This window comes from Vigna umbellata, chromosome 4 (assembly GCF_029865625.1).
Source record: "Vigna umbellata cultivar VRB3 chromosome 4, Vumbellata_1.0, whole genome shotgun sequence".
Lineage (NCBI taxonomy): Eukaryota > Viridiplantae > Streptophyta > Magnoliopsida > Fabales > Fabaceae > Vigna > Vigna umbellata.
Genome location: NC_142168.1, coordinates 53,641,427 through 53,713,515, shown reverse-complemented (window position 1 = coordinate 53,713,515; position 72,089 = coordinate 53,641,427). Strand labels below are relative to the sequence as shown.

General features: G+C 35.9%; 2 protein-coding genes across 4 annotated transcripts; both read right to left on the bottom strand.

Moving 5' to 3' along the window:
- Positions 1-11,754: 11,754 nt before the first annotated feature.
- On the bottom strand, positions 11,755-15,759 carry LOC124821796 (uncharacterized). Of its 3 annotated transcripts, none has more exons than XM_088112302.1 (10): positions 15,647-15,759; positions 15,247-15,488; positions 14,762-14,966; positions 13,918-14,008; positions 13,666-13,811; positions 13,236-13,479; positions 13,048-13,152; positions 12,759-12,941; positions 12,464-12,668; positions 11,755-12,350 (listed from the first exon to the last, which is right to left on the bottom strand). In XM_088112302.1, the coding sequence occupies exons 2-10, from the start codon at positions 15,464-15,466 to the stop codon at positions 11,863-11,865; spliced, it is 1,887 nt and encodes a 628-aa protein (XP_087968428.1). In that variant the 5' UTR covers positions 15,467-15,488; positions 15,647-15,759; the 3' UTR covers positions 11,755-11,862. The 3 variants fall into 3 exon arrangements, with proteins under 3 accessions (XP_087968428.1, XP_087968429.1, XP_047149694.1); XM_088112303.1 differs by having other exon boundaries at positions 15,572-15,685; XM_047293738.2 differs by lacking the exon at positions 15,647-15,759 and having other exon boundaries at positions 15,247-15,518.
- A 4,363-nt stretch (positions 15,760-20,122) lies between these two features.
- LOC148200612 (putative CoA ligase CCL13) lies at positions 20,123-37,618 on the bottom strand. Its single transcript, XM_088113002.1, has 2 exons — positions 37,595-37,618; positions 20,123-20,578 (listed from the first exon to the last, which is right to left on the bottom strand). The coding sequence occupies exons 1-2, from the start codon at positions 37,616-37,618 to the stop codon at positions 20,123-20,125; spliced, it is 480 nt and encodes a 159-aa protein (XP_087969128.1).
- Between the last annotated feature and the right edge of the window lie 34,471 nt (positions 37,619-72,089).

The window sequence follows — 72,089 nt, the reverse complement described above, 5'->3', positions numbered from 1 at the left end:
TACCAGCACGTGCTTGTTATATGGAATGAAATGTTGCGTATTGTTTGACTCGGGGGCGACACACTCCTTCATCTCGAAGGCGTGCATTGATAAGCTGGGATTAGCCGAGAGTGAGATGCAGTTCGACTTGGTGGTGTCAACCCCAGCGGCTGGAGAGGTTAGGACGTCTACCATGTGCGTTAGATGTCCTATTGAGGTAGAAGGGCGTAGATATAAGGTGAACCTCATATGTTTGCCTCTCAAGGACTTAGAAGTAATTTTGGGAATGGATTGGCTGAATACCAATCGCATTCTCATAGATTGTGGAGCTAAGGAGTTAATTTTTCCTGAAGAAGATGAAGAGGAATTGGGTGTGAAGCTCGGTAAACTGAAAGAAGATATCATGGAGGGGGCTAGCTGCTTTTTGATAATGACGCATGAAGACAAGGAGACTGGAACTAAGAGTTTTGAACGATCGTCCAACAAGTACAATGAAGGACGATCGGTTGTAGATGAATTCCCGGACGTCTTTCCGGATGATGTACCTGGATTGCCTCCCGTTAGGGAGGTGGAGTTTACCATTGACCTGGTGACGACCGCAACACCCATATCTGTTCAACCGTATAGAATGGCGCCCGCTGAATTGGTTGAACTTAAAAAGCAAATTGAAAATTTGATGGATAAGAAGTTCATCCGACCGAGCGTATCACCTTGGGGAGCACCTATATTGTTAGTAAAGAAGAAGGATGGCAGCTCTCGTTTATGCATTGATTATAGGCAATTGAACAAGCTGACCATCAAGAACAAATATCCACTGCCTCGGATTGACGATCTACTGGACCAATTACATGGAGCGAGCGTATTCTCAAAGATTGATCTAAGATCAGGCTATCACCAGATTCGGGTTAAGGAAGGAGACATTCAGAAGACGGCCTTTAGATCTCGGTATGGGCATTATGAGTATGTGGTCATGCCGTTCGGTGTGACGAACGCTCCAGCAGTCTTCATGGACTACATGAACAGAATCTTCAGGCCGTATTTGGACAAGTTCGTGGTGGTGTTTATTGATGATATTCTCATCTACTCCAAGAGCTGTGAAGAGCACGAAGAGCATTTGAGGTTGGTACTTGGAGTGTTGAGAGAAAGAGAGTTGTACGCTAAGTTGTCCAAGTGCGAATTCTGGATGAAGGAAGTGCAGTTCTTGGGTCACGTGGTGTCTGCTGGTGGAATTTCAGTTGATCCTGCCAAAGTACGAGCGGTCTTGGAGTGGGAGAGTCCGCGCTCGGTCACTGAAGTTAGGAGCTTTGTGGGACTGGCGGGCTACTACAGGCGTTTTATAGAAGGATTTTCTACGATAGTAGCACCGTTGACTCAGCTGACCAGGAAAGATCACCCGTTCGCTTGGACCGATCGGTGTGAATCCAGCTTCCAAGAGTTGAAGCAGAAGTTGACGAGCGCTCCAGTCTTGGTAATTCCGGACACGGCCAAACCATTTGAAGTCTACTGTGATGCATCTCATCAAGGTTTTGGGCTGTGTACTGATGCAAGATAAACGAGCAGTGGCGTACGCCTCTCGGCAGTTGAAAATACATGAGAGGAATTATCCAACGCACGACCTGGAGCTGGCAGCGGTCGTCTTTGCTCTGAAGATTTGGAGGCACTACTTGTATGGATCCGTTTTCCAAGTCTTCAGCGATCATAAGAGCCTCAAGTACCTCTTCGATCAGAAGGAGCTAAACATGAGACAAAGGAGGTGGCTTGAGTTCTTGAAGGACTATGACTTCGAGTTGTTGTACCATCCTGGAAAAGCGAACGTTGTGGCAGATGCATTAAGCAGAAAGGTGGTACATGTCTCGGCTATGATGGTGCGTGAGTTGAGCTTAGTGGAGAGTTTTAGAGACTTAAGGTTGCAGTTCAACTTAGAACCGGACAGCATCAGATGTTGTAACCTTAGGATATCTAGTAACGTGTTTGACCGGATAAGGATGAAGCAGTTAGAAGATGAAGAATTGATGAAGATTAGAGGCGCGCTCGGCACAGATCAAGCAAAACATTTCAACACTGGAACGGACGGCCTATTACGTTATATGGGTAGGACGTGCGTTCCAAATGATGGGGAGCTGAAGCGAATCATATTGGAAGAAGGACATCACAGCCGTCTTAGCATGCATCCTGGCATGACTAAGATGTATCAAGATCTCAGGAAGTCATTTTGGTGGTCGGGAATGAAGAATGACATCGCTCGTTTTGTGGCGTCTTGTTTGACCTGTCAGCGAGCGAAGGCGGAGCACCAGAGGCCGGGCGGTCTACTACAATCATTGGAAATTCCCGAATGGAAGTGGGACAGCATTTCCATGGATTTCGTGACCCACCTGCCGCGGACGGTTAGAAATCATGATTCAATATGGGTAATTGTGGATCGTCTAACGAAGAGCGCTCACTTCCTAGCAGTTAACTTGAAGATGTCAATGACTAATCTAGCCAAGTTGTACATCAAGGAGATCGTTCGCTTACATGGTGTACCCTCAAGCATTATCTCAGACCGAGACACAAGGTTCACCTCGCGGTTTTGGCAATCATTACAAACCGAGCTTGGCAGCAGACTTCAAATGAGTTATGCTTATCACCCGCAAACGGACGGTCAATCCGAAAGGACCATCCAGACACTGGAAGATTTGCTGAGGACGTGCGTCCTAGATCACATGGGCGTCTGGGATGAGATTCTTCCGCTAGTGGAATTCACTTACAACAATGGCTTTCAGTCTAGCATCGGGATGGCGCCGTTCGAAGCTCTATACGGAAGGAAGTGCCGCACTCCTTTGTGTTGGTTTCAAGAAGGGGAGAAAGTGTTGATGGGGCCCGAACTTATTCAGCAAACCACAGAGAAGGTGAAACTGATACAAGAGAGGTTGAAGACATCTCAAAGCAGGCAGAAATCGTACGCTGACAGAAGAAGAAGGCCTTTGGAGTTCGCTGCAGGAGATCACGTTTTCCTAAGGTTAAATCTGATCACGGGAGTAGGCAGAGCCATGCGACCAAAGAAGCTATCCCCTAAGTTCGTCAGACCTTATCAAATCTTGAGAAAGATAGGTCCAGTGGCGTACGAGTTGGCTCTACCTCCTCAATTGTCCAACCTCCATCCGGTGTTTCATGTTTCCCAACTCCGGAAATACATAGCTGATCCCTCGCATATATTGGAGTTGGAGGACGTTCGACTTCGTCAGGACCGAACACTGGAGATGAAGCCGATTCGTGTTGAAGACGTCCGCACCAAGTTATACAAGGGAAAGAACGTTCGGTTAGTTAAAGTGGTGTGGGACGAAAAGACGGGCGACTCAACATGGGAAATAGAGGACGCTATGAAGGACTTATACCCTCATTTATTTCCTGGTAAGACTTAATTTTCGAGGACGAAAATTTTTGTAGTTACGGGGATTGTCACGTCACAATTAACTGGACTACTGAGTCACCAGGATGCTTCCATTAATGCACCACGTTACACGTGCAGTGCCATTAATGTGCACTTATCCTCTCTGACTCGCGTCTGCCATATGTCCATTCGGAAGGTTCGAAAACAGTGAGTGGAAACCAGGTGTCAATAGGAGAGGGGGCGTTCGTTTTCAACAGTGGAGCAAAACTAAGTTTTTCAGAAAAAACCCTTCATTCTCCTCTGCATACACCTTCTTTCCAGAAACTTGATCTTTCATCTTCCTCCGTCTTCTCTCTAGAACCATTCTCCTTCTCTCTTCTGCAACTTACCATTCTCTTCTCCGATCACGTTTCAGAGCCGTAGGAACGTTCCTTGCATTGTGAGCTCTATTTTGGACCCAACAACTCCCGATTCTATAACCGGTAAGTTCCTAACCTAGAAGCTCGTTTCTGGATTACCTGTGAACCCAGATTCAGCTGCATGCAAGGGTGTAGACTAAATTCTTGCGTTTTCTTTTGGTTAGATTTAGCTGAAGAAATTAAGAAAATTGTTGAGAGTAGAGAACCATAGTTGGACGAGTCAAAATCACACTCTTAGACGTTCACTACTGAACCAAGTAAGGGAAGCTTATTAAATTTAATTCTTGAGTTATACTGTGTTGCATGATCGTTCTGTGAAATTGTACTGTGTTGGATGTATGTTATATTAAATTTTGTTATTTATGAATTATGATGTCAGATTTTAGCATATGGTTTTGATGATGAGTTAATGTATGAGAAGTATGGATTGAACCATGATATGAGTAATTTAATTTAAGAAAGTTTATACTGAAAAATATGTTACTGTAAGTTGAATCTGAATATGAAACTATATGATAATGAACGTTCGTTATCGAAACGGTCTTTGACCGTTCGGTATTTCCAGTAAATTCTTTGAAATAACTGAACCCTTTCATTTGGAAAGGATTCTATTTGAGGACGAACGCCCTCTTATACATAACTGTACGTTTGAGCGTTCGGCCAAACGTAGATATCCTGAGTATTGTGTGAGGACTTGAGAAGCTTGAGAATACACCTTCAGACACTTAGTCATATTGTTAAAAATGTAACTTCACCCTTACAACTTATATAAAATCCTATTTCTAAGGTTTTGAATCAGCAATGGGTCTCGACCCAAAGCGTATGCCCTAAGTGGCGCTCGGTCCTATACCGAACGCTCGTTCTTTCCGTAATTATTAACGAACTGAAATAGCGTTCGTCCTGCATTTTAATAGCGTTCGTCCATAAACTTAAATAGCGTTCGTCTTAAATTTCAGTAAATTCGCGTACCGCATTCGGTCATTTACTGGCACGGTTCTTCCTAAACGAATGGATCTTGGTAAAGTTTTTATTTCTTCTCTTAGTGTTTATATTCTTTTGAGTCTGGCCTAGAGTTCTCATACTTAATTCCTTCTAAGTATTATCCAGATCGTACTAGGGTCAGTTTATTTAACTGATTCAGGTTGGAATGAATTTCGTTTAATAAACCTGTGTTATTTTCTATTCTGCTCATGAACGAGTCTTTCTCGGTATTGGGTTAACGTTCGTCCTCTATTACAAAGAGAGCTGGACGTTCGTCCTTTTATGAAAGTGGAACTAAGAATGAAAATGTGAATAAGAGGAAAGATTAAAATGTGTGAATGGTGTAAGAAATGAAATTATGATTGTTGATTTTGAACGAGCGTTCCAGGGAGGAACGACTCTTGGTTGAAAGTTGAGATTTGTAAAGTATGAATGTGGTAAGCTTAGCTGGCGGTTCATCCTGATATTCCGTGAGTGCTCGTTCTCAAGTAGAGATGAGTAGGTCATGTGTGGGAATGGCAGGAGGTCTTAGTCCATAACTGTAACTTGGACAGAACGGACTAAGCTCAGGTGGCAGCTGGCGAGTATTCCAGCTCTTCCACCTGAGTGCACGGACGTCGTAGCTACACAGAATTCATACAGTCCGGACGGTCGGTCTAGTACCAGGATTATGATTGAGTTAATGGATGAATTGAATGCATGTGTTGTGAATTAATTGATATATTTGGCATGTATGAACTGTATGTTTTACTTGAATTAAATTCAATAAGCTTACCCTTGCATTTTTCCATTGTGTTGTCTGTATATGTATGTCCGTCTTGTCTTTGCAATGATCATCCGTGTGGATGTGAGCAGAAGGAGATACCTCACTGGAGCAAACGCTTGAAGAAGGATTTATTGCGGAAGAAAATCTAGTGGAAGTAGAAGTGAAGGCCGAACAGTAGTGCGTTCGGTTTTTAGTTAGTGTATTTAGGATAGCGGGCCGCTTGTGAGCGAGCGCCCTTTTGTCTTATGTAAATTCTTGGACGTTCGGTGTTTATTTTTGTAAACCGTTCGTCCTCATCATTTTGTGAACGCTCGTTAGATTATGTGTATAGGTAAGGCCGTTCGGCCATTCGCGAATCTTATCTATTATGTTTTAAAACTGTTTTGCCATATTAATACATGTGATTATTCTAAGTATATAGTTGTTGACTGTATAATTTTGGGATGTTACAGTTTTAAACTTAACTATTTTTTAATTAAAAAACTACATAAAAAATAAGAAAAACTGCTTAACCATAATAATTTTTTGTATTTTATTATTATAAAGTAAATATAAACACACATGCGATCGTGCATGTGTTTTAAAATTCAAATGTTTATAATCTTTTATTAAGCTTCTTTTACTTTTCAATCATCTTCTCCTATTTCAACACACAATTTATTTTATTTTCTTTTATTTTTCATTTTATGTTTGATTTCTACTCATTATTTCTCTGATAATATTAAAGTATACAGCTTTTCTATCTTATATTTATTATACTTATGTTTATTGTCATAGAAAATTGTTTAACAAAATAATTTATAAATAAAAAATTGTTAATATTCCAAAAGATATATATATATATATATATATATATATATATATATATATATATATATTATGAAGGATAAAATATATAATAATCATATAATAGTTATCTTAAAAATATTTATTATAATTAATATGACAAGAAGATAGCGAAGTGATTTTTTTATATTCTATTATATAAATATATATTTAAGAACTAATATGTATAATCCATAATAAAATTCAAGTTATACTCCCAGTATTGGATTGTTAGTGACTAGATTGTTGTTAATTAGGAATACATTTTCAAGAGAATAAAATTAATAATAAGTTATATAAAAAAAAGTGGGTAAATTGTGCTATATTATGCTATTGAATTAGTTGAGTGATTTGTGGTGTGTTACGAGAAGTTAGTACGTGTGTACAACGACTTCTAACATTTAGATAATTTAATTTATTTTATGAGAAATCCTAGTATCTAAAATAAATAAAAAATCCAAAAACTGAATTTGGTGAACCAAAATATGTCTATTTAAAGCTCTTACCGTATTACAATAAACCCTAATTAAGAAAGTGAAATTCTATATTTTTCTCTTTTACTTCAATCAATTGTGCGTTTCAAGTGTAGCGCACGTTGTCTTCCGGTAAAGCTTTTCCCCAATTTCACTTTCTCTTTATGCGCAAACCTTATGTTTGTAATTGATGATGATTTTGGTTATTTGATAGGTGCAGACTCATTAATGATAATTTTCTTAAGTTGTGTAAACTGTAAAACTGGTTATGTTGTGTTTTAGATTGAGTGACAGAGATGGAGCTTGGGTCAAATTCTGATGATAGTAAATCAACATTTTGTCTGGTGGATGAGGATCATACATTTGCAAATTTTATACGATACACCTTAAATCAGGAGTTAGTATATGTGAGTTTCATTCAAGATAATCTATCTATCTTTATTAATGGTTGTTTTGCAGTCCAAGAGTGACATATTGTGCATACAGCATTCCTCATCCCTCATTTAATCAAGTTAATATCAGAGTTCAGACAATAGGTAAATACATCAAGTGTGTTTAGTTTCTTGTTTTCAGCTAATTTTCTGTTCAATTTGGGTGTGTAGAGGATTCAGCAAAGGAGGTTTTTAAAGATGGATGCATGGAATTGATGCTTATGTGCCGCCATGTTAGGACCTCTTTTGACCATGTTAGGACATCTTTTGATCATGTTAGGACATCTTTTGACCAAAGCCAAAACACCAAAGCCAAATGATTTTCCTTTTTATTCTTAATCTTAATATAATAATCTATTTAATGTCATCACCCTACTTTCTACCATAATAATCACATCTTTTCCTACTTTTTGTGTTTGCCTTTTAGGAGGAATATTTCAATATAATGTCTCACTTCTCTTGTTACGACACATTCTCATACTTATAATAACACCACATTTACAAAACTAGCATATAGATAACTGCTTCATCTCTCTTTTCATGTAAATCAACTTCTATTTTCTTATATTTTCACAATATTTAAAGTGATTATTAAACAAACTAAGGCATTATTCACTTGAGAGAGTTTGAAGGAGTTGATTTCGGAAGAGTGATTGAATGGATATGAGGGAATTTGAAGGTAAAATTTTTTTTGTTTATTTGAGTGGATTTAGAGGTAAGTGAGAGTGGATTTGGAAGGTTTTACAGTAAATTTTTAAACAATAAATTTTAATAAACACTCATTTTCTATGGTTAAATTTAAAAATTGAAATTAAATTAATAATGACAAAGTTAAGTTGATTCTGTTAAATAAAATTTATTATTTATGAAAAAATTTTATATATTTAATTATCATTTATTACTGTATTAATTAATATTTAATTTAAAAATCAATACTGATTATTCAGATTGGGATAGATTTAAGGTTGAACTTCGTCACCATTTATTTAACTGTTTCAATGCTAAAGAATTTTAAATATTACAAATTCATATTATTATTTAATGTTTTATATTTTATATCATATAAGTAGATTTGAAATTATTTTAAATTTTAAGTATTAAATTTTTATCCAGTTTCGAAGTTTTTAGTGTGAAATTATAAATTTTAGATAAAAAATTTTATATTTAATATTTCAATTTTAAAATTATATTATAATTAAGACGGTGATTTTTTTTCCTTTTAAAACAAGCAGAATGATTTTACTATAAATAAACAAAAAATTCGTAAGACTATTTGTAAGACCTAGGAAATCAGCAATGCAAATCTCTGTCACATCACCATTAATACACAAGCCACGTCACTACTCCGGGTAATTAAAACCCACTTTGCATTGCATGCACGAGCGCCACGTGTCGAGTTGGAAACTTCTGAAATCAGAAGTGGGGGTGCAGGTGTCAGCAGAGGAGACGCTCGTTCGTCTGGGATTTGAATGATCAAAAATGATTTTCGAAAAACCCTCCCACTCACCTGCATCACTCATCTTCTTCCTCAGAACCTAACCTTTCATTTTCTTCTGCTTCTCTCTAAAAACCTCCAACTTCTCTCTACTGTTACTCATCCATTTCTTCTCCGTTCAACATTCAGAACCGTAGGAACGTTCCCTACGCCGTGAACTTCATTTTGGTCCGAACAACTCCAGATTCTGTAAACGGTAAGTTTTCCAACCCATACGCTCGTTTCTGGAATTCCTGCGAACCCAGATTCAGTTGCATGCAAGGGTATAAGTTGATATCTTCTACGATTCTTTGGTTAGATTTAGTTGAAGAAACTTAAGTGACCGTTGAGTATAGAAGAGCCATAGTTGAACGAGTTAAAGTCATACTCTTAGGACGTACACTGCTATCCAGGTAAGGGAAGCTTATATATTTAATTTATACTTGTATGATTGCATGAAGGCATGATATGGGTTGTTTGTATGAAATATATGTATATGTGCTGTTCTGGATCTGCATGAACGAACCCTGTTGTGCTGTATGAATATATTTTCTGTTGGTTGAAATGCATGTTGAATCGGATTCGTATGAAAGATGTATGACTATAGTATTGTTGAATTTATTAATTTGATGAAATCTGTATAGTATGAGAATTAATCCTGGATATGAAAATTACGAAGTAAGAATCACATGAAAAATAGTGAGTTAACTTAGTTGAAAATCTGGATCTGATAAATTCCCTATGATAAATTACGATCGTCATCGAATGGTCTTACACCGTTCGGTTTCCCTGAAAAAGACTTAGAGTTGAATTCTTTCATTTGGGAAGGGTTCGGTTTGAGAACGAGCGTCTTTATTTGAATTACTATGTTTGAGCGTTCGGCTCCACATAGAGTTGTCGTACGCCTTAAATTTAATAATATTGCATTAAGTAGCGTTCGGTCTTATACTGAACGTTCGTCCTAAATATCGTTCGGTCTTATACTGAACGTTCGTCCTAAATATCGTTCGGTCTTATACTGAACGTTCGTCCTAAATATCGTTCGGTCTTATATCGAAGCGTTCGTCCTAAATAGCGCTCGGTCTTATACCAAGCGTTCGTCATGATTGGGGCTCGGTCATCTACCTAGCGTTCGCATTAATGAAGCGTTCGGTCTTAGATTGAACGCTCGTCCTTATAATTGATTTCTTAACGAACGTAAATAGCGTTCGTCCTAAATGGCTAGTAATTGTATATTGGCGCGTTCGGTCATTGACTGGCAGTCGTCCCATTTTAAACAAAAAGTTCCCAATGTAGTTAAGTATTCTTCTTGATGTATCTTCGTCCAGTAGAGTCAACCTGACCTCTCGGTACTTAAAATATTCTGAAAATGGTCTTATTATTCTGGAGTCGTTCTGATTGTTAATGGGTTCTTCTAAATCTGGTTTTGAACGTTCGTCCTCTTCCTTCAGAAAGTTGAACGTTCGTCTTTTTAAGAGAGTGGAACATAGAATGAAAATGTGGTAAATATGAAAGGTTAAGGTGTTTGAACACTATATTAAATGATTGTACGATATTGGATCTGAACGAGCGTTCCAGGGAGGAACGTCTCATATATGTTAAATATTGGATTGGTAAAGTATGACTGTGGTTATTGCTAATGCTGGCTTGGTCCATCCTGATATTCCGTGATACTCATCTTCAACTGGAGGAGAGTAGTTCATGTGTGGGAATGGCAGGAGGTCCTTAGTCCATAAGTTAACATGGGCGACGTAAGAACGGACTAACCTCGAGTGGCAGCTGTTGAGTGTATCCCAGTTACTACACCACTCGGGTGCAAGGACGCCTGTAGCTACACAGATCATACAGTCCGGACGGTCGTCTTATATATATAGATATATTTATAGATGTTACATGATGTTATATGTTAAACTATGTGCTTGAGTGGAATGATATGTTCATTGTATGTGTTGAATTATAAATTAAATTATATAAGCTTACCCTTTCGTTTTCCTTGTGTTGTCCATGGTATGTGTACGTTCGTCTTGTCTTGCAATGATCATCCGTTGTGGATGTGAGCAGAAGGCGAGGCTACTCTGGAGGACGTTATTGAAGAAGAAAACTTAGTTGAAGTGGAAGTGAAAGCGGAAGTGAAAGCGGAGCAGTAGGACGTCCGTATTTTCTTTCTAGTTTAGGACGTCCGTTTTTGGTTTATACGTTCGGTTATTTTATTTTGTAAAACCGTTCGTTATTAGTTTTCACTGATTCAGTTTTGTCTATTGTAATTCTGCACCTTAAGTCGTTCGGCTTTTGAACTCTGATTATATAAAAACTGAATTGATTTACTGTTAATTGTAATTAATTCTGATTTATGGTAATAACTGTATTTTGGGATGTTACACTATTTTAAAATAAAAACATAACAATAACAATAATTGTAAATTTAAGTTTGTTTTCTGAATAGTGATAATAATATATGATATTGAAAAGATAAAAATATATAAGATGTGTAATTATTCATTTAAAACTATATAATGTTTCAATATTATTTATAAATTTAATGCATACTAAGCAATATTTTTCCAAAAATATTAAATTATAAAATATTTCAATTTATTTTTAAAACCCTTAACTCCTTAATAGTTATAGATCATCTATGTAAATTATGATTAAATTTATAACTAAGGTACTTCTGATCACCATCATATTAGAATTATGTTTTCTTTTTATTGATTTGTTTTCAAGTTTGTTGTTCTATTAGAGTTTGTTGTGGAGTTTTGTAGGCCACTGTTTCCATCAATGACCACACCACAAAAGTTTGTCATTCACACTAAAATTGACATGCTATTTTCTATTTATGTAATCAAAGTTCAGTGTTTATATAAAATTTTGAACAAAAGCATACAAGAAAACCAACAAACATTATATAGTTACCGATAACTAAGATAAACAAAACAAAACAAGATATCATATTTAATTAAATATGTGAACATATAACAACTATAGTTTAAAATATATAAACATCCAAGTGCATAATTTTCCAAATTTTAAGATAAATATGAGAATAACAATGTATTATACTAAATTAAATAGAAATCGAAACAAGGAACTTAATTCATAGAATGTTAAATGGACTAAAATTACAAGGCACATAATTTTCAATTCCTAGTTGGCTTTGTAAGGTTTGGTTTCAAGGCCAAATCCAAAGGGGAAAAGGGGGTCATAATGAATATCTCCAACATTCATGGGCAATTGATCAACAGTTCTGAACCATGTCCTTGGAAGCTTTCCTGTGAAACCATGATCACCAAACAAAACATCAGTCACACCATTTCCTTCAGTACCAGGAAGCCAAGCAGCAACAAGAGCTTCAATTTTGTCAACATATGGTTGTAGAACCACTGGACGGCCAGAGATTATCACAGTAACACATTTGACTTGTCCGCACACATTATTTATGGTTTCTGGCCCAGGAGCAGAGATTGTCAAATTCAAGCTATCACCGTCTGTTTCAGCATACGGTTTCTCTCCAACTACCACAATGGCATATGAAAAATTATTGGACTTCACATAGTCCATATCAGGATTTTCCTCATAGACTACCTCAGTATCTTTATGAACTGCGTTTTTTATTGCACTGAGGATTGTTGTACCTGTTAATCATAAGACTTTATCAATGTTGTACATATTTTATTTTCTATGTAAGATTTCTACAAAAAATAAATAAAAAAGGAAAAAAGTTGTGAAAGAATATTCTATAAAATACCTTTAGTGACATTGTTTCCTGTAACTCCTTGCCATTCAATGGTCCAACCACCACATTGATATCCTAGATTATTAGCATGGCTTCCAGCAACCAATATCTTTGAAGCTCTTTTAGGAAGAGGGAGAAGTGGTTGGTTAGGATTTTCACCATTTTTCAATAGAACCAAGGATTTCCTCACAGCTTCCCTAGCCAATTTTCTATGTTTCTGTCAAATTATAATGTCAAAATGATTTTATTTACATGCAAAAAATTATTAAGAGATAAAAAATATGCACATGTTTCATGACTAACAAACCTTACTCCCAAGCTGGTGAACTAGGCTATGATCAGCCAAAGGGTTCTCAAAAAGGCCCATAACAAACTTTACCCTCAAGATTCTCCTTACTGCATCATTAATTCGGCTCATTGGTATGGCATTACTTTTCACCAAAGAGGTTAAGCCATCTATGAAATCTGTGAAGTTAAGGGGAACCATTACCTATGAAAACATTACCAAAGAAAGTATTAAAAGATGTTGACACAAGGTAAATGGAAAAACCATTGATGTTTGTACATAATCCATGGACTTTAAATTCATAGTTTACCATGTCAATTCCAGCATTGATTCCAGCATAAATGGAATATGTGTAATTAGCATCAGGAGGGGTAGTGATCCTATCAATTCCTTGCCAATCTGATATGACAAAACCCTAGAAAAAACTGACAAATTTTAGGACATGTTTAGTTCAATTTGGTATTTGAATTAATGAAGCCCTTGTAAGTTTAGTGTTACCCTAAAGTGTAATGTGTTCTTCAAAAAGTTTGTGATTAGATCATGATTGGCATGCATCTTTTCTCCATTCCAGCTTGAATAAGAGACCATGACAGTCGAAACACCCTTAATGATTGCATTATAATAAGCTGGCATATGAATGCTAAGCAATCCATGTCTACTTATCACTGTGTTGTTCTCATTGATTCCCTTTGTGGTTCCTCCATCCCCAACATAGTGCTTGGCAGAGGCTATAACTTTTCTCCTGTGTATACAAATGTTATTAGGTTAACACCAATACCAAGACTATCATTCAACAGTATAAAACGACAAGAAAAGAAAAACATTCTAGTGTGAAGACTCAAGATAAAGAAATTCATATTTTATAGGATTTGTAAGTAACAAAAGATGGAAACAAATATATAAAACTATGGAAATAAAAATTTCTTACTTTCCAGAAACAAATGGAACACCCTTTGGCGAGTTTGCTGGAATTTCACCTTGTAGACCTGGAATGATTTCAGTCATAGCTTGGACTATTTTGTGGTCTTCACTATAACTTTCATAACATCTTCCCCATCTCGGATCTCTACAAACCTATACCACAAATTTTATTGTAATATAAGACTATATAATGAATGACATAATTTATAATTAGATATTAATAGCAAAATTATTTAGTACAATGTTTTAAGTTACTTACTGCTATGCAAGGTGCAAAAGCATATTGAATTCCAGTAGCTCTCACTTCAAGAGCAGTTGCTGCTCCAATTTTCCTCACTAGTTTAGGGTCCCTGATAGATAAAGATTAATTGCATCAATATGCATATGCATAATACTAACTTTTGAAAAGCAATTTTTCTGTAATACACTTTTATTAATTAAGGTAATTTATTTGCTTATAAGATTGTTATATAAAAAAAAGTAATGAATAAACTTACGAAGACAATTGTGTTTGAAAGTTTTGCTTTAAATTGAAAGTTTGAAATGTGAATTAGAATGTCATAATAAGCTAATACTCAATTAAAAACTATAAAATTAGAAAATTGTCTAGAAAGAGGTCCACAAAAATTTATGACTTTTAAAATATTCGTGTGATTTTTAAAAGTAAGGTCCACAAAAAATTTATGACTTTTATCATATAAAATTTACATGTTTTTATTACAATTCGCTCACCTTTACTAACTAATAATAATAACTATTATTGTTATATGGGCTTTTTATGATGAAGTAATATAAATGTCTATATATTTTGTAAATGAAATATTTTAATAAGATTATTTTACTATTAATTTTATTGAGTAAGAAAATAAAATTAATAACTGTACAATATCCTATCTCTCTAATTATATAAACACGTAATAAACAAGAATACCATTATTTTTATCAAATTTTTTTAAATAAGTAGATTAATAAATAAACAAACAATAAACAAAAAATCTCTTTATTCTTACTAAGAAAATTGTTTTGTCTAACCTAAAAGCAAACAAAGTGTGAATATGATAAAAACTATGAAATGCCTATATATAATAAAGATATTAATTTACCTGGTAGCACCTAGCCCAACATTGTGAGGGAAAATTGTTGCATTATATACATTATTATTTCCATGAACTGCATCAATCCCATATATCATAGGAATCCCCAATCTAGTTGATAAAGAACCCTTTTGAAAATCATTCACCATTTCAATCCAATCATATGCAGAAGCTTGTGGCTTTGGAACACTGCCACCCCCACTCAGCACACTCCCTACCAAAATCACAAACCATATAAGACAAAAGAATAAAAAATTATTAATATATAAAAAGAAAAAATTCACAAATAAGCTTAGTAAAATTATAGGATATATGATATGATTTATAAAAAAAATAAAGTATGTTTTATTGTTATAAAATCAAACAACAGATGAGTCAAATGTGTTGAAATAATGAGATAAACATGTCCTATTATTCAAATATGCATATATATTTTCATTCACCATTATCTGTTTGTTTTTCCTTCAAAAAGGACAAAGAAGAAATTGACTTACCAATATAATACTTCTTCATAGTTTCTGCAGAAGCAACCTTACGTTCAATCTGTGTCATTTGACCAATTTTCTCTTCTAAAGTCATTCTGTCCATAAGATCCTTAATTCGAACGTTCAAAGGTTGTTTTGGATCTTTATATTTCACGTACTTTGCCTCATTCATGGCTACGCAGCAATGCAACAGCATAAACCCCACGAAAAAGATACTCACTTTCGCCATTTTCTTCTTCTCCTCGGTGCAACTTCACAACCCAAATGAAAAGTTGTATCAAAGACTAACAAAAAACAAGAACACAAACAAATCAAAAGCAAAATCAAAATCTACCGTTTACAGAAAGTGAAGAGAAGAAGATACACAGACACCAAGAGGTTCGTGTCCCAAGCAGAATTCAAGACTCACCTAGGTAACAGAGAAGAGAGGAAACGAAAACAAAAAGAGTGAGAAAATGCACTTCTAAATGTGCATGTTGTGTGAATATATATATATAGAAAATATTACCGTTATGCTTATTAAGATAAGATATATGATATTATACTGATTTTTCTTTTCTGTTTTAAATTTGGATTTTGCTTTACAGACAATATATTACTCTGCTATTCTTTTTCTTTTTTTTCTTTAAATTTTATTTTTTTAAACTAGTGGAAGTATTTTTTATGATAATAAAAATAATAAATTTGTTATTATTATAATTATGAAATTAAATATAAATAATTTTATAGTTTTATTATAAATACTTTTTTTTATTATAAATAGTTTTTATTTATTATATTGATAGTTTTATAATTAAAAAGGGGTTAAAATTATAAAAATGGTCAAATATATACTAACATTTTAATTTGAAATTTTAATTTAAAGAATAAATTTAAAAAATAAATGGGAATATAAAAAAGGGAAGTCCCTTTTGTATATAAAGTATAATAGGACATGATTGTATTCGTTCTTCTGTTTTCTAAATTTATATTTCCGTTTGTTAATTATTTTTATAATTAACTATTATATATATATATATATATATATATATATATATATATATATATATATTCTATCGGTTGTTAATATGTTTTTGTTGATAAGGGATTGACTAGTCCAAAATCTGAAAAAGTTTACACAAAAGAATCTTTCTTATAAAGAGTTATCTTTGGCTTATATAAAGAATGTATTAATAACATATTAATATTTATTTTAAAACTCATTAACCGTGAAAAAGTTTACACAAAAGAATCTTATAAGGAATTCAAAACGATGTATATCTCTTTGGCTTATATAAAGAATGTATTAATAACATATTAATATTTATTTTAAAACTCAGTGATACTGATTAATGACCGAAAAAGTAACCATTGCTGGCTAAGTTTTACTTTTAAAATACGTGACATTTCATTAAAATTATAATGAAATGTTTGAGTGGATTATACTATATCCTGAGATGTGTGCATTTTATATTGTTGTTAACTTCAGTTAAAATTTATATTCTCTATGTCTCGTTTAGTCTTCCAAAAACATTCCAAATTCATCCAATATTAGTTTTTCGCTTAAATCAATTAATTATTATTCTTTATCTCAGTCAAATAACACATTTCTTAATAAGATAAAGGAAGAGAGAGAAAACCTTAAAAGAAGGGAGTATTTTTCTATATTGATAGATTTAATTACTTTTTTTTCTAATTTAAACCATTATAATATAAATATAAGTAGGGATGAAAAAAAATTCATGTCTACTCCGCACAATTTTTGACGGTAGTTGATGTTAGTAGGTATTTCATACTCACTTATAAACGGGTTACATTTTATATTACACAATTTACGAATATTAATGCAAAATATAAAAATAATAATTTAATTTATATTTAATTAAATTAAATTAAATTTAAAATTAAATTAATTTATATTTTATTAAATTTAAATTTAATTAACATTAAATTTTAATTTATATTTTATTTTATTTATATTAAATTTTATATATTATTTCTTAATTTTATGTAAATATTATTTTAAAAATATATAAAATATATACTTTTTAATATTTACGAATATCTGCATGTAGTATCATGTTTTAAAATATCCGTGACTTTTTTGAAATATGTATCCATATGGATAACAAACATTACGGGTGAAGTTTTCATTTTATGAATGAAACTGTGGGTAGACACTATCCTCATATATATTTATATATAATAATTAATTATTTGATTAAAATAATATTAAATGGAATTAAAAAAATAAAAATAAGAAAAAGAAGTAGATAAATGCATGGATAAAATTGAATTAGAATTTTTATTCCAACATAGCTTTAAATGTAAGGATATAATTGAATTAATTTTTACTCCAACAATGCTTTAAATGCACGGATAAGATTGAATTAAAATTTTTACTCCAACAACTTTAAATGCAAGGATAAGATTGAATTATGATTCTAACTCTAGAAGTAGTAATTTATAAATAAGATACCATACCAGGGAAATGTGAGAAGTGTTTTATGGAAAGGAGAAAAAAGAGAGAGAAAATGGATAGAGGAAGAGAGAAGAGAGAGAGTAGGGAAGAAATAGGAGAAAGAAAAAGAAAACGAAAGAGAGCACACACATTCCTAGATCTTCTACCAATCTCAAGGTAAGAGAATGAGATGTTTTGTAACATCCTAATTAATAGTGTAATACTACATGTTACGACATTATATAATTGCTATCCATCAAGCAGAGTATACAATTACTTCATTATAGTCATCCCCAAAGATAATATTGAAACCAAAGTAAATTCATATACAACCCAAAAGAAACTATAAAGGGATGAGAGCTACAGAGTTTTTCAAAATATGGTGTTGAATTGAAAAAATATCTCTTTATGGTTAATGGGAGATTTGCTTCTTGGGCACGAAGTTTCTGAGAAAGGAATTGAAGTAGATTTAACAAAAGTGGAACTTATAACAAAAATTCCTTCTCCTACCAATGTCAAAGGAATAAGAATTAGGTCATGGTTGTTTTTACATACATTTTATAAATGATTTCTCAAACCTCTAAATAATCTGCTGGTGAAAGAGTCTAAATTTGATTTTAATAAGGAATGCCTAAATGTTTTGTCATTGCAAAAGTAGAAATGGAGCTCATTTCCAGTAATCACTTCACCAGAATAGAGCTGCAACTTTGAAATGATGTGTGATGCAAGTGACTATAGAGTGGAGCAGTGTTGAGCCAGAGGAAAAGTAAATAATTTCATGTGATACACTATGCTAGCAAGGTGTTGAATGAATCTTATATCAACTATGCTACTACGGAAAAAAAGCTTTTAACAATACTATATGGACTTGATAAATTTATAACTTATTTTATAGGATCATCAATCAAGATTTTTACATGCAACTTTCAAATATGTACTTACTAAAGCAGATTCAAAGCCAAGATTATTAGATGGATCCTTCTGCTACAAGAATTTGATCTAATAAAAGGGGAGTTAAAACTTGGTTACGACAAAACATATATCACTTGTCCAAGATCAATAATACTAAAGTGAATTATAAAGAGACGGAGATCATTGAAGAATTCCCTAATGAAAGGTTTTTTATAATCGAGGACAAATCTTGGTTTGTCGACTTAGCAAATTTAGAGGTTGTAGGGTGATTTTAAAGGACTTCAATTAGCACCAAAGGAGAAAGACATTAAAAGATGCAACTCAATTCATTTGGGATAATCTCTGTGTTAAGACAAGATTGTCGAGAGACTATACCATATAGCAACTCAAGTTTTGAAGTTAATAAAAAGTATTAAGCAAAATATCGCTTTGAAATAAATAACGTTTTAAAAGAAAAAACATCTAAAGGGAAATATATTTTGGAACACCTTTTCTAGAAAAAAAAACAAGCTTGCAATAACATTTTCTAGACTATATTGTCTGAAAGAAAAGGTTTTATAAACAATGTCTAATGAAAGAAAACGTCTATTAATAATAATGATTTAATGATTTAATGATTTATAAAAGAACACTTTCAAACTTATATCACTACAAGAAAAGTGGTAATTTCCGAAGGGATATTAGCGACGGCCTTTGTGCCCTTCGGTAAATTTTGTTTACCGAAGGATGTACCGATGGTCATGCATGTTGTTCATTACCGAAGGTTTGTTCAATTTACCGAAGGCTTCGTAAGCCGTCGGAATAGGCATCGACCTAGTGAAATGAAAACTTGGGATTTCCCTCTCCCATTCTCCAAATTTTAGGTTCCACAGAATCTTTCCCCCAATTTTTCGTCTCTCACCTCAGAACCCCCAAGCGTTTTCCTCTGTCGTTCTACTATCAAAATTAACCCTGTTTTCCTGCAATTGGTTTGTCCACGTTAGGATAGTGCTGGTGAGGAGGGTGGTGGTTGAGGGATAACATTATTCCGAGGGGGTTGTTGGAAGGTGGTGGTAGCGGCGTCACGACGGTGTTGTGGTGACCTCAGGAGGGTGTGCTCAGAACTTGAAGGAACTTGGTTAAGGGAGTTGGAGGGGTCGTTGTGGGCTTGTTTGGCTCTCGTGCTGTACAAAGGTTGCCAACGTCTACGGCTTTCTTGGTTGAGGTAAGTTGTGCGTTTAAAAATTCATGGAGTAACAACGTTGTTGAATTTGGTTGATGTTCTTGTGGCAGTTTATGATGTTGTTTGATTTGTGTTAGTTTATTGGTCTGTTGCCTTTGCTTCTAATGGGTGCAATTGTGTGCTCTAAGTAAGCAAAACTTCAACTACGAAGTGAACCTTTGATATTGATTGAATGGTTTAAAGTGTATTTAGTAGGACTTGTAGGTTAAAAATTTTAGGTCTAAGTCTAAGTCCAACCTCCATAAAAATCAAATAGTTAGACTAACCACTTATATCGAGCAATCCGTTTAATCGGTTTGATCTTAAATCCACTAGCTGATCACCCTACAATGAAGAATGGGTGCCCTCCTGGCGCCCTCACCATACCACGTCATGCCTGAGGTGTAGTTCACTGATATCGGATTGCATTCATTGCTTGGTTTTAAAGGCTCAAAATCATTTTGTCCAGTTGCAAGAAGCTCATTGTAGTTTAAGGTACCTGGGGGGATTTCCTTAACTGAGAAAGATGGTTCTTGGTCATAACATGGCATTAGAACAATATGGGGTGGCTTGCATTTTCTCTGGGAGAGAATTTCAAACGCCTTGAGGGCAGAATGAATTAAGTGGTAGTCCACAAACATGATTTTGCATGGCTCTAATTGTTCCAATATCAGAGCCAATACTGTCACATCCAATTGAGTATTCAGTGTAGAAAGAACACCCCCTGCCATGGGAACACCAAAATGAAGCTCGTACAGTGCTGAAATATTTGGTGCCAAAGCTGCAACCTGCTTATATTTATGGAAGAAAATCAAGGTCTAAAGAGCATAACATCTTTTGGTATAAAATATAAGAGAAAATATTTATATATAAAAATGTTGATCTATGTAAAATATGAAGTTTGCACAGAATAAAAACGAGTTTCATGAACAGTGTGAAAATATTAAACAAACACAACTGCAAGTTGACATAGAAAATGAAACAATAATCATATGCATTTAATAAGATCACTGAGTTAGAGCAAAGAGCGATTTTCCACTTGAGTGAGTGTAATATGCTAGAAAAGGTGTACATTATGTTATGTTTTTTCTTAATCAAGAATATGTTTCAGTTATTATTTTTTGAAGGTGTGGAAACCATGATCTCACTTTCTATGGATTGAGAATGTAAAAATTTACTTAAGGGTTTAATTTGAACATATCAGCGTAAATTTACACTAAACTGTTAGGATATAATAAGCTCTGCAATAGTAAACAGAACATAGTTAGCTTGATATGATAGTTTATCTGTCTTATATTTATTAGCACATAAAAGTGTAAATACACTACACTAATGTAGCAAATTAAACAACTACACACCTCATTCTAAGTTATAATGATTGAAACAGCTAGCTGTCAATGTAAATGACTGTAGAAAGTGTAAATACACTAAACTAATCTTGAAAACAACAACTAAGCATGATCAAACTCGAAGTGGACATTGCGAGGACATTTAAGACGGTAAAAACCATCACTTTTTGAGTTAAAATACAAGTGGAGTAGTGATTTTGAGTTGCAGGCTGTTTATAACTCATTGTAGAGTTTAAAGAAAATTAAAATCATCAAATAAACTTATTTGAACATTCAGTTGTGTGTTTACATCACTTGCATATGTTTTTTAGTATCAAACCACCAAACTAGGACTTTTTGTAGTGCAGAATATTTTTTCCAGCTAAGGTTTGATTCTTTTCTCTAGCTGCAGTGCATTGGTAGTCATTTATGAATGATATAAGGGAATGAGACAATGTGTAGCCTTGATTATATGTGCTACATCAGTTAAAACATGATTCTATTTCAAAAATTCTGCACAAAATAGAATAAATCTGGTGCAATCTCATAAATTTGTTCCAGTGTAACTGTTTTGTTTATTAAGTAATGTGCAAGTTTGTATAATGATATTAAACATGTTCCAATTAATAGAAACCTGTATTAATCACAAAACTGCAAAAACCATAGTTGAGTTGGTAATAAATCCTGAAACAAGGTGCTATTATTGCTTTTTTGATCAATCTTTTCACCGTGTTTCATATCATTTCTTGTGCCTTAGGTGTTTAAATTCTTCCAGTTGATTCTCTGCAGTTATATGAAGTGTTTTAGGATGTCTTAGAGTCATTGCAACTGTTGTCTTCATTTAATTTCACTGAATTCTGAATTCTATTGTAGTTTTGCTAACATTTTCATGCATATTTGGCAATGTGTGGTATGATTTGTTGAATCTTGTTGTGTTTCTGCATAAGCAAAGTTTGAGCAAGTTTATTTTTCCATTTTAAAGTTGTGTGCAGTGTTCAAATGCTCATTTTTATGCCTATATGCATAATCATCTCTTAAACCATGAAAATTGGCTTTAAAATGGAAGTGAATGAGTGAATTGACATTGCAACTTCTAATTATTTCTTGCTTTTTAAATCCACTTTCACTACCATATTATTATGATTTGAAATGGTGGACTACAAGTCTCATTTTGTTGGTCTAGAAATCTCTGCATATGACAGTCAAGTAATATTAGCCACCATGTTATATATATATATATATATATATATATATATATATATATATATATATATATATATATATATATAATATGAAGTGCTAATTGTGTATGATGAAGAAGTAAGTAGTTTTGTTTATAATCTGCCCGTGAGTGGACAATAGAATTATCTTATATGACAAAACCAAATGAACATGCCTCATGGACCAATTTCATTCACGGACAGAGTTAGTGGAAACACATGTTACTTTGACAAGTCAAGTGTTTGTATAAGTAGATTGTGGTAAATGTTTTCAGCAAACCTTAAAGTTAAAGTTGTGCAGGTTTGGGATGGATATAGGGTGTTTGATGATTAATCTGTTGCTGTTGTTGCGTTTTGCTAATTAAAATTGTCTATTATTGTACAAGGTTTTGGGGTTTCAATTAGGAGCACATAACATTTGGAACCTTCAAACGGAGTGGGTTAAAGGAGGTAGCAAAAGTGTCATTGTTTAAGGGCTACACTCAAGTGTCGAAGACTTCATCATTTCCAGGTAGGTAAATGATGTCTTATTTTGTTTGCCTTGCTTTATTTTGCTCATGAATGATATGTCTAAAAGCCTATAGCCATGCAACAATTTCATAAATAAACATGCTGGCCCCTCCTTTTGGTAAATAAAATTTTGTTTCCCTTTTATCTGTCTTTCTCTTTTGGCTTTTGTCTTCTCTCTTATGTTGTCTGTGTTGCATATTATTCTTATATATAATGTCCACACCTTGTTCCCCACCCTTGTATCGAAATTCCGTCTTGGAAAAAGACAATGACAACACCCTTAAAAGTTTTATTTCAATACAGGGTAAGACTTAAAATGAGTAACTATAAGGATGAAGTAGAGTACAAGGACAAACCAACATGCATATATTTTGGTTATATACTATCTTGAATCCCCCAAGTTACGAAAGTAGAAGGAGGAACCAAAGTTATAGTTGTTTTATAGTTTATATATTAACTAAAAAACTGAATATTCGTTACTAAGGCTAAAGTAGACCATCTCTTAGGTTAAACTTTATTAACTTTGCTCCACCTGGTAGTGGTTAAGGGCACTCCAGTGATTAATTTGGCCTTCAACATGTTAAAAGATACGTCTATTAAAGTTCAACATATGATTTTGGACTTCAATTGTGAAGTCTGAAAATTGAAGTAGTTAAAACATAAAAAGTGTTCTAAAAATAGTTGACAATTTTGATATTCACCTAATATAAGCAAAGAAAGTATATTGTTGTTATCCTAACAACTTTAAAGTACTTAAATGAAGCTAATAGAGATGTCAAATTGGATGAAGTAGCAAAATCTCAAAATTTGACTACCTAAACCCTAAAAAGATTTGTTTTATATTTAACATCGTAATAAGTTTAAACTAGTAGAATGAAGCTAGAAAGACTATCCAAAAGTAAAGAATGACCTCAACTTCAAAATTTGAGTATGTAGAACCTATAAAAGTTTACTAAAAGGGTGAGAAAGAGGCAATTCAGCTAAAGTAGACTAACAATAACTAATGTTAATATCCTAACAAGTCTAAAGTAGTGAAATTAGACTAGGAAACTACTCAAAAGCAAACATTTACCTAAAACTCAATTTTTGAGTTGTTAGAACCTAAAAAAGTTTACTAAAAAGGAGACAAATGGGTTTAAATCGTCTTTGTAATTGTTGTGCATGTACTTCCAGTGTTCCTTAGTGTTACTTCATCATTTTAATCAGTGAATTTGGTTTGGCTGAGTTGAATTCCAGCTTACATATTCATTTCCTAGTTTTGTCTAAAGTCATGTGCCTAAAATTGGAAGTGAACTAGTGATTTTCTACTGCAGTGTGTTTGTTGGCTGTTTCAGTGTTTAAACACATCCAAATTGATGATACAAAGTTGCTCAAAACTGCAAATTATGTGTCCAAACGTGTTTGTGCAAAATCACCCTTTAAACCACCAAATTTTGCTTAAAATTAGAAGTAGACCACTGATTTTCTGGTGTAGTCTTTATCTTTATTGTTTAAGTGATTGCACACCCTTTAGTTTTATTTTCTTATTACTTGTTACACAAACATTTGGATATTAGAACATTTTTGACTTGATCTGATTTCAATGTTAGTTAGATCTACTTCCAGACTTTGGATGTTAGAACATCCTTTTGTTACATTATTTTATATTTGCACTATAATTACATTATCTATACATTAATGGATGTTCGTTGGATTAATTGATGTTCAATAGATATTGATAATTGATTGCATCTTTGAGATGCAGATTATGCATGTTTGTATGTGCTTGAAAATTGATATGCAGGTCTGTTTGTAATTGAAATTTGATATACAAGTCTGGGTTGCACAAGAAATACCATTTCTCTGAAACCTTCTCTGCAATTTACCGAAGGCTTTTTCCCTTCGGTAAATGCCCACAGTAGGTCATTACCGAAGGCTTCTGCCCTTCGGTAAATACCCTCGTATGGTCATTACCGAAGGCTATAGGCCTTCGGAAATTACCGAGGGCTTTTGCCCTTCGGTAATTTCCGAAGGCTTTAGCCCTTCGGAAATTACCGAAGGCTTTTGCCCTTCGTAATTATCGAAGGCTTCTGGCCCTCGGTAATTACCGAAGGGCAAAAGCCCTCGGTAATTTTAGCGACAAGAGATTTACCGAAGGATTTCTGGCCGTCGATAAGCCTTCGGTAAACACCCTTTATCGACGGCTTATGGCAGTTTCCGAGGGCTTCTGGCCTTCGGTAATGCCCAACTTTTTTGTAGTGTATAATCTAAACATACAACGTTTTACAAATAACATCTTCCGAAAAGAAATGTCTCTCAAAAAGCTTAAAACATGTTTTATTCAAACAATGTTAAGCCAAGAAAGTGTCTTACAAATTGAATCGTGTAAGGAAAGCTCGTTAAACGCTATCATTTACAAACAACTTTCAAATTTAAAGCATCTAATGTTTTACAGCATCTGATAATCCTTTGCTAAACAATGCATTTGTTAATGATTTGACATATGAAATTTTTTTTTGAACACGCAATACATCTTAACGCTTATCAACATTCAAAATATTTAATGCATGTACGGTAAAGTGTTTCGATGCTTTTGTACCTTATTCTTGATATTTGTGCATATCACAAAAAGTATAAAGTCTTGATCAAAATCACTACACACAAGATAAAAAATGTTGAGAAATATGAAAAACTGTTATTTTTATGCTTAAAATTGATACCAAAAGCAACCTTTAAGACTTAGAAACTAGCTTGAACTCATATTTTTTCTTTAGTTTTGTGAATAAGAGAGTTAAAGGTGAATTTAATGGTTTTGTGCAAGATTCCCTTGATTTTGTAGGCTAATTGAATGATTTGAAAGAAGAATTGAAATACCGAATGATTGGAGTGCTGAAAAGTCAACCAGAAACCAGAAAAGTCAACCAGTCAACCAAAAAAGTCAACCAGTCAACCAAAAAAGTCAATAGTCAACCAGAATGTTGAAAAACCAACCAGAACGCAGAAAAAGTCTGACCGAGTGGCGCTGAGCGGTAAAATACCGCTGAGCGGCACTTTTCGGGTGCCAAAATCACCGCTGAGGGACAAAAACAGTAGTTGGGGGCAAAATGGATCATGCGCTATTACCGCTCAGCGGTAAAATACCGCTGAGCGTCATTCTAAGTGGGCTTGGACCGGTTTTCTTTTGTTTTTATGGGCTTGGACTTGTTTTATGTTATTTTTATGCCTTATTTAAGGACTTGCACGTCCTAGGGTTTGTATCTTTGGCTGGGAGGAAGCAGAAACACACTTTTCACCCCTTGGGGGTAGATTGGGAGATGGTGACGACTCTCCTCTTCTCTTTCTATGGTTTTTCTATCTCTTTCATTCTTTCATTTTTGTTCATCTAGTTTCACCATGAATATGGTGAACTAAACCTTGTATTGTGTTGGGGAATCAATGTAGTCTTGTGAAACTCTCATATATGGAATTTGTTTTAATATCTTATTTTAAGACTTATGCTTTCTTTCATCATTAGTTAGGGTTTTTCCTCTTTGCTTAAAGCTTGCTTTGTTTAACTCATTCATTGCCATGATTATTGATTTTGTCGATATGGGAACGTACGGGGAAATCTAGATCCGGGGAATTTCTCCCAATAGCATATTGGTTGCCTTTAAGCTCCTGCACTTCAGAACTAATTACTAGGAATGCTAGGAATTGTATGAACTCGTAATTAAGGATAGGCCTTCTTGCAAGGTGATTTAGAGAGTGGCATTAGCAATTGATGAAAAGAATGATGAATTCTTAAAGTATATGAGAGTGAACAAGATGAAATTGATAACCCCAACAACATACTCATCCATTTAATTCATTAAAGTGTTTGTTTTCCTCTTTTCCATTGATCAACATTCATGCATACATATTTAATTACTGTCTTTTGCATTAAAACCTACAATCAATTTCTTCTTAAGTCTTAAATAATCAACAAATCATATAGCTAAACTAGGCCGTGAGTCCTTTGGGAGAACGATACTTGGTCTTACCGAGTTTATTACTTGATACGATTCGGTCACACTTGCTGATTGTTAAACAAGTTTGTGGCGTCGTTTTTCGGTGTTCATAAATTTGTCATCACTTATCAACATTCAAAATATTTAATGCATGTACGGTAAAGTGTTTCGATGCTTTTGTACCTTATTCTTGATATTTGTGCATATCACAAAAAGTATAAAGTCTTGATCAAAATCACTACACACAAGATAAAAAATGTTGAGAAATATGAAAAACATTCTGGGAATGTTTCCCTTGAAGTCTTCTGCTCTGACACATCATAGAAGTTATGTTTTGATAAAAACTATGACAAAGTACTATACCTCTGCAAAGTAGACTTGAGTTTAACTTCTCACCTAAAAAGGCTACTAGCTCTACATGAAGTCAACCTCTATATCTAACAATAATTTCTAAAAGAAAGATATATATAAATGGATGCATGAAGAGAAGACAAGAAAGATACAATAGTGAACTATTGAACACTCACACAAGCTTATTGTTTCTCTATATCGTCTAAAGCCAAATTTCTAAGAGAAAGAATCTTTGCAAAATCTCATATTTAGTTTTATTGTACATTCTGAAGAGAATTAAAACACTTGGTGTTTAGCTTAGTTGAGTTAAACAATGTATACAGTTGTCTAGGGTTGATACCAAAAGTGATTAGAATACTTGTATACTAGAAGTGAGTAAACTCGACTATTGTTGACTAGGTGAATCAAGAGTGGTGCTAATACTCATTATAAACATGAAGAGGTAAAACTCATGTAATATTATTAAAGATTAGTGGAACTCCTTAAGAGTTCTTAAGGAGAACTGGACATAGCTCAAAATTTTGCAAAAAATATGCTTTTTTAACTAAAATCTAACTACTTTAATGTATGTTGCTTGTTTGATGCATAATTTCTCCATATTTATTAAATTGAGCTGATTCTTTTTTATTTTGTTCTCGATTCAATTATCTTCAATTTGAATGTAAGAACATATTTGTTGGAGTTTGTGGAAGACACAATTTAATCTCAAAAATAAAAAACGAGTTGTACATGACAAATTTCACCTTTGCTAATTTGGTTTATGCATAACTTTCTTCACAATTATCTAATTTCGTTGGTTCTTTTTGCATTACATTAATGATTCAATGATATTGAATTTGAATATTTTTGGAGTTCTTTGGAAGGTACAGTTTTGAAAAAAAACCATGCACATAAGAGAACTGCTAATATTTTATTATAAGTTTATTTCATATTTTTAGATTGTGAAATTAGATGCAGTGATTTTAGTTAAATTTTGAGCATTGAACTTGAAGGAAAATATATTTAATGAAAGTGGGATAAAACCTTAATGATGTGCTGCATTCAACAGAGATGATATAATGTTTTTAAATAAGCTAGGAAAAACAAGAACTGGGCTAAGAAAGATTAAAGGAAAGCTCTTCTTCAACAAGTGAAATGGTTGATCACACAGATAGAGGAGATGGCAGAATCATCATTTGAGGTTTTTGGTTGGTAGGCCTTGCACTATAAGGACATTGTGTCATGCACCTAAGACCAATAAGTTTTCCAGATTTGTCATTACACTTGCTACAAAAAGAGTATACACTAGCATTTCTTAACCTTATTCTTCACATCTATTTTTCAAGAAAGATTATGAATGTCCTTGAGATTATCTGTGAAGTTTGCGTAAACAAAGGGAATTGAAATAAGGAGGTTTTGAATAATTGACTCATGCTTAAAGTACATAGTACTGAAGTTGGCTAAACAAGTCAAAGATTTGAACCAGAAGCATAAGTTGTCAGTACTGAAGTTGGCCATCAACTCCATCAATTTGCTAGTAGTGAAGCTGGTCAATCAGTCAAAGAACTAAATTCATAATAAAAAGGGATGTTGATGCCTCTAAATTTGAAGATGAGGAGTTCTTCGACAAGGTGGTCCGGTTTAGGAGCCAATTAGAAGATCCTAATGCAAAGGAAGATTGAAACCACAAAAACATAGTGTTCTTTTTAATTTATTGCACATTTAATTTTTCGTCTTTAATTTTCTGTTTTTCGTCTTTTGAAGAATATGAGTGAGGAGGCTTTCTAGAGTCTCTCTCTAATTCTCTTTAAAAGTTCACTAAAAAAGTACCAAAAAGCTCTCCTTTTCCAAGTCTCTCAAAATTGTCCAGCAATCCCATTTATATAGAATCTATCAGTGTCGTTCTAGTGGTAGTTCATGATCAATTGTGAGGTTCCTTTCCTAGGTGGGTTTCCTCTAAGGCTTAAGTTATGCGTTCCTGGGCTAGAGCGTTCTTGAGATTACTTCATGATGAAGGCTTCTCCAAAGCTTAAGCCTCAGGTTAGGGCTCGAGGAAACCTTCCATGATGGGTTTTGTCTTTGTGGCTCAAGCCCCTGTTTAGCACTACAGCTCTGTTCTAGAAAGATTGCTAAAACTTTCTTGGAATTTATTTGTTGTTCATCACTTTTCTACTTTGAGTCTCTGATTTCTTCTAATATGCAAAACAAGTAAAATTTAGGTGATTATGATGTTTATTGCACTGAATTATAGCAAGATAAGTGTCAATTCAACATTAAAATCAACTCATATTTGAGACTTATTAAGGCTCCTCATATAAGTTATAGCCTGACATTTTTCAGAGTTCACCTCCATCTATGCGTCAACATGGATCCCAAGAAGTTACCTCTATCTACTCCAAACATACAATTTTCTGTGTTTAGGCGTAAGTTGTACGCTCGTAAGGCTGCGAATACCATAAACAAGTCTTGGGATGCTGGGTAGGGTTGGGAGACTACACTACCATGTTGATGGACAAATTTGTAAGCACCAAAATATGATGTCACAAACTTGTTTCACAATCGGCAAGTATGACCGAATCGTTCAAGTAATAAAACTTGGTAAGACCAAGTATCGTTCTTCCCAAAGGACTCACGGCCTAGTTTAGTTATGTGATTTGTTGATTAGCTAGGACTTACAAACGAAATATTCAAAGTTTAATATGCAAAGACAGAAAATAAACATGTATGCATGAATTGATCAATGGCAAAGACAAAAGATAAACACTTTCAATGGAATATATGAATGAATATGTTGTTGGGGGTCAATTTCATCTCATCCACTCTCATATATTTTAGGAATTCATCATTCAAATCATCATTGTTAATGCCACTCACTAATGTACCATTCTAGATGGCTTCTCCCTAATCAAATAGTTCATACAATTCCTAGCATTCCTAATGATTAGTTCATGAGTGCAGGAGCTTAAAGGCAACCAATAGAATATTGTCAGTATAATATTGGGAGAAATTCCCCGGATCTAGATTTCCCCGTACGTGTCCGTATCAACAAAACCAATAATCATGCATTAGAATGAGTTAAACAATGCAAGCATTGAGCAAAGAGGAAAAACCCTAACTAATGATGAAAAGAAAGCATATGTCTTAATTCAAAGATGTATTCAACAAATCCATATATGAAAGCTTCAAGAGATTACATTGATTCCCCAACAAACATACAAGGTTTAGTTCACCATATTCATGGTGAACCTAGATGAATAACAATGAAAGTATGAAAGAATAAACCCAATAAAGGTGAAGAGGTAGCCTAAGCATCCAAGATCCTCCTTCAAAGGGGTGGAAGAGAGAGTGTTTTCCTCGTTTCTGCCAAAGATCCCTAACTAAAGGACGTGCAAGCCCTTATATACTAATCTAGAGTTACAAAAGATTACAAAAGCCCAAGCCCAAAAAGTGCCGCTCAGCGCCATTTACCGCTCAGCGGTGGTTACGCGTCTTCTTTCTTCCCCTCAGCGGCCATTTGCCCCTCAGCGGTTCCAACGCCACCTCTTGAGTGCCGCTCAGCGGTAGTTTGCCGCTGAGCGGTGCCTTCGACTTCTCCTTTTTGCACTCTTTCTTGTCTTTTCTAATGTCCTCTCTCTTATTCTTCACTTCTTTCACCAAATTCACCTCAAAACCTGCACAAAAACACTTAAATCAAGCATAAACCTGTCCAGCTCTCTTATTTCTGAAAATATAAACAAAAGGCATGATTTCAAGCTAGTTTCTAAGTCTAAAGGTTGCTTTTAGTATCAACTTTAAGCATGAAAATAACAGTTTTTCAACTGTTATCACAACCCCAAACTTAGAACTTTGCTTGTCCTCAAGCAAATAAAATGTAACTCCATCTCCAACCAATTCATATGATGGTTCACTCATTCAAAAATCCTCTCTTTCAAGATAAGTAACAACTTCACTCAAACTTATGACCAAGAGTTCAATCAAGATGTGCACATGCTTTAGTGTTCACAAGGTCATTTAAATTCCAACAAATGCTATTTTTCATGAATGATCAATCAATTAAGCATGGATGTTTATGTGCTTATGGAATATTTCCTCACTAGGTAAAGTGTTTCACTCAACACACAAGTGTATAAGAGGTAAAGTGTTTCACTCATTCACTCCACTATCACAATGTCACATGAATCAACTTTGCCTTTCATTTTACCACAATCAAATACATTCACAAGCATGCATCATCACAAGGACTTTTCAATGGCTTATAATGTGGCTGGGCTAACAAGAAAATTGGTTTTTCTGAATCACAAAATCCTTGAGTTAAGAGAGTCATAACAACACAATTATTCTTATTCTTCCCAACTTGCCTTTGCATTTACTTTTGCATTGAGCTTTGCTTCTTTTTCTTTTCTTTTCTTTTTCTTTTTCTTTGCATATTCTTACTTTTTAGCTCTTAGCTCAATGCTTTTTCCTTTTTTTTCATGTTTCCCCAATAACCCCAAACTTGAACATTTAACAATACCACACAAGATCTTCTACTTAACTCAAGGTAAAGATTTTCAATCAAGGGTGTTCAGTGTATATTTAAGGCTAAGGGTTCAAAGGATAGAACACAACGTGTTCTCTTTTAGTAGGCTAACTTTATGAATTTGGCCAATAAAATGGGTTTCAACAACACGGCCTTTGATCATATGATGCAAAACAAGCAATTGATTCAATCATAGAAAACCTGGGCAAAGTCATTCATGCTTTCAAAGTAACAGCATTCAACAATAACAACTCTGGAGCTCAAAACCTCACATATAAGCTCATTCACATTTGACATGCACATCCTGCTTAATTTCACAATCACAATCATGATATTATGCATTTGTTCACAAAGCTTGTGAATCACCTGTATAAGCATTTTAATGTGCACATCATCTCAACATCAATCAATCAATAAGCATCATCAAGCATTACTTATCACACAATCACAGTTAATAGCAAACCATCATAACAAACCAGGTGTTCAATAGAGTACATCAAACCCTAGTCTAAAAACAAAAACAAATAAGTTCAGAAAACTTAAACCATAAAAGCATAATCATATGATAGCATTCATCAGTAAATGCTATCTCAGCTCCTCATCAGTCCGAGCTCTCTGTATCTTCCTCTTCCTCTTCATCATCATCTTCATCAAATGCATCCTCCTCCTCTGCTTCATCTTCCTCCATATCTCTGGCTGAAGCTTCAGCTGCTCCAGCTCCTCCATATACTGGTTCTTCTGGCCAAGCTACCACATTATGGAATTCATCCATAGTCCACCTGTGTGCTGGAGGGGTATCATACATCCCCACTATCATCTCAGCCGTGGCCACCTGCCCTCTGTGGATGGACTGCAACTGAGCACCTATAAGAGACATATACATGTCCCTCATCTGGAATGGTTCTGCCTCATGAGTATCAGCAGAAGTCCTGCCCTGTGCTGGCCTTCTCTCTCTACGAGCCTGGCGTGGTGGAACTGGCTGGGCTGCCTCCTCACCTCCACAGTACTGTCTGTAATAGGCCTCATCTATAGCTTTTCTTGGCCTCTCGAATGGTGGAACAGAAGTATCCACCCCAGCTAGCTTGCAAAGGTGAGTGATCAAAGAAGGATGTCCCAGTGGTGCTTTGTTGTTTGAAGTGTTAGCACACACACTAATCTCATCAGCTATCACCTGCCCAATATTAACATTCAAGTTTCTGATAACACAGTAGATGAAGAGTGCCCTGCTGAGAGTGATATCTGACACATGTGAGCATGGCTGAATGTTGGCATGAGAAAACGCCATCCAATACTTTGCAAGAGGAGTCAAATCTGTCCTCCTAATGTTAACCACTGAGCCAGATCTATTCCTTTGGAAGTGTCCTCCAGGTATACACAATACTCTCTCCACATCCTCATAATCAGCACCTTCCTCCATGCTAAGAGCAAACTGGCATTGCTCACCAGCCCACACAGTATCCAGAAAGTTATTGATGGAGTCAGAATCATACCTGATAGCATGGCCTCTAACATAGCCCAAATAATTCTCAGCTGGATAATCACCAATCTTCTTTGCATTGGTGTAGAATTCTTTCACCACAGCTATGTTGGCAGGTGATGGATAAGTGGCTAGCTTCCCCCAATCATTCCCTAACACTTGCTCTCCAAATTGAGGAGCAAAGTTAGGTATCATTCCAACCTTTCTCTCCATTAGAAGTCTCCTGTCCTGAACCACCCTAAAGTGCTTCTCATGTTTCCTAGAGAGGAACCTGCCATTATGGGGCTGCTCTGGTTCCTTTTCCTTTCTCTTGGTTGCCATGGTTTTCAATCTCTTTCCTGAAGAGGATGCCATTCCTGCATTCAAACATAAATCCAAAACCACAGAACATGATGTTAATCATTAGTAAACACAAAACAAAACTCCTTTTGAAGCTAAACCACCGCTGAGGGCCAGAATTTCCCCTCAGCGCCACCAGTGCCACATTCAAACACGCAACAAACCAGAAAAAGCAAATCTGGCAGAGTGCCGCTCAGCGGTAAATGCCGCTCAGCGGTGATCTGCAGATTTTTGCAAATCTCTTTTTAAAACAGTCCTAACTCCACCCAAATGCAATTTTCAGTTTTCCAGTTCATAATCAAGCAGTTTAATCGGTTCAAACATCAAATATATCATCAAATCATGCATAGAAACTAAAACCCCTAAGTATTCATGCTTTGACAATCACATTCAAATTCAAGAACCCTAGAATGAACAAAATGCATTTTACTTACTTGGGTGGAGATGCTAGATGATATGAGAATGCTTCCAAACTAGAATGCTCTCTTCCAACCCCAAACTTTGATGACACACTAGTATAAAAGTGAGTGGAAGAGAAATCTTCTAAAGAGGGAAGAGTAGAAAGATGTGGAAAACCTAGGAGAAGAGGTGTGGAAGTGTTTATGCAGAGAAGAACTTGAAAGAGTGTAAAAACGCGCAGCTTAGGGTTTAAAAATACCCCAATGGGCTCGGGTTCCGCTAAGGGGAACTTAAGCCCATCTGCGTTAGTACCGCTCAGCGGTAAATGCCGCTCAGCGGCACTTTCGTGATGTGCCCTTCTCCTTCTTTTCTTGACCTACGTGCCTTCCTAGCATACCCCTCATAGGTTCCCTGCAATTCAATGTTAAAAATGCTTATGCAAACCCTAACTAAAATAGACAAACAGAAAACAATCAATCAACTGGGTTGCCTCCCAGGTAGCGCTTGTTTAACGTCACGAGCCTGACCCAAAATCCACCAACACCCATCAGTAGGTGTTTCAAACTTACCAGCACCCATCAGTAGGTGCAAAATCTTCTCACCAACACCCATCAGTAGGTGTTACAAACTTAGTATCCTTCAGTAGATACTTAATCGCCTAGCATCCTTCAGTAGATGCTAGATCCAACAAAAATATTTACAAAACTAATGTTCACAAATTAAAAATTACAAAACCAAATCAAAAGTTTTTAAATTCACTGGGTTGCCTCCCAGCAAGCGCTCTTTTAATGTCATTAGCTTGACCCAGTAAAGCTCAAGTTCCTTCTTCTTTTTCTTCTTCTTCCTACTGAACTTCTTCAGAAATTTGATCAAACAAGGAACCTGTTGCAGTGTCTCAATCATAGGAACTTTAATCTCCAATTTCTTGAAGATTCCCATGAAGCACTTAAATTTCTTTTCCTTCCTATGATTCTTCTTTAGATGAGGATGTGATTTTTCATGTGATTTCTTCTTCTTTCCTCTCATCTTCTTTTTCTTCCTTTTTCTCTCCCTAAATTTTCTCTTTTTCTCTTCTTTTATTTTTTTCTTCCTTTCTCTTTTTCTCCTCAACTTCTTTATCTTCACACAAATTTTCTTTCTCTCTTTTCTCTCAACCAATTCTTTTTCTTTTTCTTCATCTTTATCTTTCTCACTCAACTCTTCTTTCTCTTTTCTCTCTACCCTTTCCTCATCTCCCTCTAATTTTTCCTCATCAAGAATCTTGTCACTTTCAGTGATAATGACTTGCCCTTCCTCCTTAAGGTTAACATCAGTATTAACATCATCATTTAATATCTGACTAATGTGACGAAGTTGCATCTCCATTCTTTTACATGATTCTTCAATGCTTTTCTGAGTAGAGTCGGAATTTTTCAAAAATCGTTGAAGGGTGTCCTCCAACCTATCCAAACTTCCTGATAGAAAGGGTTGTTGCTGCCATTGTTGTTGTGGTTGGTTCTCAAATTGTCCAGCAGCTTGCCAAAATTGGCTTTGATCCATGCTTGAGTGAGGTTCCCACCATTGGTTGAGATTACTTTGGTAGAATTGAGTGCCCCTATAATTAAACTCTTGACCAAATTGCATTCTGCAGACATTAGGCACAAAACCCTAAAAACAATTGTTAGCACAAAAAGATAGAGAAGAAAATAAAGATTGAAAAGATATAAGAAGATAAAAGATTTAGAAGATAGAATCAAATAAAATAGAATAAAACCTAATCTAAAAAATAAAATCTAATCTAAAAGATAAAATAAAATAAAATCTAACCTAACCTAAAAGATAGAATAAGAATAAAATAAAATCTAACCTAAAAAGATAAAAAGATAAAATCTAATAAAATATAATAAAATCTAATCTAAAAAGATAAAAATAAAATCTAACCTACAAAAAAAATCTAATCTAATCTAACCTAAAATAAAATCAAATCAAATAAAAACCGAAAAATAAAAAACAGAAAATAAAAATAGAAAACAGAAAAACAGAAAACAGAAAAATAAAATAAAATCAAATAAAACACAAACTGAAAAATATAAACAGAAAAATAAAATAAAATTAAAAAAATTCGAAATTTAAATTAAAAATAAAAAAATAAGTCAAAGATAATCAATAATCACACAAATTAACCAGTTAAACCACGAATCCCCGGCAACGGCGCCAAAAACTTGATGGACAAATTTGTAAGCACCAAAATATGATGTCACAAACTTGTTTCACAATCGGCAAGTATGACCGAATCGTTCAAGTAATAAAACTTGGTAAGACCAAGTATCGTTCTTCCCAAAGGACTCACGGCCTAGTTTAGTTATGTGATTTGTTGATTAGCTAGGACTTACAAACGAAATATTCAAAGTTTAATATGCAAAGACAGAAAATAAACATGTATGCATGAATTGATCAATGGCAAAGACAAAAGATAAACACTTTCAATGGAATATATGAATGAATATGTTGTTGGGGGTCAATTTCATCTCATCCACTCTCATATATTTTAGGAATTCATCATTCAAATCATCATTGTTAATGCCACTCACTAATGTACCATTCTAGATGGCTTCTCCCTAATCAAATAGTTCATACAATTCCTAGCATTCCTAATGATTAGTTCATGAGTGCAGGAGCTTAAAGGCAACCAATAGAATATTGTCAGTATAATATTGGGAGAAATTCCCCGGATCTAGATTTCCCCGTACGTGTCCGTATCAACAAAACCAATAATCATGCATTAGAATGAGTTAAACAATGCAAGCATTGAGCAAAGAGGAAAAACCCTAACTAATGATGAAAAGAAAGCATATGTCTTAATTCAAAGATGTATTCAACAAATCCATATATGAAAGCTTCAAGAGATTACATTGATTCCCCAACAAACATACAAGGTTTAGTTCACCATATTCATGGTGAACCTAGATGAATAACAATGAAAGTATGAAAGAATAAACCCAATAAAGGTGAAGAGGTAGCCTAAGCATCCAAGATCCTCCTTCAAAGGGGTGGAAGAGAGAGTGTTTTCCTCGTTTCTGCCAAAGATCCCTAACTAAAGGACGTGCAAGCCCTTATATACTAATCTAGAGTTACAAAAGATTACAAAAGCCCAAGCCCAAAAAGTGCCGCTCAGCGCCATTTACCGCTCAGCGGTGGTTACGCGTCTTCTTTCTTCCCCTCAGCGGCCATTTGCCCCTCAGCGGTTCCAACGCCACCTCTTGAGTGCCGCTCAGCGGTAGTTTGCCGCTGAGCGGTGCCTTCGACTTCTCCTTTTTGCACTCTTTCTTGTCTTTTCTAATGTCCTCTCTCTTATTCTTCACTTCTTTCACCAAATTCACCTCAAAACCTGCACAAAAACACTTAAATCAAGCATAAACCTGTCCAGCTCTCTTATTTCTGAAAATATAAACAAAAGGCATGATTTCAAGCTAGTTTCTAAGTCTAAAGGTTGCTTTTAGTATCAACTTTAAGCATGAAAATAACAGTTTTTCAACTGTTATCACATGTCATCTACATACACCTCAACACTTTTACTGATTAGGTGTATGAACACCCTGTCCATAAGTCACTGATATGTCGTCATAGTGATTTTTAGGCCAAAAGGCATAACCTCGTAGTATGATGGAAAATCCCTTAGCCATGGTCAAGCACTTTTAAGAGAGTTAAAGTCATCCTTGAAGATGGTGTCAACTCTACCTTGTGGTCCACCTTTGGAGCCATCATGTAGCATGGATTGAAGATTAATGTAGGAATTTAGGCCATTGTATTAGGCCATGTAGTGTAGGTTTGTTTAAGGCTTGTATTAAGGCCTAAGTAGCATAGGATTTTCCTTAAAAGTTAGACATCCAAACTAAGTGGAAAGTGTGTGCCTATGCTTCCATTGGAGAGGATTTACTTTTTAAAAGGTAGCCACATGGCACTTTAGGAGTGGAGAGTTTTTGCTTTTAGTAGTGGCCACGTGACACTCTAGGAATGGAAAGGATTATGTTTTGTGAGTGGCCACATGTCCTCCCATCATTGGAGAGGATTTTTGGACACTTGTCCACTCCTTAGAAGACCTCATTTGCCAATGAGAGCAAAAGTGGGAGATCATGCTTTTAGGGTTAGAAGGAGACACCCTTGGCCTATAAATAGAGGTGTCTCCACCCTTGTATTTCATCTTTGATGTTGAGTAATGTTATGCTACCCATTTTTGGCCATACTACTCATCTTAGATCAAGACTAGAGCAACCCATGAGGCCCCTCTAGTCACCTTCCTCCTTGAGTTGGCCTAACCTCTCTTGGAGCCACCAAACACTACACCACCACCACCATATCTCCTAGAGGCTTTGAGCTTCTACATCATTCATACATTAGCTCATCATCCTTGGACCATTTACCACCACATTTATGCACCACTCATCCAAGGAACACCCCTCCATGCACAAGAGGGGGTGAATTGGTGAAATACAAAAACAATGTTTTCTTTAAATCTTTTTTCCAAAGTTGATGACTTTAAAAACTTTCTTGAAAAGCAAAGAAGAAGATTTTTAAGTGCAGCGGAAATAAATTTTATTAAACGCAGTACAGTGTCGATTAAGTAAAAGTGTAGGGATAAAAAAATCAAACACTGCTTTTTATACTGGTTCGGCCAAGCTTACTGATAACAATTGAAAAACTGTTATTTTCATGCTTAAAATTGATACTAAAAGTAACCTTTAACACTTAGAAACTAGCTTGGAATCATGCCTTTTTTATATTTTTGGAAATAAGAGAGTTGGACAGGTTTATGCTTGATTTCATTGTTTTATGCAGGTTTTAAGGTGAATTTGATGAAAGAAGTGAAGAAGGATAGAGATGGAATCAGAAAAGAACTCAAAAAGTGCAAAAAAAGAGAAGCCGCAAGTACCGCTCAGCGCTAGTTTACCGCTGAGCGGCACTAATGAACACCCGTTGGCTCCGCTGAGGGGTGAAAGTGCAGCTGGGGGGAAGAATTCAACACACGCACTTACTGCTGAGCGGTAGTTTACCGCTGAGCGCCATTATTTTGGGCTTAGGCCCACTTTTCTGTAATATTTCGAATAATATATAAGCTTTAGGACTTCCTAGGGTTTGTATCTTTAGCAGAGTACGAAGCAAACACACACCTTTCCACCCTTGGAGGAAGATCTTGGATGCTAAGGATACCTACTCAACTTTCTAGGGTTCTATCTTTCACTCTTTCATTGTATTTCATCTAGTGTCACCATGAATATGGTGAACTAAAATCTTCTTGTTGTTGGGGAATCAATGTAATCTTTTGAAGCTCTCATATATGGAATTTGTGTTTAAACATCTTATTTGAGATACACACTTTCTTTCATTAATAGTTAGGGTTTTTCCTCTTTGCTCAAAGCATGCATTGTTTAACTCATTCGATGTCATGATTATTGATTTTGTCGATATGGACACATACGGGGAAATCTAGATCCGGGGAAATTCTCCCAATAGCATATTGCCTAGACATAGGGATATGAGGGTTGGTTGCCTTTAAGCTTCTGTGCTTCAGAATTAATTATTAGGGATGCTAGGAATTGTATGAACTCGTAATTAAGGATAGACTTTCTTCGCCGAGACATCGGGTTTAAGGTAATTTAGAGAGTGGCATTAACATTGATGAAAAGAATGATGAATTCCTAAAATATATGAGAGTGGATAAGATGAAATTGATTACCCCAACAACATACTCATCCATCTAATCTGTTCAGTGTTTGTGTTCTTCTTTCCCATTGATCATCACATGCATACATGTTTACTTTTGTCTTTTGCATTTGAAACTTATAACAATTTGTTCTCAAGTCTTAAATAATCAAGAAATCATATAACTAACTAGGCCGTGAGTCCTTTGGGAGAATGATACTTGCTCTTACCGAGTTTATTACTTGATACGATTCGGTCACACTTGTCGAGGGTTAAACAAGTTTTTGGCACCGTTTTTCAGTGTTCATAAATTTGTCATCACCTACATTTAGTGTCCTTCCTCACCAGGAAGAAAATGCACTATAATGATCAAGGTGTTTACAACAAGGCTTTTATAGAGTCCATCATGTAAAAAATATAAAGCACCTCTCTAACCCTCTAATCAAAATATAGGTATACAACACACAAAGACCAACAACAAGATGTCCCATCTCTTTCCGTCTTTAACCCTTTGAGAAACCCCTCAAAGTCCAGAACGCAACACGTCCTCTTCCTGTAGTCACAACAGGGTCACAACACCAATCTTCACAAGATTGAATTCCTGATCACCAAAACAGACACCTTTAGTGCAGATTTGATCAGTAAAAGCATACAAGCCTTGTTCTTCAAGCTATCTCCAAAGATGAACACCACCGTCTTCTTTAAGAGTTCTTGGAGCTTTTCCCAAATCTATAAGACAACACTAATCTGAAAGTTATCACACAATTCGTTAGATTCTCAAAACTTCACATGCTTTCCCATAGATTAACTGAAAAGGAGATAGCCCTATAGCTATCTTCATTGTCGTCCTATATGCCCAAAGAGCATCATCCAGCTTTTGAGACAAATCCTTCCTTGACGAAGCAACTATTTTCTCAAGAATCCTCTTTATTTCCCTATTAGACACCTCTGCTTGTCCATTTGTCTGTAGATGATAAGGTGCAACCACCTTATGTTTCACGCCATAATGCTTGAGTACCTTTGCAAGCTGAAAGTTGGAAAAATGAGATCCTTCCTCACTAATGGGTATACTGGAGTTCCAAACCTGGCAAATATTTTTCTTTTCAAGAATTTAATTACAGTACTAGCATCATTCTTGGGACACGCCATGGCTTCTACCCATTTACTCACATAATCTACCACCACCAATATATATTCATTATTAAAAGACGGTGGAAAAGGTCCAACAAAATCTCACTAGTGCAAAATTGATCTTTAACGTCACCCCATAGACGTCCGTCCACCAAAACCCCAACGTAAATAATTGACCGGTGGCATAAATGTAAATAATTGAGTGTGGAGACGTCCGTCCTAGAAGGGGCCGGACGTCTATTGCATAGTAGACGTCCGACCCCTCTAACGGACGTTCAAAAGCCTGATGGGAGAGTTGAACCTGTCAGCCCCTTGAACGTCCGTCCTGGAGGGGGACGGACGTTTAATATATTTAGACGTTCGTCCCCCTCCAGGACGGACGTTCAAGAGACTGATGGGTTGAACTACTGTCAGTCTCTTGAACGTCCGTCCTGGAGGGGGACGGACGTCTACTATATTATAGACGTCCGGCCCCTGCCACAACGGACGTTCAAAAGACGTTTAAAATAAGGACTTACTAACCAAAACGCGAACCCGCGAGGAGTTATGCGAACCCGTGAGAGTTCCCTCTGCGCCTTTAATTTCCAGGTTGGTTTTTATCTGTTTTGGATCATTTAATCTTACTTTTATTCCGATTAAATTGTTCAGTGATGAAATATCTTTCATTTGGACCGATTAAAAATCGTTTTCTGTGCATTTTGGTGCAGTTTGTAGCGTGTTCTTGGGCGGCGTTTTTGGCCTACGTTTTAGGTCGTTTACTCCTCCATCTCCCTCCATTTTCATTTCGAATCTGCTCTTCAGACGTGTTGCAGTGCACAAACAAACGTTCAAACCCTATAATCCTAAATAACCCTAAATAACCCGTAAATAACCCTAAATAACCCGTCTAATAAAGCCCTTTCTGCAGTACTGTATAGACGTCCGAGAGGTTCACAGCGGACGTCTATATAGACGTCCGCCTGACACAACGGACGTCTATATAGACGTCCGGCCTGACACAGCGGACGTCTATATAGACGTCCGACCTTACACAACGGACGTCTACATAGACGTCACCCGCATAGACGTCGGTCGAACGTCGGACGTCAAAAAGCCTAAAGAACGGACGTCTATAGCCCTTTCTGCACTAGTGTCTATCCCCCATCAATCAAAGACTTAAACCTCCAAGATCACTTGTAATGGAATTTCATGTCTTCCAGAGATGCTTCCAGTTCTCTGACATTTATCACAATTTCTAGCATGTTTATTAGCATCTTTAAACAAAGTGGGCCAATAGAATCCTGATTGGAGAATCTTTGCAGCTGTTCTTTCTCCATTAAAATGTCCTCCATAAGGTGAATCGTGACAATGCCAAAGAATTTCTTCTGCTTCTTCATGAATAACACAATGTCTCAACAGATTATCTGCTCCAATCTTGAATAAAAACGGATCATCCCAAATAAATTGCTTTGCATCATGCAAGAACTTTTTCTTCTGTTGCCAATTTAAATATTCTGGGATTACTCCTGCAGCTTTAAAATTAGCCATATCAGCAAACCATGGCCTCTGTTGAATATACAACAATGGTTCATATGAAAATGACTCCCAAATCTCTTTTTCCTTGCTTGTGACTTCAGCATTCACTAACCTAGATAGATGATCAACAATCACATTCTCACTTCCTTTCTTGTCACGAATTTCCACATGAAACTCTTGTAGTAAAAGTACCCATATAATCAAACGTGGTTTAGAGTCGGGTTTAGTTAGTAAATACTTTATAGCCACATGATCCGTGTAGAAATTTTTCCAAGGCATATACTATAGCAAGAAATTCCTTTTCTGTGGTAGCATAATTCAACTGAGCTTCATTCAAGACTTTGTTGGCATAATAGATGGTGTGAAAAACCTTCTCCCTTTGTTGACCAATTGCAACACCTATAGCTTAATCACTGGCATCACACATTAACTCAAAGTCTTGATTCCAATCTGGAGCTACAATAATTGGTGCAGAGACAAGCTTATTCTTCAGAATCTCAAAAGCTTTCATGCACTCATCATCCATTACAGAAGGCACATCTTTGACAAGGATATTGCTTAAAGGTTTAGCAATCTTTGAAAAATCTTTAATGAATCTTCGATAAAACCCAGCATGGCCCAAAAAGCTTCTAATTGCTTTCACATTCGTTGGTGGTGGAAGTTTCTCAATGACCTCCACTTTGGCTTTATCTACTTCAATTCCTCTAGAAGAAATCTTATGACCAAAAACAATTCCTTCAGTCACCATAAACTGACATTTTTCCCAATTAAGCACAAGGTTTGTTAGGACGCATCTCTTAAGCACAATCTCCAGGTTATCCAAGCATACCTGAAAAGACTCACCAAACACTGAAAAATCATCCATAAAGACTTCAATGCATTTTTCTATGAGATATGCAAAGATAGCCTACATACACCTTTGAAACATAGCTGGAGCATTACATAATCCAAATGACATTTTTCTGTAAGCAAACACACCAAATGGACATGTAAAAGTCATCTTCTCCTGGTCCTTTGGATCTACCACAATCTAATTGTACCCAGAATATCCATCCAAAAATCAATAAAAAGCCTGACCTGCCAATCTTTCCAATATCTGATCCATAAAACGAAGAGGAAAATGATCCTTCCTTGTGGCCTTATTCAGCTTTCTATAATCAATGCCATTTCAGGATATATTGATTATAAATTGATTGAATGAGATAATAATACAAGAAAATGATTGTAAATTGATTGGATGTCAAATGTAATCATGAAAGTTTTTTTTTAAAATAAACAAGTCTTTATGACGTACATGACAATGTATGTCATAATAGGTTAATTGTGAAATAAACATGTATTAAGACAGGTGAACAATTAGTTGTCATAATACATTCGAGATATTATGACATGTAAAAATATCTATTCCATAAAAGTCCACATAGTATGACAGGTAAATTTAGTTAAGTCATAATAAATTCACCATATTATGACTGATAAGTGAAATTCTGTAATAATAGACTGGACGTCATAATATGCTGAACCTATTATGATGTACTCTTTTTTCATGTCATAAAAGTACAAACCTATTATGACAGTGAGAACTATGACGCCAATTCACTTATCATAATAAATATTTTTACTTGTTTGTGCTTGAATAAAAATAGCCTTAATAAATGACATAGCATATGTAGTACATCATTTTAAAGAGAGATTTTTCAAATGTAAGCTTCAAACTAACTTTTCATTTTTATGGAATCGAAATTACATTACAATTATTGAGATATACATATGTTTTTTTCTATATTACACATAGTACACGAGGTGAACGCATTTTTATTTGTACAAATATATTCCTAGTAGTAGCCTTATATTCTAATACCATTTGTTCACATTGATGATAAAGACACGACTGCAAGTTTAATGTAAATATGATATAAGATTATGAACAATATGCACTTCCCTTTTTTAAGACAGAAATTAAAAAATAAAGTTTAGAAAAGATATTATTATGAATAAAATAAAAAATAAATATTTAACTTTTATTTATACACTTTATATTTTTATTTATTTATTTTAAGTGAAACATGATGTTACCATTAATAATATAATTTTATTATGCTATATATTTAAATCAAGAATTAAATCTTAACGATAAGTTTGGTATAAAGAAAGGAATAAAACACAAAAGTTTTGTGGAAGCAGCACGTAGATTTCATGACAACAAAGTGACGGTGCCGTCACCTATGTCTATTGAATCATAGGACGACACATTAAGAAACATACGCATCAATTCACAACACAATGTCATAAAAATTCAAAACTGTCACCATTGTCGATCAAATTATTGTTGCTCACCCATAATTTTTCCAACTGTTTTCAATTTTCTATTTCCTCATTCCACTTTCATCGTCACCTTTTCACGGTTAACCACATTTTTCTTATTAGATTTTGCAGTTTCTATTGTTTTTTCCCAGTCAAAATCGAAACATATGACCATTTTTAAAGTTCTTTGACGGGTTCTTGTGAGCCTTTTGATTGAGAATTAGTTATCTTCATTTTGTGTGAAGGAACATCTCGATGTCTATAGAGTATAATATTATAATAGATTTAATGTTTCGATAGGTTCCTATTTTCGTCCAGAATTTCAAATAGGTTCTCGACTTGTTTGGAGTCTTAATTAGGTCTTTACTTTTGTAAAATTGAATCAAGGTTTGCCATCAAATTGAAAAAACGTCGTTAAAGAGAGTGCTATGTGGCATGCTGACAGTGTACATTTAATTAACGTGGCATTAAAAACGTGTGTTAAGTGTATTTTTATAATTTTTGAATTAAAAAATGGAGTGCAAAGAGGGAAAATAAAATTTAAGTAAGGACAAAGTTGGGAAATGAAATGAAATTAAGTGCAGCAACCGCTTTCTCTACAATTGTGAAATCTAAATCAGATTGGGGAAGGTGAGTTTTAGGGTTCGTGGGAGAAAACAAAATCTAATGACCTAAAGAGAGGAAGTTGTGCTTGATTTTGAAGACAACAATGGCCGCATCAACAACAAAGATGAAAATTTAGCATCAAAAGGTGTTGTCAACGGTCCAAGTGACAAGCTTCATCAGGAGTTGCAGGAAAAGCCAGCCATCTACCAGTAGAGTTAGAGAACAAAGCCCGGTGGGAACTTAAGACTCTCAACTTTGACGAGAATGCTATTGTAGAAAAAAGGAAGATACAATTACAAGAACTTGAAGAGTTGAGAACATAGGCTTATAATGCCACATGTATCTATAAATCCAAGATAAAGGTCTGTCATGACAAAAGGATTTTGAAAAGAGAATTCAAGTCTCATCAACATGTCCTTCTCTACAATTCAAGACTAAGGTTGTTTCCAGGAAAATTAAAGTCCACATGGTATGGATAATTTATTGTTAAAAATGTGAAAACACATGGGGTAGTTGAGATTGAAGATCCTGATAACAGTTGAAAAACCGTTATTTTTATACTTAATTTTGATATTAAACACACCCTTTTTGGACTTAGAAGCTTGCTTTTTGAACTCATGTTTTTGTTTTAGTTTTGTGAATAAGAGAATTGAGGTTATACTTGATGATTTTATCACTAAATTCCCTTGATTTTGTAGGCTATTGGAATGATTTGAAAGAAGAGTTAAAGTATCAAATAATTGGAATGGAGAAAAGTCAACCAGAATGCACAAAAGTCAACCAGAATGCACAAAAGTCAACCAGTGCAGAAAAGTCAACCAGAATGCAGAAAAGTCAACTAGAGTGCAGAAAAGTAGCGCTGAGCGCAAGTCTAGGCTGAGCGCCAATTTAGTGCCGCAGTTACCGCTGAGCACCAGTTTTGTGGGCTTGGACCTGTTTTCTGTTATTTTTTAGTTCTATTTAAGGACTTGCACGTCCTATGGATTGTATTTTTTGATGGCTTGAGCATAGAAACACATTTTTCACCCCTTGGGGGCAGATTTGGGGATGCGGGAGTCTCCTCTTCTGTTTCTAGGGTTTTTCTATCTCTTTCATTCTTTCATTCTTTCATTCCATTGTTCATCTAGTTTCTTCATGATAATAGGGAACTAAACCTTATTTGTTGTTGGGAAAAGATGTAATCTCTTAAACTCTCATGTATTGAATTGATTCTTATTATAAAATGCTTTACTTCATTAATTGTTAGGGTTTTTCCTTTACACTCTATGCATGCTTTGTTTAACTCATTCAATTGCATGATTATTGGTTTTGTCACTATGGACACTGTTAACACTTCGGCAAGTGTACCGAATCGTATCAAGTAATAATAAATGGTAAGACCAAATATCATTTCCCAAGAGACTCAAGGCCTAAACAGTTATGTGATTTCTTGATTAAATAAGACTTGTAAACGAAATCATTGTGTTTATATTACGGAAAAGTAAACATGAATGCAAGTGTTGATTAATTGGACTGAAAGATGCAAAAGTGATTGATGTAAAATATGGAATGATTATGTTGTTCGGGTTTCCGACTTATCCTATCCACTCTCATGTATTTATGAATTCATTTTTCTTCATTAATGTTAATGCCACTTTCTAATTTACCTTAAACCTGATGTTTCAGTGAAGAAAGCCTAATCCTAATTACTAGTTCACAATGTCTTGTCTCCCTAGCAATTAATCATGCATTACATTCGCACAGAAGCTTAAAGGCAACTGATCCTCCTATTCCTATGTCTAGGTAATATTGCTTCCGGGAGAATTTCCCCAGTTCTAGATTTACCTATATGTGTCCATATCGATAACATCAATGATCATGCAATTGAATGAGTTAAACAAAGCATGCATACAGTAAAGAGGAAAAACCCTAACAATTAATGAAGTAAAGCATATATAATCAAGAATCAATTCAATACATGAGAGTTTCAAAGGATTACATCGTTTCCCCAACAACAATGGAGGTTTAGTTCACCACAAACATGGTGAATCTAGGTGAAAATAATGAAAAGAATGAAAGATAGAACCCTAAAAGTTGAAGATCGGAGCTTCCACATCCAAAATCCTCCTCTGAGGGGTGAAAGAAGTGTAATTTCGCCTCTTTCTGTCTAAAGATATCAACCCTAGGTCGACTAAACCCTTATATATTATATTAAAAAATACATAAAATTGGCCCAAGCCCAAGTTAACAGCGGTCAGCGATAGGAATTGCACTCAACGGTGAGTGCGACACTCAAAATTAGCCCTCATCGATGACGCTTAAGCGTGAGACAATGCACTTAACATCAAGCTTGGCGCTCAACGGTGAAATGACGCTCAGCGGTGGTTGCGATTCTTCTTTTGTGCAATTTTCCTTCCTTTCCTGAGTCCAACTCCTTGCTACTTCAACTTCTTTCATTCAATTCCTCTAAATTCCTGCCAAAACAAGGAAAATCAAGCATAAAACACATCCAACTCTCTTATTTCCACAACTTAAGCAAAAACATGATTTCAAGGTAGATTCTAAGTCATAAAGGGTGTTTTTGATGTCAAAATTAAGTATAAAAATAACAGTTTTTCAATTGTTATCACAACCCCAAACTTATAACTTTGCTTGTCCTCAAGCAAACAAGATGTAACTCAGTCTTTCACCAATCAATACAATGGTTCAACACATTCAAAAACTCTTTCTTTCAAGACAAGTAATTACTCAAATCAGCTCATCAAATAGAATTCAGTCAAGATGCACACATGCCTTGATTCAAAACTACTCATCATGGTGTTCACATAATCACATATTCTCCAACAGATACTATTCTCATGAATGATCAATTAACTAAGCATAGATGTAATCAAGTGCTCATGGAATCATTCCTCACCAGATAAAGTGTTTCACTCAATCACATAAGTGTATATAGGTCACTGATTCACTCTACTATCACAATGTCACATGGATCAACTTTGCCTTTCATTTAACCACAATCAAGCACACTCACAAGTAAGTATCATCACAAGGACTTTTCTATGGCTTATAATGTGGCTAGGGTAAGAAGAAAATTGGTTTTTCTAGATCACAAAATCCTTGAGTTAAGAGATTCATTCATACTTTCCGCACAACCATTCTTACTTATTCCTAACTTTCCCTTGCATTGAGCTTTTCTTTTTCTTTCTTTTCTTTCCTTTTTCTTTTGCTTTTCATTTTCTCAACGCTTAGCTCAATTCTTATTTATTTTCCCTTTTCAAATTTCCCTACAACCCCAAACTTGAACCTTTATCAATACCACAAATATTATCAACTTAACTCAAGGTAAAGATTTTCAAAAAGGGTTTTCAAATCCTGTTTAAAGCTAAAGGTTCAAAGGATAGAACACATGTTGCTCTCTTTTATTGGGTTAAAATCATGCATTGGCTAAAAAGGGATCACAACAGATGGCCTTGATCATATGACACATGCAAGCAATTGATTCAATCACAGAAACCTAGGCAAAGTCATTCATGCTTTCAAAGTAATAGTCATCATTCACAAAAACTCTAGAGTTCAAAACCTCACATATAGGCTCATTTAACATTCCATATATTCCAATACACATCCTGTTTAACATTATAATTACAATCACAACATCATGCATCTATTCACATAGCTTGTGAACAACCACCTGTATATCAGCATATGGTGTACAATCCCAACATCAACCAATATCCAAGCATCATCAAGTAATACTTATCATGCACAAGTCAATATCAAAACATCACATCAGATAAAGGTTTCAAACCGAGTACATCACAACCTATTCTAAAAATAGAAGCAAATAAGTTCAATAATACAAAACAAAAGATAAGAAAAGTCCTGCTCTAGTGCTGATAGCATCCATCAACCCATGCTATCATCAGAATCATCCTCCTCTCCTTCTTCAACATCTTCATAATCATCATCATCCTCATCATCTTCCTCCATAGCTAGAGCTTCAGCTGCTCTAGCTCCACTGGCCTGTGCCTGCTCTTCTGGCCATGCCACCACATTGTTGAATTCATCCATAGTCCACCGTCTTCTAGGGGGTGTAGCGTAAATCCCTATGATCATCTCCGTAGTGGCTACTTGCCCTCTGTGAATAGATTGTAACCTATCCTCCATCAGAGACATATACATGTCCCTCATCTGAAAAGACTTTGCATCATGAGGCGGTGCATGTGTCTGTGGTGGTCCTCTCCTTCTAAAGATATGTCGTGGTGGTATCGGCTGAGCTACCTCATCTCCTCCGCAATACTGTCTATAATAGGCCTCATCAATCGCCTTCCTAGGCCGCTCCAACGACGGTGAAGAAGTGTTAACCCCAGCTAACTCACAGAGGTGTGTAATCAGATATGGATGTCCCAAGGGTGCCTTGTTGTTCATAGTACTGGCATAAGTCTTAATCTCACTTGCTATGACCTGTCCAATATTAATGCTCATCCCTCTAAGCACACAATACAGAAAAAGGGCCTTGTTGACAGTAATATCAGAGACATGAGAACAAGGCTGGATATTAGCATGAGAAAACGCCATCCAGTATTTTGCCATGGGAGTTAGATCAACTCTCCTAATATGAATAGCTGCACCATTCCTATTCCTCTGAAAATGCCCTCTAGGCACACATAACACTCTCTCCATATCCTCAAAATCTTCTCCTTCTTCCATGTTCAGAGCAAACTGACACTGCACACCAATCCATTAAGTATGCAGAAACCTGTTAATAGAGTCAGGACTATACCAAATGATTTTTCCTCTAACATAGCTCATGTAGTCCTCTGTGTGAGAGTCACCCAATGGTCTTGCATTGGTGTAGAATTCCTTGACCACTACTATGTTGGCTAGTACAGGATAAGTGGCTATTCTCTCCCAATTTCTGCTCTCCAGTTCCTCTCCAAATTGTGGAGCGAAGTCTGATATCCATCCTGCCTTTCGCTCCATCAAGAGCCTTCTATCTTGGACAATGAGGAAGTGTTGCTCATGTCTACGGGAAAGGAACTTGTTGGAATAGGGGCGCTCTGGTTCCTTCCTCTTATTTCCCATAGTCTTGATTCTTTTGCCCGATGAGGAGGCCATCCCTACATCAAACACAATGCACAAAACCACAAGAATTATTGTTAAGCATTAGTAAACCACAAACATCTTCCTAACACCATAGGGTTTCTTGGAAGATCCATCCGCCATTAGAAAAGTTACCTTTGATGGCTTGACTTCAAGATCACCAATCCTTTTGAGCATGGATAAGGGCATCAAATTAATCCTTGACCCTAAATCAATTAAGGCTTTCCTTATATTCTCCTTCCCAATGACGCAAGGAATAATAAAACTTCCTAGATCTTTCACTTTTGGAGGAAGTGGTTTGTTCACAATAACACTACAATCTCCCTTTTCATCCATAGTCTCCTCATCTAAATATCTCTTTTTCATGAGGAATTGCTTCATGTGCTTTGTATAAGCAAGAAAATACTGTAGTGCTTCAGTCAAAGGTATAGTAATCTCCAATTGCCTGAAGATATCTTTAAAATGCTCATATTGTCTCTCTTCCTCTATTTTATCACTCCTTAGGATAAGGAAGAAATTTTTCACTTTTCTCAAAATTTTTCTCTCCCCTCTTCTTTTGTTTCTCTTTTCTCTCAACCTCACCTTTTCATTCTTCTTTTTCTTCTCTCTTATGTAACTCAACTCTCTCTTTTTTCTCGTCCATCCTCTCATCATGTATACTCACAATAACTTTACACTTTTCCTTTGGGTTAACCTCAGTATTACCCCCAAAACTCCGGTCAGGCATATCCTCCAACTTCTTACTCAATTGCAAAACCAGTATCTCCAAATTTCTAATTGCAACTTCAGTGCTCTTGTGGTTGAAGATAGTCACCTACATAAATTGTTGAAGAGTGTCTTCTAGCTTTGTTGATCTCTCATTTAGCGCAGATACTTGTTGCCATAGTGGTGGTTGCTGTTGTGGTCTATTAACTTGTCCAGCTTGTCCATTTTGACCTTGACCCATGCTTGGGTGAGGTTTCCACCCTTTGTTGAAATTCCCTTGGCGGTATTGGAATTGATTTTGGAATTGAATTCCCATAAAATTGACATCTTCTAGGGCCTCCACTGGAAAAGCACATTGACCATTGATATGGTCACCACCACACAATTCACAGAGTTGTTGTTGAACCTGTGAAACGTTCTTCAGCTCCTTTGGAAACTGAGCGAGTGTCTTTGTCAAATTCTCCAATTGTTGAGTTATGATTTTATTTTGTGCAAGCAAGGCATCTTGAGATTGCAATTGCAGGACTCTCTTCTGTTCAGGTGGATCTCCTATTTCACTATGCATCTCGTTGTCATTAGAAGTCATGTTGTCAATCAATTCAAAAGCTTCCTCTAGAGTTTTACACTTGATATTACCTCTAGCTGAGGCATCTAGCATCAATGTGATTTGTGAACCAAGACCTCCAAGGAAAAGAATGACTAATGTTGCTTCATCAAAGCCATGAGTGGGTGTCTTTCTCAACAAGCTTTTGTATCTATCCCATGCTTGACCTAGCATTTCCTCCATACCTTGCTTGAAAGAAGAAATTTCTTGCTTCCCTTTGTTGATTTTAGAATGTGGAGAGTACTTGTTTAGAAACTTTGAAACCACGGCTTCCCATTCCGTAAAGCTATCCTTCGGGAAAGAATTCAACCATAGCTTAGCATTGCCTCCCAATGAGAAAGGAAACAAACTAAGCTTTATATCATCATCCGGCACACCATTGATCTTCACAATGTTGCAAATCTCGTTGAATGTGGTTAGATGCGCATACGGACTTTCATGTGACAGTCCATTAAATTGGTTGCTCTTCACCAATTGTATCAATGCCGGTTTCACCTCCATGTTTGCAGCATTGACCCTCGGCCTAACAATGCTATTAAAGTGATGAGGGCCAACAACAGTGGTGTAATCTGCCAGAGTACGTCTACCATTATTTTCTCCAGTCATCTCTTCAGTACTCTAGTTAGATCTTTCTGGTGAGAGTGGTAGAAGTGTCTCCAGAGAAGGAAATAATTCTCTAGATGTTCGGATTCTCCTTCTCCGTCTACTCTCGTCCAATCCTTCAAGAAGAGGTTCCAAAATTTTCTTGCTCCTAGTCTGAATTGTATCTTGCATACACAAGAAAACAAAACCCTAGAAACAATTGTTAGCACAAAAAGATAAAAAAGATAAAAAAAATAAAAAGATAAAATAATAAGATAAAGAGATAAAAATCAAGTCAAAGCTAATCAATAATCACACAAATAGAATAGTTAAACCTTGAGTCCCCGACAACGGTGCCAAAAACTTGTTAACACTTCGGCAAGTGAACCGAATCATATCAAGTAATAATAAATGGTAAGACCAAGTATCGTTTCCCAAGAGACTCAAGGCCTAAACAGTTATGTGATTTCTTGATAAAATAAGACTTGTAAACGAAATCATTGTGTTTATATTACGGAAAAGTAAACATGAATGCAATTGTTGATCAATTGGACTGAAAGATGCAAAAGTGATTGATGTAAAATATGGAATGATTATGTTGTTGGGGTTTCCGAGTTATCCTATCCTCTCTCATGCAATTGAATGAGTTAAACAAAGCATGCATACAGTAAAGAGGAAAAACCCTAACAATTAATGAAGTAAAGCATATATAATCAAGAATCAATTCAATACATGAGAGTTTCAAAGGATTACATTGTTTCCCCAACAACAATGGAGGTTTAGTTCACCATAAACATGGTGAATCTAGATGAAAATAATGAAAAGAATGAAAGATAGAACTCTAAAAATTGAAGATGAGAGATTTCGAATCCAAAATCCTCCTCCGAGGGGTGAAATGAGTGTAATTTCGCCTCTTTTTGGACTTAGAAGCTTGCTTGAACTCATGGTTTTACTTTAGTTTTGTGAATAAGAGAGTTGAGGTTATACTTGATGATTTTATCACTAAATTCCCTTGATTTTGTAGGCTATTGGAATGATTTGAAAGAAGAGTTAAAGTATCAAATAGTTTAAATGCAGAAAAGTCAACCAGAATGTAGAAGAGTCAACCAGTGCAGAAAAGTCAACCATAATGCATAAAAGTCAACCAGAGTGCTGAAATGTAGCGTTGAGCGCCAGTCAGGGCTGAGCGGCCTTTTTGGGCGTTGAGCGCCAGTTTCATGGGCTTGGACCTGTTTTTTGTTATTTTTTAGTTCTATTTAAGGACTTGCACGTCCTAGGAATTCTATCTTTTGATGGCTTGAGCACAGAAACACAATTTTCACCCCTTGTGGCAGATTTAGGGATGCGGGAGTCTCCTCTTCTCTTTCTAGGGTTTTTCTATCTCTTTCATTCTTTCATTCCATTGTTCATCTAGTTTCTTCATGATAAAAGGGAACTAAACCTTATTTGTTTTTGGGGAAAAGATGTAACCTCTTAAACTCTCATGTATTGAATTGATTCTTATTATAAATGCTTTACTTCATTAATTGTTAGGGTTTTTCCTCTACACTCTATGCATGCTTTGTTTAACTCATTTAATTGCATTATTATTGGTTTTGTCACTATGGACACATATTAGAAAATCTAGAACTGGGGAAATTTTCCCAAAAGCAATATTACCTAGACATAGGGATAGGAGGGTTGATTGCCTTTAAGCTTCTGTGCGAATGCAATGCATGATTAATTGCAAGGGAGACAAGACATTGTGAACTAGTAATTAGAGTAGGCTTTCTTCACCGAGACATCAAGTTTAAGGTAAATTAGAAAGTGGCATTAACATTAATGAAGAAGATGAATTCATATATGCATGAGAATAAATTAGGTGAAATGTAAACCCAACAACAATTTCATCAACTTCATCCATTCATTCTTGTCTTTAGCCTCAATTGATCAAATTGCATTCATGTTTATTTTATTGTATTTTCATTCTAAACCCCCAAAATTTGTTCTTTAGAGTCTTAATTAGTTGAGTAATCAAATAATTGTTTAGTGTCGTGAGTCTCTTGGGAAACGCTACATGGTCTTACCATTTATTATTACTAGATACGATTCAGTACACTTGCCGAAGGTTTAACAAGCTTTTGGCGTCGGACCCCCGAAGCCCGATCGAAATTAAAGGCTCAAGCCCTACGGAAATCGACGTCCACCGCCCGGGAAACCAAATGGGCTGCCCGAGCGGCGTGCGCTGCTGATCCGACCCAGTTTTTGTTCTGTTTCGACTCTTTGGACCGGGCCCTGTTTCTACTCTTTTCCAACTTTATTTAAAGGACCCAGGTGATAACAGTTGAAAAACTATTATTTTCATGCTTAAAATTGATACTAAAAGCAACCTTTAACACTTAGAAACTAGCTTGAAATCATGCTTTTGGTCATATTTTTAGAAATAAGAAAGCTGGACAGGTTTATGCTTGATTTCAGTGTTTTTGTGCAGGTTTTAGGGTGAATTTGGTGAAAGAAGTGAAGAAGGACAGTGATGGAATCAGAAAAGACAAATAAATGTGCAAAAGGAGAAGTCGCAACAACCGCTCAACGGCAGTTTACCGCTGAGTGGCACTCAGGCAGTCACGTTGGATCCGCTGAGGGGTGAAAAGGCCGCTGAGGGGAGAAAAACAACTCACGCACTTACCGCTGAGCGGTAGTTTACCGTTGAGCGGCACTATTTTTGGGCTTGGGCCTAGTTTTCTGTATTTTTAGAATAGTATATAAGCTTTAGGACGTCCTAGGGTTTGTATCTTTGGCAGAGACGGAGCAAACACTCTCTTTTCCACCCCTTGAAGGAAGATCTTGGATGCTCAGGCTACCTCCTCCTCTTTCTAGGGTTCTATCTTTCATTCTTTCATTATTGTTCATCTAGTTTCACCATGAATATGGTGAACTAAACTTTGTATTGTTGTTGGGGAATCAATGTAGTCTTATGAAACTCTCATATATGGAATTTGATTTAATGTCTTATATTAAGATATATGCTTTCTTTCATCTTTAGCTAGGGTTTTTCCTCTTTGCTTATTGCTTGCTTTGTTTAACTCATTCATTGCCATGATTATTGATTTTGTCGATACGGGAACGTACGGGGAAGTCTAGATCCGGGGAATTTCTCCCAATAGCATATTGGTTGCCTTTAAGCTCCTGCACTTTAAGAACTAATTACTAGGAATGCTAGGAATTGTATGAACTCGTAATTAGGGATAGGCCTTCTTGCAAGGTGATTTAGAGAGTGGCATTAGCATTGATGATAAAAATGATGAATTCCTGAAAATATATGAGAGTGGATAAGATGAAATTGATAACCCCAACAGCATACTCATCCATCTAATTCATTGAAGTGTTTGTATTCTGTTTTCTCCATTGATCAAATTCATGCATACATATTTAATTACTGTCTCTTGCATTAAAACCTATAATCAATTTGTTCTTAAGTCTTAAATAATCAACAAATCACATAGCTAAACTAGGCCGTGAGTCCTTTGGGAAAACGATACTTGGTCTTACCATGTTTTATTACTTGATACGATTCGGTCACACTTGCCGATTGTTAAACAAGTTTGTGGCGCCGTTTTTCGGTGTTCATAAATTTGTCATCAAGTTTTTGGTGCCGTTGCCGGGGACTCGTGGTTTAACTAGTTCATTTGTGTGATTATTGATTATCTTTGACTTGTTTTTGAATTTTGAAATTTGAATTTGTGTTTTTATTTTTTCTGTTTTTATTTTATTTTATTTTATTTTCTGTTTTTATTTTATCTTCTGATCTCTTATCTTATATCTTCTTTTATATCTTTTTGTGCTAACCAATTTTTCTAGGGATTTGATTTCTTGTGTATGCAGGAAGCAATCCGAACTAGGAGCAAGAAAACTGCAGAACCTCTTCTTGAAGGTTTAGACGAGAGTAGACGGAGGAGAATAATCCGTACATCTAGAGAACTTTTTCCTCCTCCGGAAACTCTGTTACAAACATCACCACAAGGTTCTAACCATAGCACTGAAAATATGGAGAATAATAATGCCAGAAGAACTCTTGCAGATTACACAAATATAGCTGGACCTCAACACTTTAATAGCATAGCAAGACCAAGGGTCAATGCAGTCAACATGGAGGTTAAGCCAGCATTAATTCAACTGGTGAAGAGTAATCAATTTAATGGGTTGTCTCACGAAAGCCCATATGAGCACCTCACAACTTTTAATGAGATCTGCAACACGGTGAAAATAAATGGGGTGCCGGATGAAGCAATCAAACTTAGCTTGTTTCCATTCTCACTAGGAGGCAATGCTAAGCTTTGGTTAAATTCTTTTCTAGAAGAAAGCTTTACAGAGTGGGAAGCAGTGGTGACCAAGTTCCTAAACAAATACTTTCCACAATCAAAAGTAAATAAAGGAAAGCAAGAGATTTCATCATTCAGGCAAGGCATGGAAGAATCACTAGGGTATGCATGGGACAGGTATAAAAGCTTATTAAGAAAGACACCCACGCATGGCTTTGATGATGTGCAAGTAGTCCTAACCTTCCTTGGAGGTCTTGGTCCACAAACCAAGATGATGCTTGACGCCTCAGCAGGAGGAAATATCAAATGGAAAACTCCAGAGGAAGCTACAGAAATCATTGACAATATGGCTACTAGTGACAATGAGCTCAACAGTGAAAGAGGAGCTCCTATACAACAAAAAAGAGTTCTACAGTTACAAACCCATGATGCCTTGCTAGCACAAAATAAGATACTAACTCAACAATTGGAGACTCTTACGAAAACACTTGCACAACTACCAAAAGAGAGTAAGACTGTTGCACAGGCTCAATCACAATTGTGTGAATTATGTGGAGGTGACCATATCAATGGTCAATGCGCTTTTCCAGTAGAAGCATTAGAGGATGTAAACTTCATGGCCAATCAATACCGTCAGGGGAATTTTAATCAAGGGTTGAAACCACACCCAAACATTGGTCACGGACAAACTGGGCAAGCTGGACAAACTGGGCAATTCAATAAGCAACAACAACAACCAACCTTATGGCAACAGATGACAATACTAAATGAAAGGTCAATAAGGATGGAAGAAACTCTTAATCAGTTCATACAGAAAACTGAGTCTGCTCAAAAGAGCACTGAGGCTTCTATTAAGAATTGGGAGACTCAAATGGGTCAGATTACCAAGCAATTGGAAGAGAGGCCAAACAAAAATTTTGGGGCTAATACTGAGGTTAACCCTAGGAAAGAATGCAAAGTGGTGGAGAGTACAAATGATGAGAGAGTTGAGTTAAAAGAAAAGAGAGAAAAGAAAGAAAAAGAAGAGAGAGAAAAAGAAAAAGAGAGAAAAGAGAAAGCTGAGAGAAGAGAGATAGAGAGTAATGATATTTTTCCTTTTCCAATGAATCAAAAGAAGCAATTTGATTTTACAGAATTATTCAAGATGGTGGACAACGATGTACCTTGGAATCAGATACTACAACAAATTGTAGTTTATACTAAACCTGAAGAAGAAGTCTCTACAAGGAAAAGACGTAGAGAGGATGATACAAAAAAGTATAAAGCTGTTAAAAAGGAGACATTCCTTCTAAAGGAAAAAGATCCAGGAGGTTTCTCCATTCCATGCACAATAGGGAAGAAGAGGATAAACAAAGCCTTACTCGATTTAGGATCAAGTGTTAACTTCATACCTTATTCTTTACTGGAGCAGATCGGTGATGTTGATGTGAAACCTGTAAAGGTTAACTTAGTAATGGCAGATGGATCTTCAAAGGAACCCTGTGGAATAGCAGAAGATATTATAGTTTGTGTGGGCAAACTCCAGTTCTTGGTAGACTTTGTGGTGATGAAGATGGAGACTGAAAAGATACCCATTATTCTGGGAAGACCGTTTATGAAAACGGCCAAAGCTATCATTGATGTGAACGAAAGTATAGTGGTGCTCCAAGACAGGGAAGAGAGAGTTGTCGTAGATGTCTTCAAAGACGAGAGGCAAATGCAGGAGGAAGAAGCTAGTCATAAAGCTGCATTTCAAGATGTACTCATGACTAGCTCTCAAGATGAAAAGCCCAAGGTTAAAGGTAAGCATTGTTTATTGTTTCAGGTACCGGAAAAAGAGAAGATTGGAAGAGGAAAGAAAGTTCCTGATGACTAGATGAAAGAACAACTCCAACTGGGTACACCTGTGAGAGTCAAAAACAAATTGTGGGTTGTGAAAGGCTGTAAAGAAAAGGAGATGATAGAGATAGAGTCTCCATATTCTAGAAGAGTCAAAACAGTACACCGGAAGCAGTTGAGAAGTTGGTGGAATATGGACATCAACTAGGAAGAAGGAACTTGAACTTTATTGGGTCAAGCTACTGACGTTAAAAGAGCGCTTGCTGGGAGGCAACCCAGTGATTTAAGAAATTTTAATTTTTGGATTGGTGATGTAATTTTGAACTTTTGGACATTATTTCTGTAAATATTTTGTTGGGATATAGCATCTACTGAAGGATGCTAGGTGGTTAAGTATCCACTGAAGGATACTAAGTTTGTTACACCTACTGATGGGTGTTGGTAAGAAAGTTTTGCACCTACTGATGGGTGCTGGTGGATGTTGGGTCAGGCTCGTGACGTTAAACAAGCGCTACCTGAGAGGCAACCCGTTGATTGATTATATTTTTTGTTTGTTCTGCTGTAGTTGCATAATAGGATTTTGCATGAGTAATCTGAGCATGTTATTGCAGGGAGTAAGTGAGAGGCATGGGTAGGAGACACCTAGGTTAAGCTAGGAAGAAGAAGAGCACTTCCCGAAAGTGCCGCTGAGCGGTAGTGTCGCAGATTGGGCTTAGGCTTCCCTAAGCGGAACCCGATCCCATTAGGGTACTTTTATACGCTAAGCTGCACCTTAGTTTCTCTTTTCAGATTTTTCTCTGCACACACACTCCTACATACTTTTTCAAAGGTTCTCTACAACTTTTCCCTCATCCCTTTTGAGAAAATCTCTATTTCACTCATTTTATCACTAGTTTTCCATCTAAGTTTGGGGTTGGGAGAGAGCATTGATGGACAAATTTGTAAGCACCAAAATATGATGTCACAAACTTGTTTCACAATCGGCAAGTATGACCGAATCGTTTCAAGTAATAAACTTGGTAAGACCAAGTATCGTTCTCCCAAAGGACTCACGGCCTAGTTTAGTTATGTGATTTGTTGATTAGCTAAAACTTAAGAACACAATAATTGAAGTTTAATATGCAAAGACGAAAATTAAATATGTATGCATGAATTGATCAATGACAAAGACAAAAGATAAACACTTTCAAGGAAATATATGAATGAATATGTTGTTGGGGGTCAATTTCATCTCATCCACTCTCATATATTTTAGGAATTCAACATTCAAATCATCATTGTTAATGCCACTCTCTAATGTACCATTCTAGATGGCTTCTCCCTAATCAAATAGTTCATACAATTCCTAGCATTCCTAATGATTAGTTCATGAGTAAAGGAGCTTAAAGGCAACCAATATAATATTGTCAGTATAATATTGGGAGAAATTCCCCGGATCTAGATTTCCCCGTACGTGTCCGTATCAACAAAACCAATAATCATGCATTAGAATGAGTTAAACAATGCAAGCATTGAGCAAAGAGGAAAAACCCTAACTAATGATGAAAGAACGCATATGTCTTAATTCAAAGATGTACTCAACAAATCCATATATGAGAGCTTCAAGAGATTACTTTGATTCCCCAACAAACATACAAGGTTTAGTTCACCATATTCATGGTGAACCTAGATGAATTACAATGAAAGTATGAAAGAATAAACCCAATAAAGGTGAAGAGGTAGCCTGAGCATCCAAGATCCTCCTTCAAAGGGGTGAAAGAGAGAGTGTTTGCCTCGTTTCTGCCAAAGATGCTAACTATAGGACGTGCAAGCCCTTATATACTAATCTAGAGTTACAAAAGATTACAAAAGTCCAAGCCCAAAAAGTGCCGCTCAGCGGTATTTACCGCTCAGCGGTGATTGCGCGTCTTCTTTCTTCCCCTCAGCGGCCATTTTGCCCCTCAGCGGTTCCAACGTCACCTCTTGAGTGCCGCTCAGCGGTAGTTTGCCGCTGAGCGGTGCCTTCGACTTCTCCTTTTTGCACTCTTTCTTGTCTTTTCAAATGTCCTCTCTCTTATTCTTCACTTCTTTCACCAAATTCACCTCAAAACCTGCACAAGAACACTTAAATCAAGCATAAACCTGTCCAGCTCTCTTATTTCTGAAAATATAAACAAAAGGCATGATTTCAAGCTAGTTTCTAAGTCTAAAGGTTGCTTTTAGTATCAACTTTAAGCATGAAAATAACAGTTTTTCAACTGTTATCACAACCCCAAACTTAGAACTTTGCTTGTCCTCAAGCAAATAAAATGTAACTCCATCTCCAACCAATTCATATGATGGTTCACTCATTCAAAATCCTCTTTTCAAGATAAGTAATAACTTCACTCAAACTTAAGACCAAGAGTTCAATCAAGATGTGCACATGCTTTAGTGTTCACAAAGTCATTTAAATTCCAACAAATGCTATTTTTCATGAATGATCAATCAATTAAGCATGGATGTTCATGTGCTTATGGAATATTTCCTCACTAGGTAAAGTGTTTCACTCAACACACAAGTGTATAAGAGGTAAAGTGTTTCACTCATTCACTCCACTATCACAATCACATGAATCAACTTTGCCTTTCATTTAACCACAATCAAATACATTCACAAGCATGCATCATCACAAGGACTTTTCAATGGCTTATAATGTGGCTGGGCTAACAAGAAAATTGGTTTTTCTGGATCACAAAATCCTTGAGTTAAGAGAATCATAACAACACAATCTTCTTATTCATTCCCAACTTTCTTTTGCCTTTGCTTTTGCATTTGCATTGAGCTTTGCTTCTTTTTCTTTTCTTTTCTTTGCATATTCTTACTTTTTGGCTGTTAGCTCAATGCTTTTTCCTTTTTCATGTTTCCCCAATAACCCCAAACTTGAACATTTAACAATACCACACAAGATCTTCTACTTAACTCAAGGTAAAGATTTTCAATCAAGGGTGTTCAGTGTATATTTAAGGCTAAGGGTTCAAAGGATAGAACACAACGTGTTCTCTTTTAGAAGGCTAACTTTATGAATTTGGCCAATAAAAAGGGTTTCAAAAACACGGCCTTTGATCATATGATGCAAAACAAGCAATTGATTCAATCATAGAAAACCTGGGCAAAGTCATTCATGCTTTCAAAGTAATAGCATTCAACAATAACAACTCTGGAGCTCAAAACCTCACATATAAGCTCATTCACATTTGACATGCACATCCTGCTTAATTTCACAATCACAATCATGATATTATGCATTTGTTCACAAAGCTTGTGAATCATCTGTATAAGCATTTTAATGTGCACATCATCTCAACATCAATCAATCAATAAGCATCATCAAGCATTACTTATCACACAATCACAGTTAATAGCAAACCATCATAACAAACCAGGTTTCAAATAGAGTACATCAAACCCTAATCTAAAAACAAAAACAAATAAGTTCAGAAAACTTAAACCACAAAAGCATAATCATATGATAGCATTCATCAGTAAATGCTATCTCAGCTCCTCATCAGTCTGAGCTGTCCTCTGTATCTTCCTCTTCTTCCTCATCATCATCATCATCAAACGCATCCTCCTCCTCAGCTTCATCTTCATCCATGTCTCGGGCTGAAGCTTCAGCTGCTTCAGCTCCTCCATGCCATGGTTCTTCTGGCCAAGCTACCACATTATGGAATTCATCCATAGTCCACCTGTGTGCTGGAGGGGTATCATACATCCCCACTATCATCTCAGCCGTGGCCACCTGCCCTCTATGGATGGACTGCAACTGAGCACCTATAAGAGACATATACATGTCCCTCATCTGGAATGGTTCTGCCTCATGAGTATCAGCAGAAGTCCTGCTCTGTGCTGACCTTCTCTCTCTACGAGCCTGGCGTGGTGGCACTGGCTGGGCTGCCTCCTCACCTCCACAGTACTGTCTGTAATAGGCCTCATCTATAGCTTTTCTTGGCCTCTCAAATGGTGGAACAGAAGTGTCCACCCCAGCTAGCTTGCAAAGGTGAGTGATCAAAGAAGGATGTCCCAATGGTGCTTTGTTGTTTGAAGTGTTAGCACACACACTAATCTCATCAGCTATCACCTGCCCAATATTAACATTCAAGTTTCTGATAGCACAGTAGATGAAGAGTGCCCTGCTGAGAGTAATATCTGACACATGTGAACATGGCTGAATGTTGGCATGAGAAAATGCCATCCAATACTTTGCAAGAGGAGTCAAATCTGTCCTCCTAATATTAACCACTGAGCCAGATCTATTCCTTTGGAAGTGTCCTCCAGGTATGCACAATACTCTCTCAACATCCTCAAAGTCAGCACCTTCCTCCATGCTAAGAGCAAACTGGCATTGCTCACCAGCCCACACAGTATCCAGAAAGTTATTGATGGAGTCAGGATCATACCTGATAGCATGGCCTCTAACATAGCCCAAATAATTCTCAGCTGGATAATCACCAATCTTCTTTGCATTGGTGTAGAATTCTTTCACCACAGCTATGTTGGCAGGTGATGGATAAGTGGCTAGCTTCCCCCAATCATTCCCTAACACTTGCTCTCCAAATTGAGGAGCAAAGTTAGGTATCATTCCAACCTTTCTCTCCATTAGAAGTCTCCTGTCCTGAACCACCCTAAAGTGCTTCTCATGTTTCCTAGAGAGGAACCTGCTATTATGGGGCTGCTCTGGTTCCTTTTCCTTTCTCTTGGTTGCCATGGTTTTCAATCTTTTTCCTGATGAGGATGCCATTCCTACATTCAAAACACAAGCAAAACCACAGAACATGATGTTAATAATTAGTAAAACATAGAACATAACTCCTGTCGAAGCTAAACCACCGCTGAGGGCCAGAATTTCCCCTCAGCGCCACCAGCGCCACATTCCAACACGCAAAAATCAGAAAAAACCAAATCTGGCAGAGTGCCGCTCAGCGGTAATTTACCCCTCAGCGGTAACTCTGCAGATTTTTGAAAAATCAGTTTCAAAGCTTCCCTAACTCCACCCAAATGCAATTTTCAGTTTTCCAGTTCATAATCATGCAGTTTAATTGGTTCAAAAATCAAATATATCATCAAATCATGCATAGAAATCAAAACCCCTAAATATTCATGCTTTGACAATCACATTCAAATTCAAGAACCCTAGAATGAACAAAATGCATTTTACTTACTGGGTGGAGATACTAGATGCAATGAGAATGCCTTCAAACTAGAATGCTCTCTTCCAACCCCAAACTTTGATGGCACACTAGTGAAAAAGTGAATAGAAGAGAGATTTTCTTAAGAGGGAAGAGTGAAAAGATGTGGAAAACCTAGGAGAAGGTGTGTGGAAGTGTTTGTGCAGAGAGAAGTCTGGAAATAAACCCTAAAACGCAGCTTGGGGTATAAAAATACCCTAATGGGCTCGGGTCCCGCTAAGGGGAACTAAAGCCCAGTCTGCGAGAGTACCGCTCAGCGGTAAAATACCGCTCAGCGGCACTTTCGTGATGTGCTCCTCTCCTTCTTTTCTTGACCTACGTGCCTTCCCTACATGTCCCTCATAGGTTCCCTACAATTCAATGTTAAAAATGCTTATGCAAACCCTAACTAAAATAAACAAACAAAAACAATCAATCAACTGGTTTGCCTCCCAGGTAGCGCTTGTTTAACGTCACGAGCCTGACCCAAATTCCACCAACACCCATCAGTAGGTGTTTCCAACTTACCAGCACCCATCAGTAGGTGCAAAATTTTCTCACCAACACCCATCAGTAGGTGTTACAAACCTAGCATCCTTCAGTAGATGCTTAACCACCTAGCATCCTTCAGTAGATGCTGGATCCAACAAAAATATTTACAGAATAATATCCACAATTTAAAAGTTACAAAACCAAATCAAAAGTTTTTAAATCCACTGGGTTGCCTCCCAGCAAGCGCTCTTTTAACGTCATTAGCTTGACCCAGTAAAGCTCATGTTCCTTCTTCTTTTTCTTCTTTCTACTGAACTTCTTCAGAAATTTGATCAAACCAGGAACCTGTTGCAATGTCTCAATCATAGGAACTTTAATCTCCAATTTCTTGAAGATTTCCATAAAGCACTTAAATTTCTTTTCCTTCCTATGATTCTTCTTTAGATGAGGATGTGATTTTTCATGTGATTTCTTCTTCTTTCCTCTCATCTTCTTTTTCTTCCTTTTTCTCTCCCTAAATTTTCTCTTTGTCTCTTCTTTTATTTTTTTCTTCCTTTCTCTTTTTCTCCTCAACTTCTTTATCTTCACACAAATTTTCTTTCTCTCTTTTCTCTCAACCAATTCTTTTTCTTTTTCTTCATCTTTATCTTTCTCACTCAACTCTTCTTTCTCTTTTCTCTCTACCCTTTCCTCATCTCCCTCTAATTTTTCCTCATCAAGAATCTTGTCACTTTCAGTGATAATGACTTGCCCTTCCTCCTTAAGGTTAACATCAGTATTAACATCATCATTTAATATCTGACTAATGTGACGAAGTTGCATCTCCATTCTTTTACATGATTCTTCAATGCTTTTTTGAGTAGAGTCGGAATTTTTCAAAAATCGTTGAAGGGTGTCCTCCAACCTATCCAAACTTCCTGATAGAAAGGGTTGTTGCTGCCATTGTTGTTGTGGTTGGTTCTCAAATTGTCCAGCAGCTTGCCAAAATTGGCTTTGATCCATGCTTGAGTGAGGTTCCCACCATTGGTTGAGATTACTTTGGTAGAATTGAGTGCCCCTATAGTTAAACTCTTGACCAAATTGCATTCTGCAGACATTAGGCACAAAACCCTAAAAACAATTGTTAGCACAAAAAGATAGAGAAAAGAAAAAAAATCAAAGGATATAATTGAAAAGATAAGAAGATAGGAAATAAAAACAGAAAAATAAAAACATAAAATAAAATAAAATAAAATAAAATACAAACAGAAAATAAAATAAAATAAAATAAAATAAAATATAATCTAATAAAATAAAATCAAATAAAAACCAAAAAATAAAAAAAAACAGAAAATAAAAACAGAAAACAGAAAAACAGAAAACAGAAAAAATAAAATAAAATCAAATAAAATACAAACTGAAAAATATAAACAGAAAAATAAAATAAAATAAAAATTCGAAATTAAAATAAAATCTAATCTAAAAAGATAAAAAGATAAAATACAATAAAAACAGAAAAATAAAAACAAAAATTCAAATTAAAGTCAAAGATAATCAATAATCACACAAATTAACCAGTTAAACCACGAATCCCCGGCAACGGCGCCAAAAACTTGATGGACAAATTTGTAAGCACCAAAATATGATGTCACAAACTTGTTTCACAATCGGCAAGTATGACCGAATCATTTCAAGTAATAAACTTGGTAAGACCAAGTATCGTTCTCCCAAAGGACTCACGGCCTAGTTTAGTTATGTGATTTGTTGATTAGCTAAAACTTAAGAACACAATAATTGAAGTTTAATATGCAAAGACGAAAATTAAATATGTATGCATGAATTGATCAATGACAAAGACAAAAGATAAACACTTTCAAGGAAATATATGAATGAATATGTTGTTGGGGGTCAATTTCATCTCATCCACTCTCATATATTTTAGGAATTCAACATTCAAATCATCATTGTTAATGCCACTCTCTAATGTACCATTCTAGATGGCTTCTCCCTAATCAAATAGTTCATACAATTCCTAGCATTCCTAATGATTAGTTCATGAGTGCAGGAGCTTAAAGGCAACCAATATAATATTGTCAGTATAATATTGGGAGAAATTCCCCGGATCTAGATTTCCCCGTACGTGTCCGTATCAACAAAACCAATAATCATGCATTAGAATGAGTTAAACAATGCAAGCATTGAGCAAAGAGGAAAAACCCTAACTAATGATGAAAGAACGCATATGTCTTAATTCAAAGATGTACTCAACAAATCCATATATGAGAGCTTCAAGAGATTACTTTGATTCCCCAACAAACATACAAGGTTTAGTTCACCATATTCATGGTGAACCTAGATGAATTACAATGAAAGTATGAAAGAATAAACCCAATAAAGGTGAAGAGGTAGCCTGAGCATCCAAGATCCTCCTTCAAAGGGGTGAAAGAGAGAGTGTTTGCCTCGTTTCTGCCAAAGATGCTAACTATAGGACGTGCAAGCCCTTATATACTAATCTAGAGTTACAAAAGATTACAAAAGTCCAAGCCCAAAAAGTGCCGCTCAGCGGTATTTACCGCTCAACGGTGATTGCGCGTCTTCTTTCTTCCCCTCAGCGGCCATTTTGCCCCTCAGCGGTTCCAACGTCACCTCTTGAGTGCCGCTCAGCGGTAGTTTGCCGCTGAGCGGTGCCTTCGACTTCTCCTTTTTGCACTCTTTCTTGTCTTTTCAAATGTCCTCTCTCTTATTCTTCACTTCTTTCACCAAATTCACCTCAAAACCTGCACAAGAACACTTAAATCAAGCATAAACCTGTCCAGCTCTCTTATTTCTGAAAATATAAACAAAAGGCATGATTTCAAGCTAGTTTCTAAGTCTAAAGGTTGCTTTTAGTATCAACTTTAAGCATGAAAATAACAGTTTTTCAACTGTTATCACAACCCCAAACTTAGAACTTTGCTTGTCCTCAAGCAAATAAAATGTAACTCCATCTCCAACCAATTCATATGATGGTTCACTCATTCAAAATCCTCTTTTCAAGATAAGTAATAACTTCACTCAAACTTAAGACCAAGAGTTCAATCAAGATGTGCACATGCTTTAGTGTTCACAAAGTCATTTAAATTCCAACAAATGCTATTTTTCATGAATGATCAATCAATTAAGCATGGATGTTCATGTGCTTATGGAATATTTCCTCACTAGGTAAAGTGTTTCACTCAACACACAAGTGTATAAGAGGTAAAGTGTTTCACTCATTCACTCCACTATCACAATCACATGAATCAACTTTGCCTTTCATTTAACCACAATCAAATACATTCACAAGCATGCATCATCACAAGGACTTTTCAATGGCTTATAATGTGGCTGGGCTAACAAGAAAATTGGTTTTTCTGGATCACAAAATCCTTGAGTTAAGAGAATCATAACAACACAATCTTCTTATTCATTCCCAACTTTCTTTTGCCTTTGCTTTTGCATTTGCATTGAGCTTTGCTTCTTTTTCTTTTCTTTTCTTTGCATATTCTTACTTTTTGGCTGTTAGCTCAATGCTTTTTCCTTTTTCATGTTTCCCCAATAACCCCAAACTTGAACATTTAACAATACCACACAAGATCTTCTACTTAACTCAAGGTAAAGATTTTCAATCAAGGGTGTTCAGTGTATATTTAAGGCTAAGGGTTCAAAGGATAGAACACAACGTGTTCTCTTTTAGAAGGCTAACTTTATGAATTTGGCCAATAAAAAGGGTTTCAAAAACACGGCCTTTGATCATATGATGCAAAACAAGCAATTGATTCAATCATAGAAAACCTGGGCAAAGTCATTCATGCTTTCAAAGTAATAGCATTCAACAATAACAACTCTGGAGCTCAAAACCTCACATATAAGCTCATTCACATTTGACATGCACATCCTGCTTAATTTCACAATCACAATCATGATATTATGCATTTGTTCACAAAGCTTGTGAATCACCTGTATAAGCATTTTAATGTGCACATCATCTCAACATCAATCAATCAATAAGCATCATCAAGCATTACTTATCACACAATCACAGTTAATAGCAAACCATCATAACAAACCAGGTTTCAAATAGAGTACATCAAACCCTAATCTAAAAACAAAAACAAATAAGTTCAGAAAACTTAAACCACAAAAGCATAATCATATGATAGCATTCATCAGTAAATGCTATCTCAGCTCCTCATCAGTCTGAGCTGTCCTCTGTATCTTCCTCTTCTTCCTCATCATCATCATCATCAAACGCATCCTCCTCCTCAGCTTCATCTTCATCCATGTCTCGGGCTGAAGCTTCAGCTGCTTCAGCTCCTCCATGCCATGGTTCTTCTGGCCAAGCTACCACATTATGGAATTCATCCATAGTCCACCTGTGTGCTGGAGGGGTATCATACATCCCCACTATCATCTCAGCCGTGGCCACCTGCCCTCTATGGATGGACTGCAACTGAGCACCTATAAGAGACATATACATGTCCCTCATCTGGAATGGTTCTGCCTCATGAGTATCAGCAGAAGTCCTGCTCTGTGCTGACCTTCTCTCTCTACGAGCCTGGCGTGGTGGCACTGGCTGGGCTGCCTCCTCACCTCCACAGTACTGTCTGTAATAGGCCTCATCTATAGCTTTTCTTGGCCTCTCAAATGGTGGAACAGAAGTGTCCACCCCAGCTAGCTTGCAAAGGTGAGTGATCAAAGAAGGATGTCCCAATGGTGCTTTGTTGTTTGAAGTGTTAGCACACACACTAATCTCATCAGCTATCACCTGCCCAATATTAACATTCAAGTTTCTGATAGCACAGTAGATGAAGAGTGCCCTGCTGAGAGTAATATCTGACACATGTGAACATGGCTGAATGTTGGCATGAGAAAATGCCATCCAATACTTTGCAAGAGGAGTCAAATCTGTCCTCCTAATATTAACCACTGAGCCAGATCTATTCCTTTGGAAGTGTCCTCCAGGTATGCACAATACTCTCTCAACATCCTCAAAGTCAGCACCTTCCTCCATGCTAAGAGCAAACTGGCATTGCTCACCAGCCCACACAGTATCCAGAAAGTTATTGATGGAGTCAGGATCATACCTGATAGCATGGCCTCTAACATAGCCCAAATAATTCTCAGCTGGATAATCACCAATCTTCTTTGCATTGGTGTAGAATTCTTTCACCACAGCTATGTTGGCAGGTGATGGATAAGTGGCTAGCTTCCCCCAATCATTCCCTAACACTTGCTCTCCAAATTGAGGAGCAAAGTTAGGTATCATTCCAACCTTTCTCTCCATTAGAAGTCTCCTGTCCTGAACCACCCTAAAGTGCTTCTCATGTTTCCTAGAGAGGAACCTGCTATTATGGGGCTGCTCTGGTTCCTTTTCCTTTCTCTTGGTTGCCATGGTTTTCAATCTTTTTCCTGATGAGGATGCCATTCCTACATTCAAAACACAAGCAAAACCACAGAACATGATGTTAATAATTAGTAAAACATAGAACATAACTCCTGTCGAAGCTAAACCACCGCTGAGGGCCAGAATTTCCCCTCAGCGCCACCAGCGCCACATTCCAACACGCAAAAATCAGAAAAAACCAAATCTGGCAGAGTGCCGCTCAGCGGTAATTTACCCCTCAGCGGTAACTCTGCAGATTTTTGAAAAATCAGTTTCAAAGCTTCCCTAACTCCACCCAAATGCAATTTTCAGTTTTCCAGTTCATAATCATGCAGTTTAATTGGTTCAAAAATCAAATATATCATCAAATCATGCATAGAAATCAAAACCCCTAAATATTCATGCTTTGACAATCACATTCAAATTCAAGAACCCTAGAATGAACAAAATGCATTTTACTTACTGGGTGGAGATACTAGATGCAATGAGAATGCCTTCAAACTAGAATGCTCTCTTCCAACCCCAAACTTTGATGGCACACTAGTGAAAAAGTGAATAGAAGAGAGATTTTCTTAAGAGGGAAGAGTGAAAAGATGTGGAAAACCTAGGAGAAGGTGTGTGGAAGTGTTTGTGCAGAGAGAAGTCTGGAAATAAACCCTAAAACGCAGCTTGGGGTATAAAAATACCCTAATGGGCTCGGGTCCCGCTAAGGGGAACTAAAGCCCAGTCTGCGAGAGTACCGCTCAGCGGTAAAATACCGCTCAGCGGCACTTTCGTGATGTGCTCCTCTCCTTCTTTTCTTGACCTACGTGCCTTCCCTACATGTCCCTCATAGGTTCCCTGCAATTCAATGTTAAAAATGCTTATGCAAACCCTAACTAAAATAAACAAACAAAAACAATCAATCAACTGGTTTGCCTCCCAGGTAGCGCTTGTTTAACGTCACGAGCCTGACCCAAATTCCACCAACACCCATCAGTAGGTGTTTCCAACTTACCAGCACCCATCAGTAGGTGCAAAATTTTCTCACCAACACCCATCAGTAGGTGTTACAAACCTAGCATCCTTCAGTAGATGCTTAACCACCTAGCATCCTTCAGTAGATGCTGGATCCAACAAAAATATTTACAGAATAATATCCACAATTTAAAAGTTACAAAACCAAATCAAAAGTTTTTAAATCCACTGGGTTGCCTCCCAGCAAGCGCTCTTTTAACGTCATTAGCTTGACCCAGTAAAGCTCATGTTCCTTCTTCTTTTTCTTCTTTCTACTGAACTTCTTCAGAAATTTGATCAAACCAGGAACCTGTTGCAATGTCTCAATCATAGGAACTTTAATCTCCAATTTCTTGAAGATTTCCATAAAGCACTTAAATTTCTTTTCCTTCCTATGATTCTTCTTTAGATGAGGATGTGATTTTTCATGTGATTTCTTCTTCTTTCCTCTCATCTTCTTTTTCTTCCTTTTTCTCTCCCTAAATTTTCTCTTTGTCTCTTCTTTTATTTTTTTCTTCCTTTCTCTTTTTCTCCTCAACTTCTTTATCTTCACACAAATTTTCTTTCTCTCTTTTCTCTCAACCAATTCTTTTTCTTTTTCTTCATCTTTATCTTTCTCACTCAACTCTTCTTTCTCTTTTCTCTCTACCCTTTCCTCATCTCCCTCTAATTTTTCCTCATCAAGAATCTTGTCACTTTCAGTGATAATGACTTGCCCTTCCTCCTTAAGGTTAACATCAGTATTAACATCATCATTTAATATCTGACTAATGTGACGAAGTTGCATCTCCATTCTTTTACATGATTCTTCAATGCTTTTTTGAGTAGAGTCGGAATTTTTCAAAAATCGTTGAAGGGTGTCCTCCAACCTATCCAAACTTCCTGATAGAAAGGGTTGTTGCTGCCATTGTTGTTGTGGTTGGTTCTCAAATTGTCCAGCAGCTTGCCAAAATTGGCTTTGATCCATGCTTGAGTGAGGTTCCCACCATTGGTTGAGATTACTTTGGTAGAATTGAGTGCCCCTATAGTTAAACTCTTGACCAAATTGCATTCTGCAGACATTAGGCACAAAACCCTAAAAACAATTGTTAGCACAAAAAGATAGAGAAAAGAAAAAAAATCAAAGGATATAATTGAAAAGATAAGAAGATAGGAAATAAAAACAGAAAAATAAAAACATAAAATAAAATAAAATAAAATAAAATACAAACAGAAAATAAAATAAAATAAAATAAAATAAAATATAATCTAATAAAATAAAATCAAATAAAAACCAAAAAATAAAAAAAAACAGAAAATAAAAACAGAAAACAGAAAAACAGAAAACAGAAAAAATAAAATAAAATCAAATAAAATACAAACTGAAAAATATAAACAGAAAAATAAAATAAAATAAAAATTCGAAATTAAAATAAAATCTAATCTAAAAAGATAAAAAGATAAAATACAATAAAAACAGAAAAATAAAAACAAAAATTCAAATTAAAGTCAAAGATAATCAATAATCACACAAATTAACCAGTTAAACCACGAATCCCCGGCAACGGCGCCAAAAACTTGATGGACAAATTTGTAAGCACCAAAATATGATGTCACAAACTTGTTTCACAATCGGCAAGTATGACCGAATCGTTTCAAGTAATAAACTTGGTAAGACCAAGTATCGTTCTCCCAAAGGACTCACGGCCTAGTTTAGTTATGTGATTTGTTGATTAGCTAAAACTTAAGAACACAATAATTGAAGTTTAATATGCAAAGACGAAAATTAAATATGTATGCATGAATTGATCAATGACAAAGACAAAAGATAAACACTTTCAAGGAAATA

Bases quoted from the DNA above. Each gene is read 5' to 3' on its own strand.
- LOC148200612 (XM_088113002.1), bottom strand. From the start codon at position 37,618: ATGGCTCCAAAGGTGGACCACAAG. The intron at 20,579-37,594 runs GTAGAGTTGACA...AAATATAAGCAG, and splicing joins CTCCAAAGGTGGACCACAAG to GTTGCAGCTTTGGCACCAAA.
- LOC124821796 (XM_088112302.1), bottom strand. From the start codon at position 15,466: ATGGCGAAAGTGAGTATCTTTTTCGTGGGGTTTATGCTGTTGCATTGC. The intron at 14,009-14,761 runs GTAAATTAATAT...TTTATCTATCAG, and splicing joins GTTGGGCTAGGTGCTACCAG to GGACCCTAAACTAGTGAGGA. The intron at 13,812-13,917 runs GTAAGTAACTTA...TTTGTGGTATAG, and splicing joins CTTTTGCACCTTGCATAGCA to GTTTGTAGAGATCCGAGATG.